Below are 72,089 nucleotides of genomic sequence, written 5' to 3'. Positions count from 1 at the left end.
CCCATGCTCTATTGGATATTAGACATTGGAAACTTGATGTACCCGTGTTATGATGGCTTCTACTACTACATAATACAGAGTCTGCAGCAGCACCCAACAACACTACAAGCACAGGGACTTATCTTGGTTTTCCTTTTCACCCTGTTTTTTGCTTTTACTTTGTGGGGTTATATTGGGTCCGTTTCCAACTTTTTCAGACTTTTTCGTACCCATTCAACCAACATCATGAAAGCAAACAAAAGGAAAACCACTCATCACATTCATAGCCGTTTCTGGAATTGATGCTTGTGTTGTGGCCATATACACACCCCCTACTCTGTGTTATGACCGATGACAAGTTCCATTGGCCTTTTCTTTTCACACACACTGCACATTTCATTTCACACACATCACCACACAAAACAACTATCCCTGTTTCCTGCTTTTTTCCCCTCTCCCATTTAATTAAAATTTCCAATGACTGATCAATAGAAAACAAACACCCCCCACCATTCCTTTTTTAAAATCATATTACTATACCATAATAATTTCTGTGAACAACAATTCAATTTAATAAAAAAATCAAAGAAAAATCATTTAATTTTTATGAATACCATTGATTTTATTAATAAAACTTCCTTTCCATATATTCTAATAAAATCAGAGCACGTATCCAAATATTTAGCACCGTGAATCATTCCTCCTTACACAGATTCAAGCAACAATAAACGCCATTTTTTAAAACCATAATAATTCAAAATAAACAATATTGACTTAGAATCAAATTTTCAAAATTTCTTTTCATTTAATTTTTGTGAATACCACTAAGTTTATCAACAAAACTCCCTTTCCATTTTTTCCAATAAAACAAAATCAGTATCCATCCTAATATCCAACACCATAACCATGAATCATTTCTCTCTTTAAACTAATTCAAGCAACTCGCTATAAAAAAAAAAAAAATCCAGAAACTAAAGAATTACTATATACGAATAAAACCAGAGAAATCGAGAGAGAAGAATAAAAAATCTGTATCAACAAAAGAATTCTACAGTCTACTTTTTTTTTTAATCTCCTTACACTGTCCTTCGGACAAAAAAAAAATGAAAAAAAAAACTGTAACTATTTTTTCCCCGGTGGTGTAAAATGGAGTAGTATATGGAAAGCGTTAAAAAACTCCTAAGAGTAATTAACATGAACACTAGCATTAATGCCAGATTGACAAAGCGGGCAATTACGTACGGTGGACTCACACATTGTGCACAGACACAGATGCCTACATGGCAACAGCAGCACTATCGATTCTCTTACCCCACACTGATTGCACATCCTCTTCCCCAAAACGCCGTCGCTTTGTTTTCCGTTTCCGCTTCCGCCGCAAACCTCCTCCTCCTCGCGGTGGTGGCTGTTGTTGTTGTTGCTCGCGCAACTCGACTCCGCTGCTTCGACGGTGGTATGGTGGAGGTTGTGGTGGTGGTCTTCGCTAACGTGCGCCAGAACTTGTTCTAGATTGTTTCGAAGATTATTTGCCGTGGCTTCGTTTGTTTGTGCTAACTCCTTCCAAATCTGATTCTCCACGCAGAGGTTCTTAACTCGTTCCTGCAGAACCCAATTCAGCTTCCCCACGCGCTGAATCTCCTCGTCCTTCTCCTTCAGTTTCTTCGCCACGGCTTCTTGAATCGCCGCTATCAACATTCTTGATTGCCTCACTCGCTGCTCCTCCAACTCCATTCTCACTTTCTCCGTCTGAACAAAAACAAAACCAAAGAAAACAATTTAATTTTCAAATCTCACGATTTTATTTAATTACTTCTGTTTTAGGTTTGGAAACTTACGTGTTGTGCGATGAAGCGGTCGATCTCAGATTGTTGGTTCTGGAAATGGAAGAGAAGGTCTTGATCGAGAATGGACGGTGGTGATGATGAGAGTTTGTTCTTCTGCGGAACAGGGAGAAGAAGCGTGTTTGATTCGGTGGTAGTGATGGAGTCTCTGGAGCGTTTTCTCGGCGGAGCGGCAGCGGTGGTGGCGTGGCAGGTGAGACCGCTGTCGGATTGGTGGTAAAAAGGTAACGCTGTTGATGACGGAAGAATAGGCATGGCGGCGGCGGCGCCACCGCCGCCTTCCGTTTGCTGCGCGGTGTAGAAGCCGAGATTCGGTTTCATCATTTCTCTGTTGAGATTAAACGGTGTGAGAAGAGAAATGTTGAAAACTTGAAATGAAATGAAGAAACAGTTATTTTTTTGTTGTTGTTGATTGATTAATTGTGTTACCTGGAGGTTAGTAACTGCGAGGGGAAGAGATTCATGTTGTGCGGAGGAGCCTCAACTGCCATGATGATGAGAGAGTTGTTGATGTTGTTACTACTTCTTGTGAGTGAGTGTGAGTTTGTTGCGGTTTTCTGAGTTTTCGTTTTTTCGCAATGCCAAAGAATGAAAGCCAGAGAGGGAGTGTGAATGAACAATGCTACTCTGAAGAGGAGGAGGGAGAGAAATATAGAGAATAACGAAGCATGCAAATGAGTGGCAACTACTAGGGGAGCCTCAATTTAATGAGTCCCGTTTATTTATTTAAGGCTTTGTTGGCTCTTGTGCCATTCCTAGAGAGAGAGAGAGAGAGAGAAAGATAAAGTCAAAGCCAAAAACCCATTTTCTAGTCTTCTAGACACCAAAATCTAAGCATATTATTTAATGTAATTCAATTAATTAATTGATTTTCACTTTTCATTTATTTCAAAGACTAATTAATTGAATTTAAATATTAAATATATTCTGCATGATAAAAGATACTGTAACGCATGTGGGAATGGGGAATCCCTTTGAGTTTTACTAACTTTTAATCTTTTCTTCTTTCACTCGTTTGTGAATTTGATTTGCCGTGTAATTTTTGTTTTATAGTACACCCTCCCCTCTGTTACATATTATTTTAGGTTAAACTATAATTTTATTCTCTTATAATTATAAATTTATAATTTTGTTTTTTTATTTCTAAATCAAATATTTAATCGTCGATCTCATATATGTAATTTATTGATATGAGTTTATTCTTTACGTAAGGATAAAACAATAAATTATTGAAATATTTATTTTATTTAATTAATTTTATAAATATTATTTTGTATGTATTATTAGTCAAAAATTAATAATTTTTTCAAATTATAAAAATTTATAAATTAAAATAAAATATTTAACTTTACATGTAATTATTTTTCATTTTAATATAAATTATTATATATAATTTTAAAAAATATACATAAACCAATATATAGATTATTTTAAAAAATATTTTATGTAATTTATACAAATTATATAAGTTTAAAATAATATTTAAATAATCTAAAAAATTAAAAACTAAAAATTTATTATTTTTTATAATTAAAATAAAAAATTTGTATTATTTATATATAAAAATAAATTTACTTAATTTTATAATTTCATAAAATAAATTATATAAATAAATTACGTATTAATGTATGTAATTTTCTTGATTTATATAATTGGTATTTAAAAATTATTTATTAAATATTTTTTATAATTAAAATGAAAATATTAACATGTATGTTTCTTTAAAATTAAATATTTAAATTTTATTAATTTATATAATTAGAATAAAAATAATTTATATATTAAAATAAATTTAAGTAATTTGTACTATATATATATATATATATATATATATATATATATATATATATATATATATATATATATATTAATTGATGTAATTATATTGACTTATATAATTAGAGTAAAAATAAGATGTATATTAAAATGTATATATTAATTTATAAAATTTAATTGTAAATTGGTAAAATTAAAATTTAAATACATAAACGGTTCAAAATAAAATTAAAAATAATTATATATTAAATATATATTTTTAAATTTATAATTCAAAATAAATTAATAAATTTTGATTAATAATTATAAAATTAATTAAATAAAATAAGTATTTTAGTGATTTATTATCTTATTTTAAATAAAAGATCGTGAATTTAATTTTTACTAAGCACTAATACGGTCAATTAATAGAAGAATAAAAGTGACTTATTTTAAAGAAAATAGGATAATCAAAATTATAATTTACGTATTATTTTCTACACATAAAAAGCTAATAAATAAATAAAATAATAATAATTTTATAAAATTAATCTTATTAAATAGAGGGAAAAAAATAATATTAATATTAGATTAAAAAATTTCTAATAAAAAATAATGTTATATTTAAAATTAAATCAAACACTTATTCTAAGATAATTATTTTTTCATAAAATAACACTTATTTCGAGTAACGAAGTTTAGGATAATGTTGTGGCGTCAGTCACCCAAAGAGGCAATGTCTGGCACAATTAAGTGAATCGTGGAATGGTATTATACAATCCACTTTTATGAAACCATATAGTATCTTGACTTGTAGCGGCAATTAAAGTTATCCGTAAATTAATGAATTTAATTTTGGATTCTTTATTTTTATTTTCCTTGGGCTACAAGGTAAGTAATTTTGATTCTTTTTTAGTGGTGTGAATGTGAATGGCACGATGCCACGTGATGGTGCACGTGTAAGGGGTGGGGATCACAGATGCTGACCTCGTAGAGGTGGGTCCACTTCTATTGTTCTGTTTCTCGCTGTGTTGCTCGTTCAAACTGTTCAACGGTTGGAGAAATTTGCATTGTGTGAGGTGAGAGAGATCTAATGCGGTGCAGGTTCACGGTATCTCGATGGACATGCTAGCGGTTAACATTCAACCATAGACAACTTTCTCTTCTCTTAGAAAATAAAAATTAAAGACTTTTTTAAGTTTATTGGTCAACAACAGTTTTAATTGTTTTACATATCACCTCTCAATCCCTAATGTGGAGTTATGAACATTCTTATAAATTTATTATTAAACTTTTAATTAAGTTTTTGTATCATTATACAGTATAAAAATTAAATTAGTCTTATTTTTTTATAAAAGAAATTGTTCTTTATTAAGTAATGATATTTAATTGCATGAAAAAGATTTAATAGAATAAACAAGTCGATTCAGTAATTTTTATATTTTAAAAAGGATTAGTATTCAACTACTGTTAATTAGAAACAAATATTTTCAAAGTTATTTTTTGTAACATGTATTATTATTATTATTATTATTATTATTATTATTATTATTACTATTATTATTATTATTATTATTATTATTATTATTATTATTATTTACAATCATATGAAAAATATTACTTAATTAGAATGTAATATTAGTACATTATTTTAGAATGTCGTCTAATTATATCATTATATACCGGATACGATAATTTTATAATAATTACTTTTAAAATTATATTTTATTTTTTATTAATTGATAATATAAAAAATTAAAAGTTAGAGAATATGAAAATTAAACTCTAAAATTAGTGTACCAGCTCGTACCTTGCATAGAGTTTATAATTTGTAATTTTTTTATATTATTATATTTTAAATGTATTTTAATTATTTTAAAATTTTATATATGTATATATTAGTTTATATATATATTCAAATAGTTTTATATCTAAAAATATCTCGTACAATTTTAATTTATATAAATGTTATTTTAAAAATTATTATCTTTATAAAAAGAATTGCATTTGTATACAATATAAAAAAATATGATTCTAATAAAAAATATTAATAATATATATAGAGGTCATAATTTATATTATTTTGATGATATGATAATTGATTATTATAATTATAAAAATATTCTGAAAAAATTAATAAATTAATTAAAATATTATATAAATAAAAACTCTTATAAGATTTAACGATTTAATTAAACCAAATATATGCTCATGGTGATTTTCTTAATTTTTGTGTAATTCTATCAAATTGTATATAGATATTTTTTTTTGAAAGTAATTAAAACTAAAAAAAATAAAAAAAGGAGAATAAATCATAAGTAGAATGATTAAAAAAAAATCTATCTAATTTAATTAAACTACAAAAAAATGATTGTTAATGTGTTCTACTAAATAGATTTTGAAATTAAATATATTCAATAAATCTATTAATTATCAATCAAATACTATTAACGCATTCGAATAGGTCTAATTAAAAAAAATATCAACCACTTTTCAATAACTATGATTAACATGAAAATTAATATTTAATGGTATATTTATATTTGGTATTAATATTTTATTCTAACTCCATACATATACTAATGCTTAAACTAATATTGATATCAAATAAATAGGTAATTTATATCTTATATTTATTGTTTCTTGTCATTGTCATGAAGTAAAATTATAAAACTTAAATAAAAAAAGAAACATTAAGAAGATAAAAATAAAACTATACAAAAATAAACCAATGATAAAAGAAAGTAAATAAATAAAAATATTATTATAGGAAGAAGATAAAAAAAAACTAAATAAAACTATAAAAAAATAAAAATAAATTGTTTACATATGAAGCATATCTTTCAACGGTTAAATACTAAATTTTTTGGGGTATAAATATTGTCTCTCCCAATTAAGTCTTCTTCGAATGCATGGACAAAAATCAAAACCCTCAAAATAAACCAATAAATCAGTTGAATAAATGTGAAAAGTCTATTAAAAAACAACCAAGTAAAACGAAGAATTTTAGATCTTTCAATCAATTTGAATATTAGTGTTGCTATAGAGTGAAGACTAAACGAGATGACGCAGTGGAGAAATAAACTGTCGTAAAGGAACTTTTTAACATCATAATACATTTATTTTGAAGATATTAAAATCATGATTGTATCATAAAATTAAAACCAATTAAGTATAAATAATATGTTTAAACCCAAATCATGTTTTTTAAATTGTGTTGTGGCATTTAAGTCTAATATTTTGACTTATACAATGAAGTTATAATTTAGTGTACAATAAATATTGTTTTAATTTTTTATTAATGAAGACAAAATATATTTGAATTTTAAATAGATTATAACTGATATTAGTTTAAAAAATTAAATGATTTTCTTATGAATTACTTATTTTTAATTTATTAATTGGTTTATTTAATCTTTATAACTTAGTTGTGATATTTAAAATATAAACTTTATTGAATTAATATTTTGACCGAATCATATTTAATTGGAATTTGATTTGATTTAATATAAATCAAAATACTATTAAAATTTAAATTTATTAATTTAATATATTTGAATGACTTAGTCATAATTTCATTTACAATTAATGTCATTTTAAAAATGTCCGTATTATTCAAGATTTCGATTTAGGTTTGAATTAGAATTAGATTAAAACTGATAAAATGTTTAATTAAAAATCTGGATGATTTTTTTTTACAAACTACGTATTAGTTTTTTAATTTATTTAATATATATAATATTTATAATTTAATTGTGATATTTTGGAAGTAAGCTATTTTAATAATGATTTGATTTAATTCAAAATATTATTAAATATTATGTTTATAAAATGTTAAAAGTTAAATAAAAAGAGTAACTTAAAAATAAATTAACCTCATATTGAGTTAAATTTGGAATAGATTTAAGACATGAATGAATGACACAATAGGAGTAATTGTTTGCAATTTCAAGTTAACTACGACCTAGATCAGGAATAAAAATCAAAACAACCTTTCCTTGTTGACTTTCACTGTTTGATGTTTTTCCTTTAATATTAGTGTTTCTTTCTTAGTTTTTCAATCTATTATGAAATTTTAACACAAAATTCGAGTTGGTGCAACCAGAGACAAGTTAAGTTTTTTTTTTTTTTTAAGAAATTATACTAAATACGGCGTACACGATAACATCTTTAGAGACTACATATAAGATGACGCTTCCTATTCATCTCTGGAATATGGTAATGACTTATCAAAACTTTAAAAACAACAAAAGACTCCACATAAGATGATGTCTCCTAATAATACATACAAGATCACGACTCTTGTACAATCAACTCCTGCACCATAAATAATTTTCATACTACTCTATTTTTGTATAGTTATTTTTTAATTACTATTTTTGTAAATTGATCAGAAACATGAGACTAAATTTAACTCATTTTAAGAAATAAAAGATTTAACTGAACCTTTTAATAATAAAAGAATCAAATTAAATTTAATAAATAAATTAAAATATCAAATTGAATTTTTAAAAATAAAAATAAAAACAAAATTGAACCTAAAATTAAATTAAAAAACTAAAATAATAATTAAAGCTTTTCATACAACATCAAAAGTTCTGGTTTCTGTCGTCTATGAAAAGTAAAATTGCAATAAACCTATTTGATTGAACGAGTGATCATTAATTTTAAGAAGACGGAACCATATTCCCAATTAATTAATTTATACAACTTTTTTCTTTCGAAATCCGACCCAAACCATGTGCAGGGTAATTGATGTCTAAAACAAGTACAGTTAGATACACATATAGGGAGTTCGTAAGTTTATGTAGCGGGTCAACAGTGTCGCGTCGCATCCTGCTACTTTTGTATGAATAACAAAAGTGGCAATCGCCTTGCTTAACTTGCTAAAATAATTGAGAATCTCAATCTATTATATAGAATCAGGTATATAGCATTGAAATGTATACATGCAACCTCACATGCTTGTATATTTAGTTTACAACATTTCCTCCATAATATGATGGATGTGCCACTGGCATTGCTAAATGATTTTCATTAAGATAATGAGAGAGGGTGAACAAAACCTATGAATGGTGTTCAAGAAAGATCTGTCTCTTAGTTGTCACAGTTATGTATGTCCGTACGTAATTTTACCCACCAATTCTCATCATAACACCTCAGTCATCAATACACAATTAAATAAGTAATTAAAAAATTATATATATATATATATATATATATATATATATATATATATATTTAAGCTTCTTCCCTGTGCAACTTTTACGTTAATTAGTCCATGTGGGTTTATTTATTATTTACTTTTAGATTTTTTTTTCAACTTTAATATATACCTCTTCAATCCAAGAAAGTTTGGCGCTTATTGAAAACTCTAGTGCATGATCCAATCCTACTTTTCCTTTTGCCTTAGGGAACAGGTTTTGTGATGTGCTACGATTTTTTTAAAGTGCAATTTATTGAGATGCCAATGTTTGTCTTTTAACATGAAAATGTGCTTGGCATAAACCTCCATGCAATGGGGCCGGGGCAGAATTACTTTTATGTAAATAAAAAGAAAATTGTAGAATAAATTCACTTTATAATGACTGTAATTTAAAACGAATTAAGGCACTATAGTATCTTGGATCCCAATCGCTTCTACTTATCCCCACCTTTTTGTTTAGTGATTATTATGATAGGTTACGTCAGTTACCTATAAAATTAAAGCAGCAATAAACTTAACGTCTTCATTACCAATCTGCGAACTTTCAAGGTTATAATAGCATTTTACTGCAAAAGTCTATATGCAAGCTAACTATGGGTTGGAAGAGAGCTTAAAATTTGAGAAACGTGTGATCTAGTTTACACATCTTGAGAAACCAAAAAGAAGTTTACACATCTAGATGGTTGATATCAAAGTTGAATTTTTCATTTCTCAATTCTTAATCAGAGAAACAATGGTCTAAAAAAATCAAATTAAAAAATTGACTAAAAGAGGAAATAAGTGTTGTCTTACATTAGTTTTAAGCATTATTCTTGAAAAGGACATTTTAGTAGATAAAGGATTTGAAAATTGAAGTCGGGATTTTCAAACACCTAACATGCATTATTGTTCTAATTGCCTCCCTTTCCGGATCAATCAATCAATTTCCTTATGTCCATAATGTATATTCATTAAAATTTAAAACACAATAATAAAGGAGCTGAATGTCAAACTACCTGGTATTCGATCATACACTTTGAATCAATATAAAAGAAATGAACTAGGGAAGTAGACTTCTCAAATACGTTATGCCTCATGGTTGTGCATCATTTTTAGTCAAATTGTTAAGTTGGTCAAATTTGCAACGTTTTAGGCGAGAATAAGTCACGAAGTTGTTTACCCTCCATTGTTGCAATCAGCAATCCAATATTCGGGGTTGTTTCCTTAATGTACAATTGTCAACCACACCCATATATATATATATATATATATATATATGGATTTGAAACAACATAAGAAACATGTGTAATTAGTATTTATTCTACATGATGTAATGTCCATATCCATAAAATATATGTGATATCCATAAAATATATGTGATATCGTACACGACAATCCGAGACACTTGTCAACCCTTCATGTTAATTATCTGTAAAGCTACATAACTGACATGTTATCTCTAACCTCTTATTACTTGAATATATTTGAATCTCCTTATCTTTTGACATATATTCAATTATCTACAAAGTCACTCATTATCTATAAGGTACATTTATCAATTAGCATTTATCTCTAATATACATTTTACCCCTACAAACAAGAACCCGCGACTCCATTCCACTCCTATAAATATCAGGTTCTATCAAATGTTCAACCCATAATGCATTCGCTCACACCTTGGGCTCACACACTTGCTCTCGTACGCATACGCTTAATTTATCTCTTAACTCAAAATTACTAGCGTCAAAGTCCTTTGATTTACAAGTTTTTTTTTTTTTTTTCTCTTAACAAAGGTATCTCTCAAAGCCGACATGTGAAGTCTGAAAGTTCACTTTAGCCACATCCAATACACCTTGACTTATGTCAATTTCAAATTTTAGTAAATAGACATGACATGATATAAATATTTTTAACTTTAAATAGATTCTATAAATCTATCTATTATGGACTATATTACATAAAAAAAAAAAAGAAAAATTTGTCATACTATATTAGATAAAAAAAAAAATTGTCACCTGGAGAGATACCATGTGACATCACATATTTATTCTCACTAAATTATAATTATACAATTATTATAATTGTTAGAAGATTCTAATTAATAATAAATTTATATATTATAATTAAAATTAATTATTCATACAAATTTAAGTAACACTAATATATTTTCTGTGATAATTTTTTATTATCATGATTTTTTAAATTATCATAAATATTTATTATAATGATAACAATATAAACAAATTACATGTTATCTTAAATACTACTAATAATAACATATATTTTTATTCATAAAAATATAATATTTAGATACAAAAAAAAGTTTTAATAATATAAAAAATTATAAATATAAAATTAATAGCAGTGCAAGGATATTTAACTAGTAAAATTTAATTTAAATAAAATCATATATAGATATTTATATTATTACGAAATATTTTATTTATTAAATATGAATAAATTAAAGAGATAAAAAATTTCTAACATTGAAGCAAAATTATAAAAAAGATAAATTAAAAGATTCAAACATCATAAATAAAATTTGTCAAAATTAAAATTTAAATATAAATTAAGACTGTAATAATATTAAAATTGAATTTATCTAAAAAAGAAAAGTATATTCAAAACAGTATATTGTATTAACATTTGAAATTAAAATTAATTTAAGTAATAATATTCGAAAATAATAAAACTTATAAATAAAAACCTACAAGTTCAATAATGTGAAGGAAGCTCTATCACATAACAAGGAAGAGAAAATATCTTATATGTATATAAAACTTTGACACATTTTAATTTTATGAAGATAAAAAATTATTATAAAAAATTTATAGAAATAAAATTTAAGTATTTTTAATTTTATAAGGTAAAAATATATTTTATCTAATAGTAACTAGTTTTAGTTATTAGGCATAATCGATTCAGTTTCTAGTATGCTCTCGTTAGGTCTACTAGATGTAATAAAAGTTTAAATATGTAAAAGTTTTTTTTTTTTTGTTTTTTGTTTTTCTGGTATAGAATGCACCGGCCTTCTTAGAATTTGAGTACGGTTAACCTAGATTTTCACGTAAGATATTTCGTAGAGAAACTATCCATTGCCTTGTCACTTTCACGGAATCAAACAAAGAATACCTCTCCCATGCAAGGTCTTGCATCAAACCTTCAACTGATATGGAGCCTACATATCATATTCTTCACATAAAATTACTATTATTTTTGTATGATATATTGCAAAAAAAAATAAAAAGTTTGATAACGAATAATAATATTGACAGGTAGGTTGAATAAAAAGGAACAGTCGCCCCACCTTGTTCGTAGCCATCTAACATTTTCCATTTTTAATTTCCCTCACAAACACGCATAATATGAAAAAAGGTGTACTAGTATAAGATAAAAGAGAAAAATAAAAGTAGTGGCCAACAAAAAAGGAAACATAAATATGACAGATTGATTCCTACATCCACCTCTCCCAATACCTTTCTCTTTCTCTCTTTTTCATGTCCTCCTTTATTATTGTTAGCTTCCATGATCAAAATATATCATAGATTCCTTCAAAACGAGTATATATTAGCCTCTAATTACCTTGGAAGAAAACAAAGGTATCTTAATCAATGAAAGAAGCTCACTCAATCCCTTCTTTTCTGTTCATTTTATTTATAAAAAAAAGCATAAAAAAAGTTTATGTACTTATACAAAGAGATAAGAGATTATAAGATTGAGTTAATGATAAAAGAAAAAAAAAAGGAAGAACGAGAGAGATTTTAGATCTAAATTCTTCTGCTGATAAAAAAAATTAATTAAAAACTAATTTTTGTTGATAAATAAAACTTATACAACTAGGTATGGAAGATTACTTGGGCATAATTAATGACAATTATGAAAAAACTTTTATTTTATTTTATTTTGCAATCTCATGGATGTACATGCATTTATTCAGCTTCGCCCAAGGTAAGCCAATCTTGGTGTGCTGGACAAATGGATACAAAGAACAAATATTAAAATTAATGTATTAAAAAAAAACAATTTACTAAAATTTATGTGGAAGTTTCAAATTGTGGGATTGAAACGTGTGTCCATGGATGAGATGCGTTTTTAGTCGCTGAAGTAAACATTGTCCTTTATAATGAAAGGTCCAAAACCTAACTGTAGAGGCAAAGTTTGGTTGCATTTGTTTATTACATGAGGGCTTGAAAACTCACATACATGGATACGACACAAAATGCCAAGTATCTCCAAATTAATATAAATGTACTTTACTTTCGATGTCTATGTCATCTTTATCGAGGAAAGATCACATACAACTTTTCCTATTTGGCAATAAAATGATAAAATGTATAAAGGTACTCCATATATATAGCTTCTAATAACAATTATTTCTAGAAATAATGCAGTTTTAATTTTTCTTTGAAGAGCATCAACTACCACGAACTAACCATCTGTGTGTCGCTTTATCTTTAAACAATTACACACAAATATAAATGAAATATATTAAATGAAAACTTTTCTCATTATAAAAAATAAGAAATATAAATACACGTCATTAAGTAATATTAGAATTCGTTGAAATTAAATGAAAAATATAAGATTGTTTTGCTGAAAAAAATACACGACTTTTTAAGTAATTATTTAATCATTAATTAATTTTTAATTTTAATAATAAATGTACAACATTTCTTATAATATATATAAAAAACCAATTTACTTAATATGTCCCATAAAGTTAATGTTGGATTTATATGGCAACCAAATTGGAACATCCTATACTGATTCAAAAAGTTGTCAAAATGATTAATATATATATATATATATTGATGATGAGAGGGGATGGAAACTGGGCACAGAATTTTCATGTGTTTGGTTATACTCAATTACTAATAAAGATTTTTGGTACTTAGTTATTTCTCTCCTCCCTCGTTCGTGAGTTTTCACTAATAAAAAAATAAAGAAAATGATATCGTTGTCCAATAGGTTAAGGGGTAATGTTTAATTTAATAAATGCTTTTGTAATTTTCACCGATAATGTGATCTTTTTAGCCAGCACGGGGTGAGGATCACTTTATTTGGTGCAATTTTGGAGTGGATTTGCAGTGGGTAGCTAAATGATAGTTAAATGGATCCTAATGAAAAAGTGTCCTCGCTTTTATAGCTAAAGAAGGAGAGCAGAGGGTCCCGAAACCCTCAAAACTTTTGAATAATTAATTAATTTGGGTGATTATTGACCAAGTCGAAAAGGAATCTGATCTTATTATTTTAATGGCAATGCTAATCAAGATTAACTGATTTGACCCCATTGTGTCTTATTCATTGGCGCTGCCTCACACAGCATTGATATATATATAACTTTATATAAATAAAGGTAATGCTATATTAGTGCAAATCGATGTTTTAGGTACCTAAATCTTCATTGCTTTCACATGATCGAACCTGACCATGTTAACTTTTATGATACCATCGCAAGCAATTAAAGCTGTTCACGATTGGATGTTCATTTTAAAAACAAAAATCAGGAAAGTCCGGTGTATGTTCTTTTGCATCTAGTAGAATAATAAAACAAAGCCACGAATAGGTTAATAATTGCATTAGAGAAAAGAGAAACACCAACATGTGTATTTTAAATTTTTTGATGTTATCGATAATTCGCTAGGTCTTTTGTTTTTGCTGTCTTGCTTCAGAAAGAAGATCGGGTCTCATTAAGTAATTAGTCATAGCCTCCTTAATTAATTTACGCCTAGTCTTTTTCAAGAACTGGAAATAAGAAAAAAAAAAGAGAGGCCACATTAACAATTTATCATGGGTAGGATAACATACTTTGTTAATTATTAATTACCTAAATGGCACACCAAAAAAAATAATTACCTAAATGAATTAAATAATCTTTGAAAGATTATTAATTATTTAATAAAATAATTTTAAAACTTATGGGAAATAAAACAAGTAATCATTTATTTAATTGAATAATTATGTTTTAGTCAGATTTTCTTTCCTTAATGGCAAAAATCCCTCGTACACATAATAATCTATGATTGTATATATCTATAACTATAGTATATATATTTCAAGGTTTTTTTTTTACACAAATATTTCAAAGTTATTGAATGATAACCTGTGTCAAATGTGAAGTTTTTAATAATTTTTCCCTATATATTAATAAGACCATGCTAAATTTAGAAAGTTTTTACTATTGATTATATAGTGTATTTTCTTTTATATTTTTTTTCTTATATGCAATTTTCTTTTTATACTGTTATTCTTATACACATATTCCTTTTTAACATATTTATTAACATTATGGTTTTCACTTAAAAAACATTATTGTTTCAGAAAATTAGATGAAATAGTTAGAAAGGGTATTTTTAAATAAAGTTATATTTTAAGTATAACTGATTTAAATAAATTTCCATTAAACATAAATCTATTTTTGTTATTAACTATATTAATAATGATATATATATATATATATATATATATATATATATATATATATATATATATATATATATTATATGATTCTAATATTTATATAAAATCCAAATGGTAAACTCTTGAAATTGTATGAATATTTATGTCATACATAATTAACATGGAATACTAAAGAAGCGTATAACCATTTTCACTATATACTGTAAAATATATAATATTTTAATAGTTGAAATAAATGAAAAATATTTATTTTATATAATTTTTTAAAAAATATTATTGAACTTGCGTATCACAACAACTATACGTATTATATCATATATGTTATCATTTTACATCTCAAAATTATAAAATGTATTTAAATTTAATATAATTTTTCATTTGTCTAACACCCCCATGTACGTCCGATTTATTTTAACCTAATTAATTTAATTTATTTATTTTCTTGAAGGATTTGTCTAGGTCGACAATGATGGAAACCATGATTAAAATCAATATCAACATTTGATTTCCTGGAGGTTTCTCAGAAATACGACCTTAATTATTTATCAAGCAATCTAATTCCAACTTAGTCGCACTACAAGAACAAGAATGACTAGACATTTGAAAGCCAATTTGTCGATTATATCATCATCTTTGGATCCATCTTTTCAAGGCCAACCAATCAACATTTTTCCTTGACGCATATACATATGCATTATAGCTACAATTTCAAAATAGCCGCAATAAATAAGTTAATAAATTAAAACATCTTGTGAATATTTATGGATATAATTGCATTATAAATACATATAAGGAATAGTATCTGTCTATCATATAATTGTCATCTATAAATGTGAAATGAATTTATGTGCTACGCAAAGGGTTGGGATTGCAAAGACAAATTGATATCCGTAGCAGTTTCCATCGGAAAAAGTAAGAGAAAAATTCAAATAAAACCACAATTAAGTTGGCCAAGACAATATGGCAAATGAGAACAATAAATGAGAACCAAACTGATGGAGATTTGGTGCGTCACTTTCTTGGAATTTCTCTTTTGGAGGCAGCCGGATGAGCACGATGGCGAGGAATTTGTGCGTATTATAATTAAAATAGTTTTGAAAGAAAATAATAATTCTTAGTGTTGTCAAGAGTCACGTACATTAGTGAAACTATTATATTCGACCCCACAAAGGAAGAGGGTGTGAACCAATCTCAACATCAATCTGCTGTTGTTCTAGTGACGTATAGATGGGATGATTGTTTTCTTTGTCTCCATTCTGAGTTTGAATCAATTTTCTAAATTCATGGTAGAGTATTTGGTTGATTTTTAGTGACGAAATTGATATGATTAAATATACGTTTTGTTTAGTTTAACGCAAGTGGAATAATGCACCACACCCTGATTTTTCCAAGAGTTGGCGGAATAGAACTAGTATTATAGGTCTTTTTCATGCACTAATCTCATGGGCTAAGGTAATACTTTTTTAAATAATGCATCATTTATTTGTTTAATTAATTTGCATCATTGTTTCAACTTTTTTCTTTATGGTATATCTAATCTAATATATCACTGCTACTGTATGGGTAACGTGTCGAGGGAAAACATGCATATGGCATATATTGGCATGCATGCGTCAGAAAGTTAACTTTAGTAAGTTTCATAAAATAATGAAAGTAGGACTTGGACGTACTTAAATCATCACATGTGAGACATTTTCTTTTTTACATATGGTAAAGTGCAAAGGGTCTTTAATATTTATAGGTGAACTTTCACTTGTCTAAGTTATATATACTACTGTGCAGAATGCGACTATTTTAGATTACGATTGTCATTGGACAATGCACATAATAACCATATATTCGTTCTTAATTGATTACATTATCTAATGTTGTAAGTGACAGTAATAAAACTGATTTAAAGATTATAAAAAGGATTCATAATCCAGAAGCTTCATCATTTCACCAATGCTTTTATAATAATTTATTTATATTATTCTGAGATATTTATCATTTGAAAGTATTGTATAAGAAATAAAAAAAATTAGTAATTATCTTAGAATTTAGAGGATAAAAGTGAATACTTATAAGACTAAATTATCCCCTTTCTTAAAATAATGTATTATTAATAATTCAATTCTAAAAAAAGAAAATAACTTATCTAGTTTTACTACAGGCATTAGTAATTTAAAATAAAAACTGTAAAATTGTAATTATTAAGTACGCATTGAAGTAATTTAAATTTTATTACTTATTAAGGCAATAAGCATACAACCAAAGACAATAAGTAATAACGCTGAGTGAGCATTTTTTTTAGAAGAACGGTGAGTGAGCATGAAATATAAATATTTGTAACATAAGTGGGAAATTCTTTGATGATATCATCAGTGCCACACGATGGCTTTATGTAGAATAATCATTCTTTCTAAAAAATTTATATAGTTTTTTCAATTAAAATTTAGTATTTTATTTCAACAATTAATTATATTTTAAGTAAGAAATCATTACCACACGTATATATCTAGAAAACTAATTCGAAGTTATTTTCCTCTTGTTATATAATATGTAAATATGTAATGTAACTTTTCATTAGCTTTAAGAAAAAAAAATGTAGCTTCTCGTTGAGTAAAACGGCACCGCAAAATATATCTTGGAAATTTTTTATGGTGTCTTGTTTTCCACCAGAAAAAAAAAAGTTGAAAAATTAGTTTGATTGTTTGTTGGATCTTTATAATCAATGTTTAAATAACCTAATTACTAACATACAATAACTGATCATGACAAATGAAATTAAAATCAAACTAAAGAATTTGAACACCGGAAAAAATAAGTTTGAATATTTGATAATTTTATTATCATCATCAATCTGTGTCAGTCAACTTTGCTCCTCCAAGCACCTTTTCTCAAGCAATTGATTAGTTATACGGCTTGTTTGCGCAACACTAATTTCCATCTTAAACCAAAGACAAATGTCATAACAAACAGCGTTGCTAATTAATGGACCAGTCATTTCGGGAAAACAATGACCAGATAAACAGTTCCAATAAAGGCAAGACATATTGGCATGTAATTGTGTCATGTTCATCAACTGTGCCTGTTATTATAAGCTGATTTAGACCATTTAGCAATGAGATCATTTATTCATATAATAAATTTATGTTTTTTTATCACTTTTTTCAACAATATTATTAATGAAAAATATACACCTACCTATTTTATCGGTAACCGATTTTCGTCGAAAAATCTAATTAATTATGTTCAATGATATTTTTACTCTCAATCACAATCTTAAACCTCGTTTAAAAGACTAAACTTATTAATTTTAAGTTTATGATTTCATTTTTTGTTTTTGTTTTTATATAGGTTATAATTTTTTTTCCTGAAAGTACAATTTGTCCTCAATGTTCCTGATCCTTCTTGCAAATCGTGATTATTATATAATAAATAATAATTTGGTTCTCATCTATAACACGTTCTGTCTAACTTTAGATTCAAGGAATCAAGATAACATTGGGATTAAAACCTTCGTTAGGTGAAACATCGACGGGTTAGACAATGACAAATAATTAATCATCTCTCAGTCTAATCCATTGTGCCTTATAAAATGCCGCCTTAATTGATGCCCCTTTTTTTCTATGTAATTATTTGTTAATTAATTTGATAGTTATATTATAACTGTGCGTGGTCATCGAATAATTAATTGATAGTTCTATTATTTGTTGTTATCGTCTGTCAATGACGATCCTTATTTTTTCATATTTTCCTTCTTAGCCTGACTTGCGATGCAACCTACGTGAACAAAACATATAGACTTCCTTAAAATTGTTTTGAGTGGTAAACAAAGTTTAAATGCAAAGAAAAAAAATGGCCAACAAAGTAAATTGCTTTGAAAGTAAATTGAATTGAAATGTAATCATAGATAAAATGACAGGAATGTAAAGTGTTTTCGAAATGTAAATTGAGATTAGATGTAAAACAATATTAAAGTTGCAGAAAAATTAACAACAACAAATAAATAAGTTTAGAGTTTAGAGAAGAAAAAAAAATTAAAAAAATATAAAATTTGGTGAAGAAATGTAGTAAGAAAAGATTGCATGAAACGTAAATAAATGAAAGAAGGAAATTACATGGATAGTAAATTTCTTTAAGAAATGAGTTCAAACATACATGTTATTCTCATGATCAGTAGTCATTTTCTTGTTTTGTGTGTTGGTGTAGAAGTTTGTGATCTTTGCAACCAAGAAAAAATATCTATCAATGTGCCTAATTATAACCTATTTTGACCCAACGTCAAATTACAATATCTACACTACAAGAAAAAAGCATAATGGCAATCGAAATTAGTGACCAAAGTAACTCTAATGCAAACTGAAACTGAAAGTTTTTTAATGACCGATAACAAGATTCGCCATTTATTTAAAATAGCAACAGCATATTTCAGTAACAAAATCATGGTCGATAAATCGGTTGCTACATGGTATCTTTTCAAAGAATTTTCATAAATTTACTAGCAACTGTACGTAACTGCAACCAAATACATCTTTATTTCAGCAACTGCCATTTTTCAATCGCAACAATTTGAAGTAGCAACAGAATACTTAGGTCGCTAATTTATAATAGGTTTATGTATTTTGGTCATCATTTTGCAACCGAAGTGTTTCAGCCACTAATGGCATTATAAATTTTAATGTTGTGATAATCGTTATTAAATTGTGTTTTAATATTAGTAATATATTATAATAGATCAATATTAATATTAATAATATAAAATTGAAAATATTAACATTAAAATTTAGATAATTTATTTCTAGATAATTTTTTAATTATAAATAATGATTATCAAGTAATTATCATAAGTATTTAAAATGTTGATTAATTAGATTAATTATTATCAATAAAGATAATTCTATAATATTAAATTAACTAAAACCTATCTATAAAGATAAATATTTCAAAATTATTATTGTCAAGTAATTATGATAAGTATTACCAATCTGATTTGAAATTCTGAAAAATTAGTTACATATTTTTTTTAGTATATATTCTGATTTGAAAAAATTTAACTAATTATGTATATATACATTTTAACTAAGGTAATTAAGATGATTTTAATGAAACTAAACATTCAAACAATAGCTCAATATAAGAAATTAATAACATTATATATAAATTCATATTTGGTGTCTTAATTTTTAAAATAAGTTACAATATTGATGAAAAAAAGTAAGAACAATTTTTAACTATATAAATAAGTTCATAATATGACTAATTAATAATAATAATAATAATAATAAAAAGATGATGATGATGATGATAATAATAATATATCATTTTTCTATTTTAATTCTAAAATTTAATTTAGTTAGCCCATTTCCAAATAATAAACATGTAAAATATTCAATATGACAATAAATGGATAATAAAGAGAATCTTATTATCAATAAAAATCAGTCATCCATTATGGCAAAGAAAAATTGAAACATTTATATTAAAAAAAATTGGAAATTTAAAATCAATTATGACAAAAAAAATTATTCAAAATTAATTAAAATTAAAATTAAAATTAAATAATTGAAAGAAATTAAAAGAAATAGAAATCAATGGTCATTCTCATTACCATCAATTTGAAATGATTTAAATTTAAATTAACAGATAAATAAAATCAATAGTATAAGGGAAAATAAATAATTAAAAGAAATTAAAACCAGTTGAAACCAATTTTTGTTATCATTGTGATAGATTTAGATCAATTTAAATTAAAATATCAATAATAATTAATGGATAAAAGGTTAAGGGATCATAAAATAAATGAGAGAAGGTTGCAGTATTTAAAATAAATCAATAATCAAAATTATTAATTAAAATATTAAAGTAAATAGTTAAAAAATTACAGTAGTAAATTTTGAGAAAATTTAGTAAGTAAGAGAAATCAACCAAAAAAAATAATTAAAATTAGAAATAAATAATTAAAAGAAATTTAAAAGTAGGAGAAATCAATTATCATTCATAATTTTTATCAATTTAAATTTAAACTATTGGATCAATAAAAATTAAAAAGGATCAAAGAATTTAAAAAATAAATGAGATAAGAATGCATTAAGGAAAAGAAATCAATCATTAATAAATCAAAATTAAAATGTATTAAAGGATTAAAAAATAATTAAAACATTAAAAGAAATTGTGACAAGAAACTGAAATGAGATGAAATATGTAAAAGAAAGGCTTTTGTTATATCCAATCTCCTTTTTTTCTAAATACACTCCTCTTACTATCATAAATTCTCTATATATGCAAAATACCCTTTTATTATTATTCTGGAAAATGCTTTTCGAAATACACATGTTTTAGCAAGTACTTTTCAAAATATTGTTTAAATTTTTGTATTCTAGAAGGTACTTTCTAAAAGTAAAAAAAAATCCAAAAAATACCTTCCAGAATTTAATAAAAAAATGTTTTGCATTTTTTCAAAATCTAAAAAGATAATTATCTAGAAGTTGGAATAATGTTTAGTTTCAAGTTTGAACCTTAATTTGGGTCCCACCAAATGTGTATACTTGATCTAATGAAGTAATGCACACACGACACTAACTCTCTCCCAAGAACCATGGCCGAAACCCAACCATGCCCCTTCCTTCTCCTCACACTCTTCTCATTCACCCTCTTCCACGCTTTCTCTACCACCAAAATCGATGTCAACTATGGCACCGTCACTGATAACTTCGCCCGTCGTCAACCATCACAACTTTTCTCAAATCCCAAACCACCATGGACTAAGTGAAACTCTGCGACGCAAACCCATTCTCTGCACCTTCGTTGGCACTGATATCTCTGTCACCACCACAGTCCCCAACATCGACATCCACTCCCTCTCCACGCTCCCGGCCACAAAGGCTTGGCTCTCCGCCAACCTCCTCCCCTTCCTCCTGGAAATCGTCGTGCGTCACCTCGCTGTCAGAAACGAGGTCCTTGCCACCTCCGACAAAACCCTAATCTCGCACATTCTCCCCACTATGAAATCGCTCCACCATGCCCTAACAATCTCAAACCTCACCACAATCCAAGTCTCAACCCCTCACTCCCTCAGAATCTTATCCACTTCAAATCCTCCCAGCACTGTCGTGTTTTGTCATAGCAACGACAAAGCGATCTTTGCACCAATTTTGAACTTCCACCACAAGACCAAATCCCCCTTCATAGTCAACCCATACCCGTTCTTTGGATTCTCCCCAACCCGACCCGAATCCCTCACCTATGCACTCTTGAAGCCAAACGGTGGTGTTTTGGACCCTCTCACGTGTTTTAACTACACCAACATGTTCGACGCACAGAGGGACGCGGTTTTCTCAGCCATGAAAAGACTCTGCTATGTTGACGTGGAGCTTGTCGTGGTAGAAACGGGTGAGCCCTTTACTAACGACCTGAACTAACCGAGTGTGGGTTTTGACAATGCAACATCATATAATGGGAATCTTATAAAGCACAATAACTCTCCCACTATTTCTGAATGAAATTATGGGTTGTTTAAACCTAATCTTACTCTGGTTTACAACGTTGGCGTTTACACAGCAAAATAGGTTCTTACTTACATATTTACTTTGCTTTTTCTTTATTTTTAAAATTTTTAATTGTTAGAAAACTGAAATTGGATGCTTGCGTTGCGTGCATGCAGATGCTTGCTTTCTCAATAGTTAGCTTTTCATTCAATGTGAAGTGTAGCTTCTGTTTTTAGACTCTAGAAAGTTGATTGTGTTGGAGTGTAATCCAAATCTAAAAGTTAGTTAATATGGTTACAAATATACGTAGGTAACCATCAAGTTGTATGTTATTGTATACAAACTCATTTCTTGTATTGACTTTAAGACAGTTAATGAGAAAGCCTTTTTTTCTCTCATCTTGCATTCTCTTCATTCTTCCTCTTATTCCTTTTAATATGCAAATGTGTATCTAGCTTGCTCTAACAGATTGGTATTAGAGCTTATGCATAGACAAGGACCCATGAAAAGGAAGCACCATTGTTGTTGTTGTTGAGAGCACTGTTGTAGGCGTGCTATTATGGTTGCTATGAATGCCATACCTAGATATCTCCCTGTGTTTGATGGGAAAGGTTATGAAGATTGGTGCATGAAGGTGGATGTTATTCTTGGATTCCAAGAATGCTTCAGCAGAACAGAAGGAGACGCATCGAGAGAACAAGCAACTAGACTGCAAGGCTCGAGTTCTTTTGCATCAATGTGTTTCTGCAAGCATGTTTTAGAAAATTTCCCAGGCTGCAACCTCGAAGCAAGCATGGGATATTTTGCAACAAGTATATGACAATACTGGGAGAACAAAGAAGGTCAAGCTACAATCTCTCAGAAGACAATATGAGTTGTTATCAATGACAGAGCAGGAAACCATCGTAGACTATTTTAATCGAATTCAGGTGGTGACAAACTCCATGCGAGCCTGTGATGAAGCAATGACCGATTCAAAGATTATGGAGAAGGTACTCAGAACATTAATGCCCAACTTTGATCACATTGTAGTAGCCATTGGAGAATCAAAAGATCTTGAGAATATGACTGTGGAAGAATTGCAAAACTCCCTGGAGGCACACGAGCAAAGGGTGCTCGAAAGAAAAAGTAATGATAAAGTTGCAGAGTAGACACTTCAAGCTAGAACCAGCCACAAGTCTAGAGGTTGTGGTGGCTGTAACAAAAGAGGAAGAGGAAGAGATAGAGGAGGCAGAAGTGGTGATTGAAATGCAAAAACACATGGTTCAACTTCCCAAGATCATAATCTTGGAAGCAATTCAAATGAGCAGCCTGATAATTCCAATTCTAAAGGAGGCAACTCTTTTAGAAGTCGAGGTGGTAAAAGACCCATTAACAAAAGAAAGATCCAATGTTACAATTGTGATAAATTTGGGCACTTTGCCCATGAATGCTGGCAGATTGCCAACAACAATGCCCATAGAAAATACAAGAAGAATGATCAGGCACACTTGGCACAGGAGGAAGATGGATCTAATTCATATCAAGTTTTGCTTATGGTAACCACGAGCAGTAAAGAAGACTACTCTTCCTAGTATCTTGACACCGGGTGCTTGAACTGCATGACAGGAAATAGAGACTGGCTGGTTGATTTCAATCCAAATGTCACCACTAGTGTGAGGTTTGCAGATAATAGCACCATCCTTGCAAAAGGTATAGGGAAGGTGATGATCACACCAAAGAATGAAGAGACAGCATATATGCATGATGTGATGTATGTGCCTTCAATGAAAAATAATCTACTTAGCTTGGGGCAGCTTCTTGAGAAATGAATTACCATGGCAATGCAAGCAAACCATATTGAGATCTTTGATGATAAACAAAGACTAGTGCTCAAGGCACCATTATCCAGAAATAGGACCTTCAAGGTTAATTTAAGTATTGTTGTCATTCAATGCTTGTCCACTGTTAACACAGAATAAGATAGTTGGCTATGGCACTACAGATATGGCCATTTAAATTTTAAGAGTCTACATCAACTAAGCAGCAGACAAATGGTGCTTGGAATGCCATCAACCCAAAAAACCTGTGAAGGATGCTTGATTGGCAAACAACCCAGAAAAGCCTTCAAGACCAAGGCACCACAAAGAGCCAAACAATCTCTTGGAATAGTCCATTCAAATGTGTGTGGACCCATCGATACTCCATCCCTTGGTGGTAATAGGTATTTCTTGACTTTTGTGGATGAATTTACCAAGAAGAATTGGATATATTTGCTGAAAGAGAAAGGTGCAGTGTTTTCTCTATTTGTGAAATTTTGCACCTTAGTTGAAAGACAATATGAATTGAAGCTAAAGATCCTTAGAACAAATGGAAGGGGTGAATATAACTCTAAGGAGTTCAAAGAATTATGTGAAGCTAAAGGAATTAAACATGAAGTAACAGCTCCCTATACTCCTCAACACAATGGCTTGGTAGAAAAGAGAAACATGACCCTACTGGATATGGGTAGGTGTATGCTTAAAGGGAAAGGACTACCAAACTAGTACTGGGGAGAAGCTGTCACCATAGTAGCATATGTTTTGAACATATGTCCCACCAAGAGACTTCAATCTGTAACACCTGAAGAAGCTTGGATCGGGGACAAGCCTATGGTGAATCATCTAAGGATTTTTGGGTCTCTTAGCTATAGACATATCCCAGATGGAAGGAGAAGAAATCTAGATGATAAGAGTGAAGCTCTTATCCTAGTTGGATATCATCCAACTAGTGCATACAAACTTTACAACCCCTTGAAGCAGCAGGTGGTGATTAGCATATATCTTTTATCTTTCTATATTTATCTCTAAAGACAAGAATACAACAACCATTTTTCAAAAAGAAAATCATGTTCTTTCTAATTCCTGAAAACCACGTGGTGATAAGTCATAAAATGTCACCGTCCTTAACCTTGAAGGCCAAAAATGCCAAATGATCGTAGTCAATTGCCTTCTATGATTCAATTATGGGAGGCATGCAGCATTGCAACAGACTATTATATGCCTAATGACAGATGTTAATTAATTTCTTAAAAGAATTAATTAAGAAGTTTAAACTAAAAAATTATTAAAAAAAAATAGTAGGCATACATTTTTATTATAAAGACTGTTGATTTCTTAATTAGTATTTGGTGAATACTAAGTAACATCTATTGAATTCATTTTTTTCTTTCTATATCACATTAAAATGACTTATAAAAAGTATTGTAATAATTTATTGTAAATATAATATTACGCTATTACCCTTTATTTATTTAGAATCTTGTTAATCCATGTAATTAGATAAGATTCATGTACAAAGTCAAAGTGTAAGGTGGATGGTCTCGTTTTTCAATATTCAAGTTACTTCTATATATAACAGTAATTTTTTCATTTTAATAGTATAATCCTCCTTTAATAATCAAGAGTAATCCTCCTTTTTTTTAAGTTAATAAGTTTAACCTTACAAATTACTCTAATGTAGGGTAGTGTGTAATGTAATTGCGGGCGTCAAGTCCACATCTAGACCCACGGCATTAACACCTTCAGAGTCACCAGAATCATCTTCTTCTCCAAAGAAATGATGCGTGCCAAAAATGAATGCTAGTGAAACAGCGTTGCAGGCCAATATTGACTGTGTTTGTAGAAGCAGTGGAAGGAAGTTGCTATAGTCACTATCAATTTTACTAGTGACACTATTCACATAGGTGCATTTTAATCATATCTTAAAATTGTCCCCTAAAAATTACACGATAGAATCATGTTTTTGTTGTTCAATTGGGGGATGAAAAAAAATGCACAACGGAAGTAATACAACGAAAATACGATTCAGTTGTGCAGTGAAGGTAACACAACAAAATCATGTTTTCATCGTGTTAATTGATCTCGCACTCAATTGCACAACGGAAACACGATTTCATTGTGCAATGGAGCTAACACAACAGAATTGTGTTTCCGTTGTGTTATTTGATCCCACCCCCAATCATACAATGGACTCATGTTTATGTTGTGCAATTGCCCCCTTTACAACGGAATCATGATTTCATTGTATTAATCGACACAATGGAATTATGATTTCATTGTGTTTTCTTTCAAAAAAATAGCTTTCTTTTAAGTAAAGTTTAATATTATATATTGTGTTTTAACAATCATATTTATGACAGTCTGACTAGCCAGCAGTATCCTTGTAGAGCTCGATGTAATTTGAATTGTCTATTTTGTCGGTGCAATCTTGGTAGTTGTTGATAATTGACTCGTGAGAGAAAAATACAGGATGATAATAAACGAGTAGTCTAAGGAAGCTTAATGCATTGTGTTTGATCTTTCACCATGTTGGATTGAAGATGGAGGGAGTAATTGGTGTTGTGTATTTTGATGGTGATATGAGATCAATTTTTGAGGGGGTATTGTTTGAATGTCCTAATGGTCCTAAATTCATAAAAATTAGTGAGGAAATATCGCTTGCAGCTTTAAGGAAAGCAATTACAGATGCCATCGAAGGTGGAAGAATCTTATTTGAGGTTTTTTTTTGCGTAAATCTGTATATGTAGGTGATGGATGTGTTGAGTAAAATTGTATGGAGCTTAAAGATGACAATGAAGTGGGGAAGATGTTTTTCATCTTTTGACAATTTAGTTCTAAAGGTTTGATTGAGTTGTATGCAATGGTTGGTTGATCTCCAGAAGAAATCTGTATTGTTGCATAAACCAAGAAAACCAAGACATGTCAAAGAGATGATTGTTTTGATGCGTGGATCAATGGCGACAACAAGCTTTAATGAAGATCATATCTCTACTTAGTCATGTTTTTAATTGATGAAATTTGTGTTAGTTGTTGTTGTTGTTTGCTTTTTGAATTTAATTGAAATTTCATTATTTATTACAGTATTAGTCGTGTGTCATTTAAACATAAAAATAGAACAAACATAAACTGGTAAAAATAAGTGCATACAACATAAAAATAAGTTTGTACAAAAAGTATCATAAGTCGAATACATAATAAAACAAAATGACAAATGTCCTTAAGTGCCCTTGCGGTCACCTCCTCTGCCATATTTTTTGGTTTTCTTCCTCAGTTGCGGCAACTCCTCATTTGAGCTACATCTAGTTGCGAGACCCTCCTATGCCATTAGCAGAAGCTATTGTATGACTTGATGACTATTTGTGCCTTCAAGTACAACTCTCATGTCTAACCGTCTCTGCATGGATGCCAACATTATCTAGAATTGACCATATATAAATGTTTAACAATACAATTAGCAATTATTTTTTCATTAAAAAATAAAACAAAATGATGAAAATATTGTTTGTGTTACCTGATAGGAGTAAACAACACCTGGTACATAATCTTGCATCTGACTACCACCATGTTGTGGCTAAGGCAAAGGGTGAGGTAGAATACGTATAGGACTTTGTGGTGGCTCTCCCTTATGTGGTGGAATCATGTATGAATGTGAATGCTCGTAATACCAAGGCAGGTAGTTTGGAGTGCAGGCCCATGAAGCCCCATGTAGAAAAGCCTCACCCACTGCCACCACATGTTGTTCCCACTCTACCCATGCCTCACAACACTTCTCATATGCAGTTGTATGCTCTGGTGTGTCCAAAGGGATCCTTTGTATGTATCTGAGCTACCTCAAAACCCTTTCTGATAGATACGACCACATGTATATGCCAACACTAAGGTAGCTAGAGTACAATGTTTGGTCATTGAAAGATTTGAGTTCTCTATGTGATGCATATGGGGACCACACAACATCAGTCATCTCCAACCGATCCAACAATGTGTTGGCCCTAGCAACCTTGTCAGTACCCCTCAATGGCAACCACCTAGCCGCAAGTGGCTTCTCCCAGTCATATTTCAGCACCTTCTCACTAGCAAGAATGGTTAGCAGATGCTCAAATACCTATGCTTGTAAAACATGAAATATATTTTTAGCATCAGGTAGTGCACAAAAAAATTATGTCTACAAAAAGTTTGCTCTTACCATAAGTAGAGTCATATAACCTTTCATTTGTTTGTTGCTATACAAGCAAGCATATGACAATTGGTCTTAAAGATAAGCTAGCACAGTTGCCCCCTAAGCATACTTGTGGCATTGATCCAGATCATTGAGGTACTGTAGGTAGTAGATGTGTACATGCGTCGAGCTCTTTTGAGCAAATATGGTATTGTAAAAAAAATGCAGCAAATACGCCTTGCTAGCCCACTCATTTGACTCATTGCAGCATAGGTGTGGTATAGGCTCTTTAACCAACTCAGAGCCACTTTGTTGCCTGATAACGTCACGGCATCTACTTCCTAGTCCATCATAATGCCTAGCTCAGACCTCAACAGACCTCTAATATTTGCCATGGTGTAGCTCATGTTTGTGCGATCAATGAAACACTCAATGATAAAAGGATTTAACAGACGTGACACATCATTAAGGATGATGGTCATCTCTCCAACTGGAAGGTGGAAGGAGGAAGGAGAAGGTCTCACTATGCCATCTCTCGATAAAGGCATTGATTACACTTTATTCGTGGTCATGTACCGCACATCATACAGGGTCTTCAACCTTGACCTATTGATGTACCCCTTCACTGTCACCTGGGTAGGGTAGTCCATAACCTTGCGACCATGGCTAACAAACTTAAGCTCCTCTCTGGGTTAATCGATCCATACATGGCTAGCTACGTGGTCCTTATAGGATTGAAGCAAAGTCAAATCCATATGGCCTCCTCCAAATGGAGGTCCGATGATTCGTTCAACAGGTAGTATAATTGGTGGTTGTGGCTCTACCTACGATCGATGTTGTTCTACCTACAATCAATATTGTTGAGCTAACTTTCCATTATGACGTGCTGATGTAGTCGCACATCACCTCTATGGCTTAGGATCTGAGACAAAGGTAGTACACTTCATGCGAGCCATTTGAAAAAAAAGCATCAGAATATTAATTAAACTAAACAATAAATTAAATAATTTAAAAACAAAAAAGATTAACACAACAAAATTGTATTTTCGTTGAGGTTTTTTGAAAAAAAACACAACGAAAGTATGATTCTGTTGTGTTATTTGATGAATAACATAAGAAAATCATACTTTCGTTGTGTTTTTTTCTTTGAAAAAATACACAACGGGTGTGAGATTTCGTTGTGTTTCTGAACCTAGATCACAATGAAATCGTATTTTCATTGTGTATTTTTTCGAAACAAAAAAACACAATGGATATACGATACCGTTGTCTTTTGGGTTCAGAAACACAACAAAATCATATTTTCATTGTATACAAAAAAAAAACAAAAAAAAGTGCTTACCTTGCAACATTGCAGTGCGTAAGAAGAAGGAGTTGGAGAGTGTGTGGGAGAGGGAGAGTGGGAATGAGAGAAGAAGGAAGGGGAAAGGGTAGGGGGTTTAGGCATAGGGGGAAGAGAGAGTCGAAGAGGGAAATGAAGGGAGAAAGAGTGAAAGGAAGACAAAAAAGATTGGGGGTAGGGAAACGAATGGGGAGTGGGAAAGAGGGAAGGGGAAAGGGTGACAGGTGGGGAAACATATGGGGAGAGGGGGAAGAGGGAAGGGAAAGGGTGGAGGGCAATGACTATGGAAAAGGGTAGTTTTGACTATTCCCTGCCATTTTTTAAAATGGTAGTGGGAATAGCAAATTAGGGTAATGGGAATAGTTGTTCCCCAGTGGAATAGACTATGGGCTCATAAAGGATGGTGGGCCATGCTTCAACCCCAACATAGTTATGTTATGTCCCACACAACCTATGCCATGAACACATATTAGCAAGCATTTGGTCGCCACAATTTTGACTGTGATTTTGACCACACTGGATTCATCACTTACACTGACCCTAGTAAGTAAATAAACAAGAGTGAGTAAATGATCAATTTAGGTTATGTTTGGTTTTTTTTAGGATGCTAGAGAATAAATTTATTTTGGTGAATTGTTTGGTTATTATTTTAAATGTAATTTGCATATAAAAATTGTCTGAAAACTCAATTTTATGAAAGTAAAACTTAGGGTTTTTTAAACTTAAGTTTGATCCAAACTTAAGTTTACAAATTTTAATCCAAATATGTATTTAATCTTTAAATTTGTATGTGGTTGTTATTTTAGTCTCCAAAATTGAGAAAAAAACTCAAATAAAGATCTACATTATTTTAGGTATTCATTTAAGTATATGAAATAAACTATTTTTCTAATATTGGTTTCTATGTTTATGTTATTATTTATCATTTAAGTCTATAGACTAGGGACAAATTGAGGAAAAAGAGAGGTTAATTCCAAAGAGACTTAAATAAAACTCTAACAATTATTTAAGTTTTTCTTATTTTCAAAGAGTAAAATGACAAGAAGATAAAAATTGAAAGACAAAATTTATTTTCTCAAATAAATAGTATTCAACATGGGTGACTATGTTTTACTATTTTGTTTTCGTATTTTTTGTTGGAAAGAGAAAAGGTGATAGAATATTGTTATGGGTGGGTGATTTGTGGCTGGTTACGAGATGTGTACGTATCCAAATACTGTAACTGGGATTGGGGATCAACTGAAGGTCAGAAAGCCAGTTATAGGTGGCTCACTCAGACGTGCCACTTGCAACACTGGATATCATGTCTTATTTATTAGTATTCAAATTCTAAATTCTTTCTGTTTTTGCTAATTTTATTGTCTGTGTTCCTAATATTAATGTTATGAATGCAACGTATACATTAATGATAATAGGAGGGGACTGGGTAGTCCTTCAATCTCGGTAGCTAGGGTATATGTGTAGATATTTTCTTTTTCATTTTTTTTTTTGTTTTGAGCTGCACAAGCATTGGCCAAATCATGGTGGATTCTTGGCAAATTAGTAAGGATGTATATTAACTAGTGCATACTATTCTTTGTTGATTGATTCCTGTGATGTTGAAAAGTAAATTATAAAATATTTTGAAATTGAGTTATTTTAGAAATTTTTAAAATACTTTAAATGATAAACTTTGGAGCTAATGTCTTGCTAACATCTTGTGACAATACTAAACTCATCTAATCCAAGAGGAACTATAATTTGGTTCATGGTGTGACTGCCAAATGGAGACACAAACTCTAAGTTCTTTCATGGTGTGACTGCCAATTGAAGGAAGAAGAATAGAGTGGACTAATTATACAAGATGAGCAAGGGAAATGGATCTCTAAGGAAGAGGAGTTAGAAGCTCATCTTACAAACTTTCCTTTCTACTTATCTTCCTTTTTCCCACTACCACAAAATATGCAATCAACATTGTCAATTTAACATCGGTTACAAGAAAAATCAATGTTAAATTATTCACGATGACATTTTCATAAATAAATAGAAATTAACATTGGTTTTTTGAAAACCGATGTTACTAGTACAATGTTAACATCAATTTTCAAAAAACGAATGTTATTAGTAATTAGTTAACATTGGTTTTTGAAAATGGATGTTGACTCTTTTATAATATTTCTAAACCTCTTACTCTAGAACCTCTAGCATATCTTCTTCTCGTCACAGTCTCTCCACCGTCACTGAACCATCGCATATCACCAATCACCATGTCGTCTCGAGTCTCACCGTCACCCTCGCCGCGCTTCTAATTGTCATGTCTCTTTCACTTGGTTTTTACTGATATTGTGTTCGCATGTAACAAATCATGTTGGAAACCGAGATACAAGTGCAAAATCTGCTGACTTTGATGATGATGAAGGTGGATTGACAAGTGTTCACTTGTATAAAACTTGAAACAAAATTAGGTTTCCACAAGACAATTTGTCGTTGAAATTTATTTCTCATTGTGCAATAATTTTATTATGGGTGAATGATTTTTTATTCAAGCTTGTTAGGCTTGATTGACCCGAAGTTTTGTTTGTTTTAATAATACTTTGCATTGAAGCTTTATTTCTATTTAGTGTTGACCATTTTTATTTTTTTACTGAGTAAATGATGTTACAAATTTGATAATGTCGAAAAAAAATAAATTATAAGGATGTCTTAATAGTTGTGCTTTTTTTTTTCATATTTGCTAGGTTTAGAAGTAGGTCCTTTTTAGCGTTTCTTCTTTTCCATGATCCGACTCAAAATTTGAAGTTTTTTAAACTGCATTTTTTTTTCTAAGTGGGATTCTGGGGAAGTGTGCAGTGGTTAAGAAAGCTGGGCCAAATTATACTTTAGTCTATTCTTGGTAATTAGTTTCTTGCTCATACATATATTATGCTTTTTTCTGTGTGCAGGCTCTAAATGCCCAATCAAGAGCATTGCCTATGTAGAAGCTGGATTGCTCTGACATTGCTGCAAGGTTTGTTTAAAGGTTTTCCTCTAGTATATTCTGTAAATTTGGCATTGTTGCAGATGAATTTCGCATTCTGGAAGCAAAACTAATCACGCAGCAGAATATGTAGACAACCTTTAGTTGTAATAAAAACAAGATAAAATAGACAACCTTTAGATACTAAGCCATAGAATGACACTTTTTAAGGGCAAACAAGATAAAGTAAGATCGTGCTAGATGTTGCAGAATATGTATTGCAAGTTGGTAATATGAATTTGAAGGAAAATATTCACTAGGATGAACTTTGTTTAGAAAATGAAGTGCAGTGTGGGTGAGTCAATAGTCTAGATTTTTGCAAGGTATCGTCACTGCAATAACAATCTATGTATTTTTTAAGAATTCACTTTACTAAATTCACATTTGCAATGATACATATTACTTGTAACATGAATCCATGTGCTTGTCATGCTTATTAAGTTATCCAATAAGGTGTTCTCAATGATAAAGGAAATATAAAATAGCTCCATGTACATTTGAATTGCAATGGGTAAGATACTTTTAATGGAAATTTTAGTACTAACTTTACATTCCCTATAACATAAATGAAGTTTGATTATTTTTTTCCCTCAAGATCGCTTCCAATTGATGTTGCTAGAATGTGGGGACGTCATTGGCTTGAACCATTTTGACACATACTTCTGATGCCACAATATCATCATTCCCTTCTTATTATTTATCCTTTCCTCTCATGAGTGTGCTCAACATTGCTAGGTAATTTTGCAATCAATATATCTTGATAAGAAAAATGATAAACAACAAGGAGAACAATATGGAAATTTTTTGAAAAAATACTTGGGACTGTAAATAGCATTAAAGGGGAAAATAACCAATAGAGGAATTTTGGGAAGATGAGAAAGTACTTGTGTATCCAACCTAATTTTCTTTGAACAACAAAGTAATGGATTCTACACTACAAGAAAGGCTCAATTATGAAGGACTTCATCCATTTTCCAGATGTGCTAAATGGGGTGTTGTGGTTTCATATTTTTCACAATTTGCCTACCTGATAAATAAATATACATCAATTTCTTATTTGTGTATGTCTAATGTGATGTCAAGAAATAATACTTTGGGGAAGTGACCGAGGGTCTTTAGATTTTAAATTTATTATTAAAAATATTGAACAAGAGATTACTAGAGTGATTAATGTTGTTGTTTGTCTGATGAAATAAATTATATTATAGGTACAAAACTCATAAAGTGACAGCTAATAGCACCTCTAACTAGAAATCTAAATAGACTAACTAACAAAGTGCAGGCTCACTGGGCTAGATCAATTAAGGGCTAGATGAACTGACTAACTAGGACTAGTATTAATTTCGGCTGTGGGTTCAAGTATCATACGTGTGTGGATTGTGAGTTTGTCGTTTGGGGGAGAAGTGGCGTGTGAATGAAAAGAGTACAGTGGCAGAAAGTGAATGAGAAAGCAAGTGTTGGTGAGTGATAATTGATAATTGATTACATGTGACAGCGAATAAATTTGAAACAAATGAAGAAACTGTATTGCATTGAGCCCTTCAATGCACAGAACTAGCAGGCCACTCCACTGTTTGAAATTGGAACCACCACTTTCCAATATCACCACACAGAGAAGACTGAGAGGACTCTGGTATTTTTTCAGCACTTCCACCATTTCTAAAATTCATACGTATCAAGTTCGTCTGTATAAATCATACAAATCAACTTTATCTATATGACTCAAAATTGATTCATATGAGTCATATGGATCAAGTTAATCCATATGAGTCATACATGATCCGTATGATTCATATGGATCAACTTGATCCGTAAGACTCATACAAATCGATTCAAGTGAAAGATATTTTTGCTTATTCATTTAAAATGCTGAATGCAGCTGACATCACCCTATTGTTTTTTGTACTTTTCATCTTGGATGTCGTTGAGATGTAGCGGCCCAAGGTCCATGAGTAAAAGGAAATTCATAAAATTAAAAATAAGTTGTATAGTTTGAATAGTATTTCTTTTCTATATTATATTTATAAATAGTTTGAAATTTTATCTTGTTTTATCTCTTTTTATTCAAATTAAAATGTGACAAGTAATTAAAAATTTTCTCTTCATTATTATTATTTTGTAAATTGCTCGAATTCCTTATCATGGTACTTCAATAAATTTACAGTTTTTATACACGAATAGAAACGGATTTTGTGAGGTACAAAATCTGGTTGAAAAATACTCGAGCTTTGCACTGAAAATGCTACAGAACATAATTGTGAGAATGATGACAAGATGAGTGAATGAAAATGGAACTACAATACACAAACAAAATAATATTTCCAAAGCATTCTTATATGATACTGTGAAACCTTTAAAATGAACAGTATACGATCTGATATCTTTACTACATACAAAATCATGCATTCATTCCATATCTTTTCCTCATAAAATAATCACAAGGTCAAAATAACAAGGTAAAATGACTCCTCGGAAAATGATGCTTATTTTCCACAATTGAACCCACGGCAGACAGAGAGAACTATTATGAGGATCAGGGCTATCAAAATCGCCAACACAATCAGCTTTATCTTCATGTTTTGCAGCCACATTTTTCTACGGATTTTGGTCCCAGAATTCCTGAAGTCTTGTGCCTGCCAAAAAAAACAGTGAAAAGTAAACAAATAGTAAGCAAAGACAGTTCACTTAAAAGAATACCAATAATTTGTTTTATTCCAAATCAACCTCAACCGTTTTTTTGTAAGGTAGAGGTATGGGTAGTCTTACCAAGAGAGACACTACAGCATCAAATCAAATAGTAGTTCACCAAAAAAAAGAAAGAAACCCAGAGGTTGAAAAAATATTTACTAATGATCTTGAAGCATGAAAGAGATAATCCAAAGTTCAAGACCTTCAAAACCCTAAACAATAACAGGCAGATGCACATATATCGAAGAACGGACCTGGTGATGAAGATTTTCAGTTTTGTCAACCAGAAGCTCTATCTTTTCCCCCCTGTCCAGAACCTACATTAAATTACAAGCATGTCAATAATCTGAATAGAAGTCCTTGTGCAGCATTACGTAGTCCGATCAAAGGTATTGGAATGCAAAAAAATTTACTACTTATTCCTTCCCTTTACTTCTTTTCTGCTGATATGTATGACTGGTTTAATCTCTGTTTTTCTTTAGTGAACATAATGTATATTATTATGGCATAGAAAAGACAAGAAACACACTCCATTATGTGTCATTGAAATGCACAAAATTTTAACTGTCTTTAAGAATGCAGAGGAATAGCATTGGTAGTTGAATAAGCATTAACTGCTACACAAATCCACGACTAAATCTTGGCTTATTTATAATTATTTGACTTAAAAAACAATTGAACTTGAAAAGTCATACACAAAGCTCAGCAGGCCAACACAAGAGCAATTAAAGTACCATTAACTATTTAAGGAGAATACAATTTCTGGGATTCGGATCCTAAACCCTGCTATTTAGTAACATGATATGATTCTGTTGGAAAAAGAGAGACATTTATCATCAAATATAATTTGTGAGTCCTATAACTAATCATGGTGGATTCTTATTTGATAAAAAAAAAAATGTGCCTTTTCCCTCCAACATGATCACCTCCTGTTTTTCAAAACAGGATCAAATTAGAATTTTTGTGCCTTCATAACTTGCCTAAATATAGATTAAGTACACATTTTCTACAAGAAAAAATCATGAGAAGTGTTAGGAACAATTATCCTAATAGGTATTACAGGATCAAGTATAAAGCAGCTCTCTATTACAGTAACTAAAATAAAGAACTAACAGAGGTTGATGGAAACAAGAGAGAAACATGGAGAAGCAGGCAATGCCATCCTGCCCCTAGGCTAAAAGCTTTCCCATAAGTCCCTTCACAGATTTGATAACCCCATCCTGCTCTACCCTTGATATTCCCCCTTTTCCCTGGTTCTCACACACTTCTCCAATATCCAGCTGCACCTGTCCATTATGTTAACTCCTTCCTTTCCCTCCAAACAGATTTCTCCAAACACAATTCCCTTCTTGTCCCCTCATTTCCTGCCTCTCCTCCGGTAAAAACAAAAAGTGGAGGCCCGTGATTTAGGGGCCTATCAAAAAGTCTAGCTTTCAGTCAAACTAATTTTAGCTAGATTCACTTTTAGAAAGAAATAGGTTTAATAGCCTCAAAGAACTTAGGATAGGAAAAAAAAAAATCCACGCGTCAAAATCCTCCTCCTGAAAAGGATAAAATAGTATCATCAGTAAACCAGAGGTGGGAGACCATTACCATGGTCTCTTGAACAACCAGATAGAGGGTCCCTTTGCCTAACTTCCTGATGTCGACAAAACAAAGCCCATGGCTCACTATTCAATATCACAAGAAAGATTGCCATACACATTCGAATCACTTTCTCAATCTAGAACTGAAAGTACTTCCCTATCATGAAACGTCATCTACAAAAAACGCAACTCGCCTTATGATATGCCTCCTCAAAATCTAACTTCACACTAGGATACATATTCTTTCCCTCTATAACATCATTGTTATCTATCCTGGATAGTGGTGTGGAGCAGACAGCTGCAAAACCACTATCACAGGATAGTGGATAGTAAGATGACTGCTGTACTGAAGATTATAAATACATGTTAAATGATTTATACTGCACATATAGAAAAGCTCAAAGATAGAACATTTGGTACAATAACAGCAATGAATCATCACAATTTTGGGCACCGTATTATGGCTCAATAAAGCACAGCAATTATATAGCATAATAAGGCATGTATAGAGTGAGCAAGTGGCTGTGCGTCTTTGAAGCCTCTGTTTCAAAAGAATATAAACAGAACAATGGAACAGCCAAATAGGATGCAGAAAGTTAATGACTGCAAGAAGTAGAAGTGCTCATAAACTGATCCAATTCATTCAGTGTAAACAGCTACAATGAACCAAAAAACAAGAGCAAAAAAAGAGCAATTTTTTTATTGGATTGGATATCAGATCCAGTTTCAAAGACTAATATAATCCAATCCAAACCAAACTAATATATATACACATGATTTTGTTTATGAAATTATCTTATCACCTATATTTATATAAATATGCATTTTTGAAATTACTAGTTTTATTAATCTACAGCCTTATCCTCTAAATTACATCTTATGATTTAAATTTAAATATATTTATAAATTTATTAGTTTTGGATGAATTTATAATCTGTTGATTCTGTTCTAGTGCCTCATTTTAATGTGTTTTATATAAAAATGTTTTAAAAAAGGAGAAAAAACAGATAAAATATGACTTATATTTTGTCCTAACCAAAATAAAAATAATAATAATATAATTCAAAACGTTTTAGATTAGATCCTATCATATTTCATTTTAGAATAAAATTGATAGGATGCTAAAATTTTAAAATAATAAGTATGAGATTGGATCAAATAGTTTTTCTCCTTAGATCTGATATATTCCTGGAACACCTGTTTGTGAAGCCCTACTTCATAACAATGAAAACAAAGCAATGGAATAATAAAATAAAGGTGCATTTAGTAGTATTCCTTTAACTTCTTTTCATTTAAGAGTTTAATCTTCTCTAATTTCTAAATTTTTTATTGAATCACTTCACTCTAAACGTGCCATGTGTAACACTAACAAAGCATCAATACCGCATGAGCACAATGCTGTAATTCAACAAAATGCAGGCCAGACAATTTTAACAGTTTCATATATGAGGTTTAAGCATTCACACGTTTAGGTTTTCTTAAAGATTCACTCTTTGCATTCCCTTGTCTTTGTTGTTATAAAAAATTACAAACACAACCACAATTATACTTCCCTCTATAAAACACAACCCTTGCCATTTATGATTACAATGCAACTCGATCTACTTAATTTACACTTGATCTATTCAATTTACGTAATACTTTCCTCTTAAGTCAAAGCAAGTAAGCAATATGCATCTTTACCTTTTCAATATTCTCCATCATGACATCTTTAACTTCAGAAACCTGAGCTTTCACCTTAGCAAGCTTGCTTATCTCTTCAGGGTGCTCAACACAGTACTGCATATGTTCCTTCAACTTGGACCTACAGCAAGCAATAAAAACAAAGTATATAACTATATATTCTCTAAAACAACAAAAATCACAACAAATCCAGCATCATCAAGTTCACATATCACAAATTCAATACCCAAATTCTTTGTTCAGGCTGTTCGCGGCCGCAGTCGTGGCCTTCCCGCCACCGTATTTCGCCACAAAATCATCCTTCGCACGCTCCAGAAAAGCCACAGGCACCTGTCTCCCAATCGATTCATCCGCAACAACACAATAAGCTAAAAAAAAGTGAGTCAGACATTCATTTCCAAAAACATAACGCTGAACTTCAAATTAGCCACTAAACAAATCATAGCAACACGAATTTCATTTCATTTCCAAACACATCACCAAACTTCAATTTAGTTCTAAACAAATCAGAACAACACGAATTTCATTTAATTTCATTTCCAAACACAACACCGAACGTCAAATTAGCCTCTAAAACAAATCATAAGCAACACGAATTTCATTTAGTTTCACTAAACCACGTTTGGATGTTCGAATCGAAATTCCACCAGATCGGTGGGAGGAAACACTCACTGAATTCGTTGTCGACGAGGTAGTTGAAGGTGTGGCCGTCGCAGTTGTAGGTGAACTTGTTGTTGGAGGCAGGGAGCTTCTGGAGGCACTGGAACGCGATTGTGTTAAAGTTGCCGCTGAATTCGGTGTACTCGGCGAGAATCACTGTGCCGCGAGACACGAACGCATAGATCAGCGATCTCTGGTTCTGGTCCTGCCCCATCTTCTTCTTCTTCTCCCAGATCTGTGTTTGAACCTGATTTTTGGTTTGTGTGTGAAGTGTGTGCTTCTCTTTACCTGCACTCCCTTCTTTTTCTTTTCTTTTCTTTTCCTTTCTTTTCTTTTCTAGAGAGAATGTAGGAAGAAGAGAAAACAGAAACGATGAGTGAGAAAAAAGAAAAGAGTTTGTGGGCTTATAAAGCAGGTGATGTCTCCCATGTTGCGTTTAATCCGTGGAAAGTAAACAAGGTTCTTAATAATTATTTATTTACCGGATTTAATTATTGTCGATATATTGGGTTTAAATTTTAAAATGACAAATAAATCTTGATATAATCCTCCACTGATGCATCATATATGTTTTTTTTTTCCTCATCACCATATTGGTATGAAGTTTCTTCTACAGAAAATAATAAAAAAAATTTGTTGCAACTATAAACACACAAAATAAATATTTCTTTCAATGTGAATCTATTTCATACCAAACCTGATGATGCATCTTGTATACACTAACACTATTTGTAAGTGAAAAAAATGACAACTAGAAAGAGAAATTTTTAAAATTTGAACTAAAAAATGGAAAGATGAGGGAAGTATTAGATTAGGATTTTAAAAGATTATTTTAGTATAAAAAATGGTGTGTGTTTTAAAAATTATATTAAATATTATGACTTATCATATTTACTTATAAAAACTTTTATGATAGTTTGGATTTTAATATATTTATATCATAAGAATTTAAAGGATTTGAAAAGGACTTTATATATATATAAGATTTGAAAGGATTATGTAAATTTTAAAAATGCATTCAAAATTATAAGAGTTAATAAAAAAGATAACAAGAAATGATGAAGTTTGGATAAAAGAAAGTAAAACCAAAATAATTTTTTAATCTTTTAATAGCTATATTAATTCTAGCTTTATGTTATCCTACATTAACCTTCTTTGCAACATTCTCATTCTCATTTTTTTATATAAACAATAGATTTAAAATTATATATTACTTTTTTATTTTTTGTTTAATTATTACAATTATTTTATGATAAGTTTAATGACATATTTAAAAGGGATGAAATAATAAGCATATACTGGAAGAGTAGTAAAGTGGAAAATTGGTACTAAGATGACTGATTATGTAGATGACGAAATTAAGAATAATAATCACAAAAACATTGCATCAAGCAAGTTATGAACTTTGTCACGATAAGAAAAATATGATTAGTCTTAACACATAAAATAAATATTAATTTAATTTAGAAAATAAAGGAAAAAGTGCAAAGGGAGGAGTGTATTGGACATTTTTTTATTCTAAAAGAATAAGAAAAATATATATATGACATATGTATCTTGAAGGATGTTAAAGAGAAGATGGCATGTGTAATGAAAGAAAAAAAAGTCTTGTAATTAATAAAAACAAAAAGAAAAAAGGTCTAGCGAAATCTCAAGAGTTTAGGAGGTGATATTATCTGATGAATGTTTTATACTAAAAATATGATGAAATACATCAAAACTCTTCTTAAAATTAATTCATCAAAATTTGTTTATTTTTTTAATACCGAAAGACTTTTTTTAAGTTATAAAAAATTCTAATTGAATATCACCAATTTTATTGTCTTTCTTAAAAAAATCTTAAAAGTATTAACTAAATATCAGAAAAATTATTTATACTAGTTAAAAATTCTAATGGATTATCACAAAACTTTTTTATAAAAAAAATCTTTTAAAATCTTAATTTAATACACCCCTAAATTTTCAATTTTAGAAGTTCATTTTTTTTCACTTTTTCTTTAATTGAATAAAAGAAAATGTATCATTATTTATATTTTTCAATTTTCTTATGCTTTCTCCAACAATAAAGTTAATCTTTTAAACAGTTTATCTTCATATTAATTCTTAAAATTTTAAATTATTATTAAATTAATTCCAAAAAAATAAATTATTAGAGTGATGTAATAAGATTTAAAAAAAGATTAATGGATAGAAAAATAAACTCTTTAAGTATTTAGTTAATGATAAAAATTTTAAATAACTAAAATAATAATGAGAAAAATTAATTAATAACTTTTATTTTTTAAAGAATAATGAGAAAAATTAATTAATGATAAAAATTAATTAATAATAATGAGAAAAATTTTAAAGAATTAAATTAATATAATCATATGAAACTTTTAAAAGTTCTACACGATAATACATGTAATTTTAAAGAATTCAATTGAAGGTTTTATTTTTTAAAGATAAATAAGTAAATGGAGTGGTGGCATTAGCGTTACGATAGCATGGAATGGATCAATGGTAGTATAACCGTGCGGCCACAGATAATAGCTACGGAAAATGAATGAAATAATAATTTAACTTATTTATTTACACCTTTTTGTTTGAAACATCCAACTTACCCTCCTGATTGCGCCCGCTAATCCAACAACAACGACATCTCAATTTTCTGACATTCACTAAAATAATACGATTTAAATTTAGGTTAAACGTACTTTTATTCCTAATAAACACTTTTCATCTGAATCTCTCAATTATAATCGTACTTTTATATCAGGTATTAATATTAATTTTATATTTATAATTTTTCAAACATTATTACTTAATTCTAACTACCATGGATCTTAGGACCTTGGGGATTAGTCCTTGGATTTTGGTTGAAGGATACTCTTGTTCACACACACAAAAAAATAATTTAAGTATTTACTTCAACTTAATTTGAATTAAAAATTATAAATGTTGATTGCATTATCTAAAAAATGACTATATTTTTCATAAAATAAACTACACGTTTTTAAGATTATCGAATTGTTCTTTAATGGTAATTTGAATTTGATTTTGAATGTTGATCTACTTTAACATCTCAAAATTATATTATAATAATTTTTACTAGTGCAAAAAAGCACTGGTGTAACTTGTTTTTGAAAAAACGTACTCGGATAGTGTGGGTACTCACCTCCCCGTGACATTTGGCTGACGTGGCACTTGGAAAAGCAGAAAGACAAGGCTAATAGGTACCTTTTTAATTTCAAGGATAGACACATAGATACCTCGTCCCCCACTCAGAGCGTGTATCAATAGATTAATAGATTCAAGATTGGAGATTCCACTTAGAGGACTAGAAAACTCGTTCCAACCTCGTCAGAACTCAGTTGTTGAAATTTAAAATAAAATTTTGTAATAATTTATAAAAATGTCCAAAAACAAGATGACACCAAATAAAATTATTTCATTTATAATAACTAGTGAAAACACAGGTGTCGTACCTCACTGTTCATATCTCTATTTCATTGTTATCTTCTTATATATTAAAATTAGTATATTTTTGTAATTTATCTATTATATATTAATTTTATTATTTAGTTGTGTCTCGTGTCTTGTATGGGTTTGAAATTCACATTTTATAATTTATAAGAGTAATTTTATTATTATTTTTAATTTCTAATACATTATCAATTATTTACTTTCAATTTTAATAGATATATATTAACAGATATGTCAATAGATATTATATAAAATATATAAAAATAATTCAAAGAAGTTTGAAAAGAATTAGATATTTATCTTAGAGAAAGAATGAAAAGACAGATAAATTCTTGTCTTTTACTTATATTTATCCCTCCATAGAATCTGAATAAGAAAAATAAAATACTATGTTAACAATTGATTATTTTAAAATCTACCAATTTTTTATGGTAAAATAGGTTAAAACTTAAAGTTGATTAATGATTGATATTTGAATACTAATTTAAATAAAATCATGATAATAAAATAATTATGATATAACATCGAGATAATACCTAACAGAATTTAAGATATTTATAATAAAATTGTGAGAAAAAACTTGAAAATACAAAGATCTTTTAAGATGATAATTGTTATAGTTTTCATAATTACTATAATTACTAATTTGTAATAATAAAAAAAACTTTCTGTAATTATAAAAAAATAGATAACTTATGTTCTAAAAGTTTACCTAATTAGAATATATACGTGTTATAATAATCATAATTATTATAATTTATTAAGCACTTCCGCCTCAGATTACTCAACATCCACAATGACGGCATTCACTGGCACTCTTTCGTGGATACTCCCTTACCCACCACATGGAAACCCTTGAACATTAAACAATATAATTGTATCTCGGATCCGGATGAACACTTAGACGTATTCACCGCACAACTCAACTTGTACTCCAATGACAATGTGGTGGTGCCAACACATCTCATACTTGTGTTTGTAGCATACTCACCATTAAGGATAAGTCGATCTAGTCCTTCATGTGCACTTTTTTATACTGTTGATTCACATGTTGTTTTGTTATTGTTGTGTTTGTTCCAGTTCGTGTAATTGCCATAATTCTTGGGGTCAGGGACTATATTACACGACCCCATAGTGGATGCTAAAATGTTCATGTTACAATATAACCGAGTACTGCTCCTTGTGCAGAAGGGTCCTTATTATCCCCTTTCCTTCTTCAAAAGGGGATGTACCTGCAAGTTACTTTGACGTTCAAATAAGGGTTTGACCTAGAGCAATAAAGTAGATAATAAATGTGCATTCAATGAATCACAGTTCTTACTTGGAGTCCTACCCTTTTTATACCAACATTATTGGGCCTTAAACCTTGGGTTTGTGTGTACTGATTACCATCTTGGTAATTCGTCCTCTAAGTAGGATTAGGTGGCCTAATCTCGTGATTACTAATAAATGTGATCATTATCTCATGTGGATCCGAATAGGTACTTGGTGCTCTATCCAGTATAGTTTTCAACACATAAAAGAGGTTAGTGTAAGAATAAAAAAAAATAGTTATGCGTAATTAAAAAAAATTAGGAGATGTGAGTATAATTTTCTCTTATTAATTTATTTTTTTAGTTACATAATTATGTTAATTTGAATTTTGAGTATATGAATATGTCTTATAATTTTGGTCCCCTCAAACCAATTGGTCAAGCTCCACCACTGGTTGATTGACATGTGTATGTTTATTAGTTAGGTAAAAAGTATTTTTTTTAATTATTTTATTTTGATAAGCTTAATTTATATATAGAAAAAAGATTACAAAAGCACACAATCAACGTTTGAGATTGATCATGGAAATTAAAATTATAATTTTTAAAAATATAAAGGATGAAATATTTTAATTAAAAATTAAGAAGACTGAAAATTATGAATATTTAAAAAATGAAAAGACAAAATATTCCACAAATTTGATATAAAAAAAGAGGAGAAAATTTCAATTTAACATTTATTTAAACTAAGTCTTTTCTTAATGTTAGCAATTAGTAAAAAAATAGTAGAAAGAAGAATGTTAATGTTTGTCTGTCGGCGTTTTTTGGTTTTAGGAAAAACAATTTTTTTAAATGACATTGATTAGAAGTGAGTGAGAGAGAGAATAGAAGTGGGAGAGAGAAGGTTAAGAGGTTGAATGGAAAATGCAAGAATGTGCTGATATATTTATAACAATTAAAAGGTAAACTTAGATAAAAATATTAAAGATTAAATATGTTTTACATTTATCATTAATTTTTGTTTTGGATCCCTAATAAATTTTTCATGAAATTTATCGTATATTAAAATTTTTATTTTAAATCCTTACCATCAATTAATTTCAACCATTCATTATATTTAAAAGATTTATTCATAATCGCATCATCTTTTAACTAACAACAGAAACTAATAACGTTATATTTTACTCCCGTAAAGATATGGTATTTTACTATTTTTTTTCCTTGGTTTTGTTTATGGATAAATATTAAATTTTAAAAAAATATCTTAGAAAGGTAAAAGAAATTACTGTATTTTTTTAATAATAAAATTCTAATTTCAAACTTTTTTCTTACATTTATTTTATTCTCACTTTATCTTTTTATGTTTTTTTTTCTTCTATCTCATTATTTTTCATATTTCTCCTTTCTCGTTTTTTCTTTTATGTAGGGATGAACATTGGTTTGAGTCAACCTGATAACTCTATCAACATGAACCAAACTGAATAAGAAACTTTGGATTGATTTGTAGTATAAGTCTGAATTTGAAAATTAGAAACTTGATATTATTGGTACAGGTATAAATTTAGACACATGAAGTCCGGACTAACCCAAACGTATACCACGTTTTTCATGTATAATTTATAATTCTATAATTTTTGTATTTTGTGTAATTCTATTATTCTAACTTTTAAGATTATTCATCACATTTCTTTTCATTTTATATTGACTTCTTAGTCTAAAAGGGTCTCTAGCTCACGTGAATTAAAAGTTTACAACACATTTGATACTTGTGTTTGATTCCCTATTGAATAAATAATATTAACTTCTTTTTTTCTATTTTTTGTAATTAATATTTTTTCATTATTGTATTAACTAACCTAACCCAAACCAACCAAATATAAATCGAATTCATTTGATTTAAATGTTAAATAAGAAAATCCAACATAAATCAATTAACAATAACAAATTTAAATCTAAGTATATACTAAATTCAAACCAACCGGTACCTATCTTTACTTTTTCAATAATATACTTTTAATTTAATTATTTAAAATCAATAAAATTAATGTTAACAAAATTGTTATCACTACCATTGATTGATACAAATAATATTGACTTATAGGTTAATCAACTAGGATTTAAATCCTGACCTTGACCCTGGGTATGTGAAATAAACTACGGGTATTTGTAATTCAAGTTGGTCTATTTTAAATAACCCCAAATCAAACCTATTTTGTGATTCAATTCAGTTTGATTTGACATTTTTTAATATATTATGATAATTTAAAATTTATCAACTAAACTTATATAATTATTATATTATATAATTTTTAAATTATTTTTTTATTTTTTAATAATATTAATATATTTTTTAACATATATGAAAGTAAAATATATATCTTAATTATAAAAAGAGAAAATAATACATTTTTTAATACTTTATTGTTAATTACTGCAACAAAAAATAATATAATAATTATTATATATGATTTGCTCAGTTTGATTTAATTTTTTATAATAATATCAAAAAATATACTAATTTTGGATTTTTGGTTTTACGATTTTCAATTTATGCAATTTTTAGTTTTTTGAATTTATAAATGATTTGATTTGATTTTAAGCACCCCTACCCCTAGAATAAACCATGTTAGAGTTAAATATTCAACTAGTGTTCGCTGATAATCCCTAACAAAAATAGTCAATACTTATGACAATAAGTATAAAATACCAATACCATGATTAAAAAAATGTGTAAACCACTAACTCACCCTTCTAATAGCCCTGGGTGTCAGCTTTGATCACTATCTATTAGCCAGGAGTTTATTTTTTATTTTTTTTAAAAAAAAGATTTGATGGAGAAACTAAAAACAATCAAATCTATTAGCCAAGAAAGGAGAGAGAGGAATTCGAACCCTCGATAGCTCTTTGTTTCGAACTTTACCCGTTTTCAGGACTGGCTAACAACCACTCAGTCATCTCTCCAAAAGCTAATTTATATTTTAAACTCAAAATATTCATTATCTATAATTTCAAAGTTTATTATTGAATTATCTTTAATTATTTTTTATTTCATTAAACGTATTGCAACTCACCATAGACAAATCTTCGAAGCATAAAGAGCAACCTCAGATTTTTTGCCTATACTGGTGGAGTTTTTTCCATAGACTAAATAATCCTTAATCAACATATTCAAAAGTATCCAACTATATTTCAACTGTACCGACCTTCGCCAATTAAAAAAAGAAGAGGGTAAAGAAGAAAAAATGCCAAAAGAAACAATCTTAGATGGCTACAAAACCATTAATAAGCAATTAACTTACCAATTCACAGGAGATCACATCTTTCACGACTGAACTATTTCAGAAAGATGATACTAGTTAATGGACTTGCTTACATATTAATAAACCAATCAGCCATTACATGACGCTTAAGACAATTGACTTCTCCATCCTTCCTCTGTCTCATTGAATCAAATTGGCACAAAAATTCTTCCTTTCCTAACAACAGCTTCTTCCCTTCATTTGTTTTGGTTGGGGTGTGAGGAGAGGAAACCACATAATGTTCACTCAGTTTTAGTAGTATTTGTTGATTCATAAGCAACATCGGCAGAAGAGGTGTCTATATCATTCAGACCTAATTCTTCATTTTGTTCCCATGACCTCTCGTATTCCTCAACTGAAGAGATATCGTGACAAAATTGCCAAACAGAAAACTGTAAGACATGAATATATTTACATGAAAAACTATGCAGCCAAGTGTAGATAACAGGCCAACAATTCTAAACGATCAGAATTATATCATACATATAGCTCATTAAACCCATTCGTCACATGATTCCAATTATGCAGGTTACTTAGCACTGTCACGCAAAAGGTTGAAACACGTGCCCCTAACAAGGGAACGACACACATAAACTTCTTGTTTGTTTGTTTTACATGGTAGCATACTGGATTACCAAGCAACTCCAATGGTTGAATTTAATCAGATATCTTCAGGAAGAAAGAAAAAAAAATATTTCTTTTCCAATAATGAGTACACAAGGAATGACCTGATCCATAGTTATATGATCAAGTATAGAAAGTTGAAAGTTAAAACCCCATCACTATACAAGCAAACTGCACAACACAATAAAAATAATCTAGTTTAGAAAACAGAAAATTATCATGTCAATAACAACTTGAACTGATGGTGCAGAATGCTATCTTTTTAATTTCTATTGCAATTTCTGGATTATTACATCATGATATTTCAAATTTTCATATGGTATATAGAGAAAGAGAGACTAGAAATGTCTCTCATGGTAATGAATGGAATTAGTATATAGATGGAAATGGAATATAACAAAATAAAGTCACTTTGAGGTTCCTGAGCAAAAGCGGGGGGACAAAACAGATATTCACAATTTCAATTCCAAACTCAGAAAATGTAAACTTTATCCGCACGAAGTATAGCTTGATATCTGAGTTGGAAAACTTACATGATAATTGATTGTCCTCTTTTAGATCATCAGTTGCAGGTGCTACAAAAGAATTGGCTAATGCATCATCGAGAATTAGAGTCCAAGCTTCTTCCAAGCTAAGAAGCTGCACAAAATGAAAGGATGCAGACAAAATATTGGATTAAAGAACCTATAGGTTTAAATAGGCAAAGTCCAATCAAAGCCTTCAAATTCAAAGACAGGAAGAGACCGATAGTCTGACAGCTTCAGTCTATTAATCACTGATGTTAGAGAAACATCCAACAGCGATGTAGCCCAAAAGTAGCATGGAATATGACCACAGGTCGTAGCCCAGAAAGTGACCCTTATTAGAATGTACTTGGTTAAAATTCCCTGGACTCTCTTCTTTTTGTTATGTGTTTCTTTTTCTTTTTATAGAAAAAATTCATCAAACTGGTAGAAACAGGTTTACAAACAGGACATCACATCCTCCTAAAAGAGAACAAGAAATACGCGACAAGATAATTCAGAAATACAAATTAATTTACAATGCCTGTAATTATCTATTTCCCCAGTCAGCCGCAAAACATTGTGTAAAGCATAAATAACAAATCTGATGGTAATCTAATCAATAGAATTATAAAATGAACAGATATGAGAGAACTTCAGACCAACTCTGATAAATAGTCATTTGCTACCTTGTTTAGCCTTGCTTTAAAGTCTATCCACTTGCCTTTTCTCTGTTCATCAAGACTATCTCCAAAAGTAAAGCCATGGACCCTCTCAAGGCCTGTATATGCAAATCACATCAAATTATCAAATTATATTCTCCATTCTAATGTTTCTATGGCGGATGGCAAAATATGGCAGAAGGCCAAAATTTCACCATATAAACACGCCATTGAGCTGCCATAGTGGGGCTCCGTTCAGAAATTGCCCATAGCAGAGGGCCAAAAAGATGCATGTTATAGTGTTATGCGGCACTACAATTGTTATTTAACAACATTGCTACAATCTAGCAAAAAATAAATAGATTATATATAAAAAAAAAAATCACACCACAGGATCAAGAACAACATATACATGATGAAAGGAGAACAGTTTAAAATCCATCTTTCCAAAACGGATACAAATTTTTCATTTAGAAGGCTTTTCAAACATGTTTGAGGTAGATTATTTGGAATGAAAGAAATAAATAATGAGTTCAAGTGGTTGAAATTTGAAAGATCAATTAAAAAGAAAAATGTCTTTATTATTTTGTTCAAATGACGCTCAACAAAGACTACGACTACTACTATGTCCTCTACTTTTCACAAAGATCACTCCTAATTATCCTGTCACAGTAGGATGTTGTCTAGATTATATTTTTTGTGTAGGAGAGAAAGCAAACTTACTTTCACTAATTTTTGTAATTAAACCTTCAACAGTAGTAACAATTCCTCCAAGGGTTCCGCTTGCCAGCTCCAAGTCAAGTTCAGGAACTTTTACACTTGCAGTATCAGACTAATCAAACCAAACTACTCAGTCAATAGATATGAAATACATTTCTATGTCTCAGATTGCAGAAAAAATTTAAATGATCAGGCCTATATGGGTATCATCATGACATTTTTCACAGTTTATCCTTATTAGAAAGACCTGCATATGTATCATTACAACTTTTAACTATATCATTGAAAACAGAACATGCTGATGTAATATTTCTAGGATATCTCTTGATGAAACCATCAATTTCAGGCTAAAATGTGAATTTGATTCTTTAAAATGCTGTAGTTTCCTCCCATTGTGATGAAAAAATAAATTGAAGAATAAAGCAAAAATTTAAAGTGACACTGAAAGAGTTCACATGATTAGTTTTTTCCCTCAGTTCCTTCAAACTTCCGGAAGCTTACATTTGTCCTACATTTGAAGGCTACAACGTCAATAACCAGAGTCCAAAGTACTTACTTTTCTTATGAGATTTCTTTTATTAATCCCAATTTGTAGTAATTACACATTAGAAATAAGAAAAATGATATGCTCACAAAATGCAAGGATAAACTACAAGATCCATTATTCATCACTGAACATATATAAATTAAGAAACTGCCGGGTAGAAATTAGTTAAGATCCAGGACAAAATTACAGACCTTTATTACATCACGGCTCAGGTCATTAACATTCTTCACATTAAGAGTAATTCTTTTTCCTTTTTCAGGAATTCGGCCACCAGGTTTCAACTGCAAGGTGAAGAGAAATATTTATTCCAGCCCTCAAAATAGAGAACTACACTCAAGAAATCAGCATATACCTCAGAGTTGCGGTAACCACAGGAATCACATGTGGATGCCATAACTATTACTTCTTGGAAGTAAGGAATATCTGGCCATTGTTAAGATCAACAAAAGTGTGTAGAAGAACTAACAAGACATGTTGCTGATGCAGACTGCCAATATATAGAATATAGAATTAGCACATGGCATAGTCTAAAAGAGCATGGCGCTGTTATCAAGCAAGCAAATGAATATTATCTACAGTCTTTACCCTATCAGAATACAAGTCAACCCTGTAGACAAGTGTTTCATTTTAATCTAAACATCCAACATTGGTGTTGAGTAAACTTGAATCTATAGCTAAGTTCATGAAATTTGAGAACAAATATTTTCAGGATTTTTAAATGAACACATGGTTATCTAAAAACATATTTCTGCACACCAAAGAGGTGACTAAAGCTTCAAATTTCAACCGAAATACATCAAACATGGAATCTAAAAAGAAGTTGAAACAAAGAAAAACCAGCCTATAGTTTATATGATTTCAGATTTCAGTTTTAATTATAATTGTCATTGATGCAAAAACGACAGATTCCTAAATAAATATAACACAGTCAAACAATACCCTGATGACAGTATGAAAAATGATAAAAAGGATACTGGTGACAAACATTCGAGTCTCACAACTAGCAGCACAAGCACCACAAGAAGATGGAAATGTCATCACCTGTCAAGAACAAACAGCAATGTGACACTGAATGAACAAATAACAAAAAAGGCCAAAGCTCAGTACAAGCATTATACAATTCAGCAAAACATACCTCTTCTGGTGCAGTATATCGAAATAAGGCTTCAGCAATTTCTGAACTGTTACTCTGTGCAATGGCTCGATGACCAGCTGTTGCCCCTATTGACCCATGAGGTTCTCTCCTCACTTGATCAGCAGTCACAGCTTCTCCTCCTTCTGGTGTTTCATCATGAATTCCTTCAATGTGAGTGGAATCAACAAGGTATCCCAATGATGCTTGCTGCTCAGGAGTTCTCTCATAAAACTTGATAGTCAATGATGGATCAGATGATGGTGCAAACCTGTTCACATGTGTCTTCCATTTAGTTAAAATAGCAGCAGCTAAAAGGTGTGACTAATGTTAGTAAGAGCACCAAATACAGGTAAGATTGCCTCACCAACAAATGCGGGTTTGACTTGACTGATTTAAAATAAGTTATAAGATACAGTATGGAATGATTTGGTTAGCATCAATCCAATACAACAATCCATCAAGACACCAAAATACACTTAAAAGAACATATTTCAATATAATAAGTTCCATAATCTTTCTATGATAGTATGATACAATATGAAACTGGCTTTTATTCTCTTCTAGAAGGGTACATTACTCCTAATCAGATGTCATTTGTACAGCATCACTTCAATCATGCGTCTCTTCACTCTCTTGTCAAGTTGCAGACAGAATGGAGAAAATTAAGAGACTCTTTCTTTAGTCAGAAATGGGGGTTACCATGAGAAATTACCTTGTTAATTTTGATAAATTTTGCAGGCCTAAAAATGACAGGGCCTTGGGCCTTGATAGAGAGCTGCATGATGATTACATAATTTGGCAACAACTAATAGTTCAAAACCCTAGTCCAGGATAAGCTTCCCATTTCTTCTGGTTAGCCATATATTCGTTGCTATTCTGCTTCCTTTTCTTCTTTTTCATTTTCTTCCATTTACAAAGTCTTGTTGAAATAGTTGTTGGTGTTTAGATCCATAAACACTACATCACTTGTTCTCCTTCGAAGTAATTTTAGTTGGATCTTACTAGTTGTGAGTGAATAGTGATCATGATGACATGCTTTTATTATTTCTATGATTATTATTTAAATTTATTTTGTTATATTAACACCATTTAATATCTCTTATGCTTGGAGAAATATGAATTTTATATTTTGTTTAATCACTCAGATTTCTGATTTTTTTAAAATTTATTTAATGGCATGATTATATCTGTGAAAAAAGCAATTACTTCGAATACATTAAATAACATTGTTATGAGAAGTTGAGATTAAAATGTATGAGATTGAGAATTTGACCATTTGAAACGGATTTGTACTAACCAAGAACGATTTTTACCACTTAATTTGGGGGAGGGGGATCCATGATAGAATCTTATAGCATCTTTCACCCGGTTATGTACTCAAGGAGAAAAGGCTATTTGTTAGATGGAGACACTAGTGCATGGAGGGGATCCAACGATATGATGTGATGTAATAAGACTTGAGAAAGGAAAAGGCAGCCTATTAGATGGAGTCCTCCCTAAGGAGCAGAGTGCTGTTAGCAAGGTGGAGCCTCAGATTTTGGTCTCTTGTGTGGCCCTTGCTATGTTAAAACCCTCAACTTCTTTACATTTTACAAACTGTTAAGTTTTATTTTTACACATATTTCAACCCACACTTGTGAAATAAACACTATTATTATCCCTACAATTGTCAACTTGTAAGCAAAGAAATTTGTGAGCTCTACAAAGATGAAAATTTTAACCTTTAATTTTGTTTTTTGTCATTTACTTATATGAGGACATATTACTTATAATCTCTTCTCTAATAAAACTACTCTTACTATTTATTATAAAAATAAAAAAGAGTTATAATCTCTTACGGGTTTTCAATGAAGCTGTTTCCAGCAGGATCATCAAGAATAAATGTGAAGGCTGATTCTCCTGTTGCACAGGCTCGCAGTTTCACCAGGAACTGATCAATTGCCTCAGCTGTCTCTGGAGCCACTTTCTAGAAAGTAAAAAGCATAACATTAAATTATTAAAAGAGAAACTTATATATCAAATAACAATATAAAGCAGAAACAAATAGTACTTTGCGTTCCTCTTGAAGGGTCTGAAGTTCATCAGCTGCTCTCATAAGTATCCCTTCCACCTATAATAACACAAAAAATGATATAGTTGAATCATTTGACTACAAATGTTTAACTGTTCAGTGTTGATGAATTTTCATAAATACTCAGTTAGAGCTCCGACACCCACAACTTACATTTCTAATATACATGTATGGGCATCGTCCTTGCTACTAAATAAGGGGTGCATATGGAAAGTGCCAAAATTATGATATGATTATGAGTCAAACCTAAAGCTTCAGAAATCTACCCAAAATCATACAAACAAAAATTAATAGACTAGAAAGATAACGTTCTTATTTTTTCAATCAAACAATCGTTTTTGATCAAATAAAAAAAGGACTCATTGACATGTTTATTCACCAGATTTTAAATAGTCTGCTGTGCATGACAAAAAGAAAAGCAGTGTCGAGAAGAGATTTGCACTGACAAATGCAATAACAGGTAAACCCCTACCTGGGGGAAAAAAATTGACCAAGCAAACCTGTCAATGCTAGGAATGGGAAAAGAACAAAGTAAATTGAAATATGTATCAGAAGTACCGTTGACAGACTACCACGCTGAGCCTCTGGTGGAATCTCAAAATCCAGTTCAGGTATCTGCAAAATCATGCATCTAAGCAAGGTGCCTTTTGAATGAATTTATTACACATTACACATAAAATTTTCAATAATAGGGCCGCAATAATCACTCAATAAATAGAGATGACTCTTAAATTGCTTCATTCATAAAAAAAAAAAATTGTGCTATCTATCTATCTATCTTACCCTTGACTTAAAAGAGACAAGAACCAGGGTGTCAATGAACTAAAGGGTTTTCATTAACCTTATCATTACAGTCAAAATAGGGAACAAGAGTAAACAAGTTTAAATAAATGCAGAAAAAAAGTAAACAAAAACAAATTTGTGTACCTTAATGGTAGCAGATTCCGCTTTTACCACTTGTCGATTTAGCATCTGCATTCATAAAACTTGTCAATAAGGCACTCTTATAAACAAATTATCAGAATAGTTAACAAAAAAGCATGCTTGCAAATCAAAATAACAAATAAGAGAATCTCAAGTAAGCATGCATTGATGATACAGGTATTAAACTGATATTCAATAAGGCTAATTTCCTGGAGGTTCTGTTTCATGTAATACACCAATGTTAAAATAGTTTGTTAAATTTAGTTTCCAGACTTTTCTTAGTTTGGGCATGGTATGCATCAATGTTTTCACCATGGGCAATTAACTTTATTTCCTTCCTGATTTTGTATGACAAACATGCATATATTGTTCGTTTCTGAAAAAGCCTCCTAGCCATTTCTATTCCCAGTTTGACTATTTCCTTGCATGGAAAGAAAAAGGTGAAATAGGACGGCAACATTCATTCCAGTCTCCACCACTGAGATGCTTGTCATACTTGATTCAGTAAAATGCACACAAATACCAACCACGTCAGTTGCAGTGTTTTCAATTGCAAACAACAACAGCAACCTAAAATGCTAAGACTGACAAATGTTGCAAGCATTGAGGAAGGCGATGGGATGCCTGATTGAATAAAGTGAGACCACCATTTTAAAAAGGGAAAAAGTTCATCATAATGCCAACCTAGAAAGTTCTTTTACAATATGAACAAATGTTACTATCCTAAGATATTCCAATGTCTTTCTTCCTAAAAATTTTGGCCAGGGTCTGAGAATGGATGAATACCGAAGAACCCAGCTGTATTCTGCCTCAGTATTGCAGTTCTTTCTAAGTTTCTCACGATTAAGTTTTGCCATGCATTTATATCATTGTATGCCATCTTTCTTAAAATCGTTTCACATCATTATACCTTCAAGACAAATGTCTTTTACGATGTTAAACCTGACATTCTACCTGGGATCCGGAGGGGATTGAAAACTCATAACTCGGGGATCGTAACTCAAATTGTAAGATCCTATATTTTTGCTTTTTACCTAAAATGCAAAAATTATACTTATATAATACACATGTTAGATTAATATGTGCTTTTATATGTTTTATTAGCTTTCTTATTTTGCACTCTTTCTTTGTTGTACAAGAGCTGCAGTCTGCACCCTATCTTTTCATATCTTGTCATGTACTCATTTCCTCTTTATATATGCAAGTCTCAGCTGAGTGAGACAAGTTGAGACCGCCAAAATGTTAAGTTCATAGTTTTAACTATGCATATGCATAAATAAAGAAAATAACCTCTAACTCACAATATTAACACAAACTTAAATTGAAAAATTATAATTATAGCAAGTCATAATATCCAAATAGTACATCAGAAATGTGGGACAAAGAAACTCTTATTCTTTTTTTTTTTTGCTGATAAGAATGTTGTGTTGTTTAACTTTCTTAGAATTTGGGCTTAGGACCTAACTCAACCACACAAAACTGGCTTGTAAGGTGAGAAATGCCCAAGCTTTATAAGGCACTACTTAAGCCTTCAAGTCAATGTGGGAGCATACCCACCAGTTCACACCATTAACAACAAAAGTGCATGAAGCCACAAGTTATGGCAGCCAAGGGTTTCCAACCCCCCCCCCCCCCCCCTTCTTCATGCCTAGGCGTCCCAATGTCGGTGGCCCAACAATGGATCCAAGCATTATAGACACTACTTAAGCCTTATCTCTAGTCAATGTGGGACTACACCACCCCTTCACACCTATCACAATGAAGTTGCATGTGGTCTCAAATTAAGGCAGGCTAGGATGTCCATAATTAATGCTGCTTTCCAACAAACTTGTTAAGGAAGTAGTTCTTGAACAAAAAAACTTGGGCCACACTTGAGCACCTCCATTCAAGTCATTATTACACCATTTTTTTAATTTATCTAGGGGCTATACAAGTTTTCTTATATTATAAATAATGATAATTATTTGGGGGGGAGTTGAAATTTGAATCAACACAACCTTCTGTTGGCCTGATGGGATCTCCAGAGAGTAACAACAACCACGCGGTTGAATTTCACCAGCAAACTGTACTTCATTGTTCCTAACAGATAAAAACAATAATTAGAAAACAAAAATATTAGTTTTCAAGGAAGATCAAAGGGATCAATTATGTTCAATGCACAGTTTTAAGAGGAGGGCATAGACTAAAGGGTCGTCTACCTCTCACCACAGTGGGGACATTCAAAAGCTGACAACAAAATCTGCAGGAAAGGTGAATGTGGCAATGGGTAATATTTCTAGAAAACTAATGGACAGACATAAGAAACAGCAGATAAAAATAACATGTGATAAGATCCATCATCTAATTTGTGAATCAATAGTGCTAATTCATTTTAATTGAAGTATGTAACACATAACTTAAGGGGGGAAAAGTGAATGAAACATAAACATAAGGAGAGGCAGAAATAAAGATGAAGTTTAAAATACATATATGATATATCCCAATACCTACAGATGAAAATATGAAATTAGTAACCACATGTCAATCACAAGAGGAAAGACCGACAGACAAGGCATACCTTTCTGAAGTTGGGAATTGAAGTCAATAAAAATCTTGTAATCCCCTGACAAACATGAAAGAAATTGATGTCAGATGATAAGTTTAAGAATAAAAAAATGGATGAAGCTACAAATTAAGCTTTAGGGTGCATTTGACTCATTTGCTAAGTAATAAATAATTGGACCACACAATTATTTGTTTCATTGATTTTTAACTTGGCCATATATAGAACACAAAAGATGAAAAACACAAAAAAGTGTAAATATTCATTACTCAATAACCCAAGTGACAATGTTGCTTGGAAATAAATGAGTCCCATGAAATAATTTCTCCTTTTTCCTAAATATCTGTTTAGTAAACTGAAAAAAGTATTATTTCTTCAAAATAAGTTGCACTTAACGGATATATGATATAACTTCTACTCCCCTGCACAAGACCACCCATTAACACCAATGAAGAATAACCCAACCCCTGCCCCACCTCCAAGCTGCTTGTGCAGTGTATCAACCCCCGTAACAATAGACAAAACAAAAAGTTTTGCTTGTTCCAAGTGCTCTAACCAATTCTACATGTACAGTGCATCAACCTTATACAATTGACAAAATAAAAAGTTTTGTTTGTGCTAAAAGCTAACCAATTCTATGTTTGCAGTGCATCAACACAATGCAATAGAAAAAAGGTTTTGTTTGTGCCAAATGCTAACCTATGCTAGAAGTGCAATGCATCTACCTGATACAATATACAAAACAAAAAGTTTTGCTTGTGCTAAGTGCTCTAACCAATTCTACAAGTACAGTGCATTGACCTGATACAATTTACAAAACAAAAGATTTTGCTTGTGCTAAGAACTCTAACCAATTCTACAAGTACAGTGCATTGACCTGATACAATTTACAAAACAAAAGATTTTATTTGTGCCAAGAGCTAACCAATTCTATGCGTGCAGTGCATAACATGATACAATAGACAAAACAAAAGGTTTTCTTGTGCTAAGTGCTAACCTATTCAACAAGTGCAATGCATCTACCAATTACAATACAGTAGACAAAACAAAAAGTTTTGCTTCTACTAAGTGCTCTAACCAATTCTACATGTGCAGTGCATCAACCTGATACAATTGACAAACAAAAAGGTTTTGCTTGTGCTAAATGCTAACCTATTCTACAGGTACAATGCATAGACCTGATACAATAGACAAAATAAAACGTCTTTTTGCTACTAACCTATTCTACATGTGCAGTGCACCGGCTCTGAACCAAGAGACAAAACAAAAGGTTTTGCTTGTGTTAAGTGCTAGTCTATTCTACTATACTAGTGCAGTGCACCAACTCGATACAATAGACAAAATGTTTTGCTTGAAACTCAATTGCTTGTGCTAACCTATTCTACTTGCCCCATACTTCCATACGCACAAAATGTATCCTTAGTTACCAACTCGTATACAATGAACATGTTTAGACGCAACCCAATTAAGAGCTTAATTAAGTTCTCATCACATGAGAGTTGAGACCTTATATCATTTGATTAATAAACTTATTCTACATGTGCAATGCATAGACCCTGATACAATAGACAACAATTTTCCTTGTGCTAACAGCCAAGTGCTATGTCATAGAGATTCGACAAAGTTTAACATTGGCTGTCGAAAGCCTCTCCTTTTATCCGGGCTTGGGACCGGCTAAGAATAAAGAGAGAGGGTTGGAGTAGCGCCTATTGTAGAGAAGATGGTGGAAAATAGACTTAGGTGGTTTGGGCATGTAGAGAGAAGACCGGTAGACTCTGTAGTGAGGAGAGTAGACCAGATGGAGAGAAGACAAACAATTCGAGGCAGAGGAAGACCCAAAAAGACTATAAGAGAGGTTATAAAAAAGGATCTCGAAATTAATGGTTTGGATAGAAGTATGGTACTTGATAGAACATTATGGCGGAAGTTGATCCATGTAGCCGACCCCACCTAGTGGGATAAGGCGTTGTTGTTGTTGTAACAGCCAAGTGCTAAGCTAACCTATTCTACATGTGCAGTGCATCAACAGGATACAATAGACAAAACAAAAAGTCCTGCATGTGCCAAGTGCTAACCTATGCTATTTGTGCAGTGCACCAACCCAATAGAATAGACAAAACAAAATGTTTTGCTTGTGACTTAGTTGCTTGGGCTAAGTGCTACCCTATTCAACTTGTCCTATCCTTCAATATACATAAAACGTATCCTTAGTTCCCAACTCATACACAATGAAAGTGTTTAGGCAAATAATTTAATTAAGGGCTTAACTAAGTTCTCATCACATATTTGATCATTGAACTTATTAAAATAAACTAAAAATAGCTTATATTGATAAATTTCTCCTAAATGCTTATTGAAATAAGGTAAAAACGTTTACAAGTTACTTTTACAAGCTTTGGTGAAAACTCTTTCAAACACCCCAAATCCAATATGGTATGCCGCCAAACTAGATTACCTCACAAGTTCAAACGGTGGATAGTTCCAAAAAGTGTTTGATACAGCTAAATGAATTGATGAAAAAATTAAACCCCACCGACTCATAAATTAAAGCATTGACTCGGGAAGAAAAAAAACAAGGCCTTTAAACTACAAAACTTTTTCGCTGAGCAATTAGGGGGGGGGGGGGGGGAACAGTAGATAAAATTGAGTATGGAATACGAGTTAAACGTATTGACGTATGGAAGAAAAAAAAACTCAGTGTTTAACATCATAAACGTTTCTGCGTCCAAAGAACTACTAAAGAGGGAAGAAAAAAAGAGTAAAAAAAATCGAGTATTGAATACGAATTAAACGCATTGACTCTGGAAGAAAAAAAACAAAGCTCAATAAACCAGAAACGTTCACCGAGTAAAACAAAGCTCAATAAACTTCAGAAACGTTCACCGAGAAAAAGAAGAGTTAAAAAAATGGTGCATTGAATACGAATTAAACGCACAAAAAGAAGAAAACAAAGTGCAATTCATAAGCTTCAAAACTTTATTGAATGCGAATTAAACGCACCATTGACTCTGGAAGAAAAAACAAATTCAATGATTAAACTCCAGAAACGTACACTGAGTAGTAATTAATAAGGATGAAGAAGAAAAAAAGAGTTAAAAAATGTGCATTGAATACGAATTAAACGAAGAAGAGGAAGGAAAGCAATACATAATCTTCATAATAACGTTCACCACCGAGTAATAAAGATGCAGAAATAAAAAGAGTAAAAAAAATAGAATACGAATGAAACGCAGAAGGAGAAGAAGAAAACAAATAGCAATGCATAAACTTCATACTAACGTTCACCGACTCAATTAATGAATATGCAAGAGTAAAAAAATGGAAAATTGAATAGCTCAGTTACAAACGCAGGAAGTGCGCGAAAAGAAGAAGAAACCGACACAGTGAATTAATTGGATAAAGGAGAAAAAAGTTTACGTTTTCATGGCAACGCATGCAGAGACTTTCGATGCTGTAGAGAGGAGCGTGACCATCGTCAGCAGAAACGGCTTCCACCACTGATCCAACGTCAACAACAATTTGCTCGCGATTCGCATCCATTGAATTGAATTGAATTTCTCTGATGCGTTTCACTTTAATGCAGAGATAGAGATAGAGAGGCTTCGATTTTTTCAACCACAGTGACGAAGAAGAGTTCCTGAACCACTGGAAAAAAGAAGAAAGAAAGAAGAATTGTTGAGAATGTTATTATTAGCGGGTTTTGTGTTTGGGGAAGACGCTAGAAGGAACTAGGGTACACGTCATCGTCAGGTTAAGTTGTTGGGTTCACGGCCCAAGTCACTTGTTGGATTCCAAAAATTAAAATTTGAGAGTGGGCACGTGATGTGCACGTGGAGGAGAAGCAAAACAGTGGGCCGTTTTTATAAAAAAAAAATACAAAAGAAAAATAAAAAGTGACAGTACAGTATACTGTGACACGTGGAACTTTGGTTGACTGATAGATAGTGTTGACTATTGTATTTCCGAGTAAGACGGCCCACTGTTTGGATTTGAAAGTGGGCTGTTTGATTTGATTTTTATTTAAAATAAAAATTAAATAAAAAATTAATATATGTCAAACCTTTTATAATAAAAATTTATTAATTTTTCATTAATTTTAAATCAAACATAATTTTAAAAAGTCATCTAAAGGAGAAAGTGATATATATTATATAAATTTATATTAAAAACACTACAAAATTGACTAATCGGTTTGAGAAAAAAAATCAATTTGATTGGTTTTTTTATTTTTTTAACAATTTTCTATTTTTATTTTATTTTAAATCTGTTTGGATTTGAAACCCCTGAAGATTTGATTATTTGACTATTAATACTATCTTTATTCTAAATTTTATGATGTTTTAGAGGAAAAAAATTATTCCAAAATAAATATCGTTTTATAACATCAATATTGTATTAAATATTTTTTATAAAATTATCTTTAATCAATATTTATTAAGAGTAGTGTATAAAAAAGTAAATAAATCATTAATTAGAGAGATAAAAGATATATTAAAAAATTATCAAATATTTTCTATGAATTCAACCATTTCTTATTTGTGGACAAAATTTAAATCTTAAATCTCATATAATATAGTACAAGTGAGTAATAAACTAGATGGTGGGTTATACACCATTATTATACAAAATTGGAAAGAGTAAAAAGAGTTATATATATATATAACGCCAGTTGAATAGATTTTATATCAATATCTATATACTAAAACTGAAGTATGATGAATATATTAAAATGTTCATAGCTGAGGTGTTGACATCTGTCCATTTTCTTGGTTTTATGGTCATTTTATATCCCTCCAGCTTTGGACTTGGTTTTCTGGCATGTGGATTGCTGTTTTTTGTTGTGTTGGTTCTAATAATGCAGTTTCAATTTTCCTGTTTGTAGTTTTGAAATTTGCAACTACAACTATAACTAATAATGTCAAGTATATGGAAGAATTTATATTTTATTTTTGGTTTGTATCTTTAATTTCATTTAAATTATTCCAAAGAATTAATGATTCCTATTAATAAGTTACTTAGTTTTCAATTTCTCGGGTAAATGATGGTGAAAAAAAATCATTTCTTTTACATAATTTTGTAAGGATGGTTGATTTTTTTTAAACCGTATCTTCAGTATTTATATCATTAAGATGAATATCCACATCAAGTAGTAATTATATATAATTTTCTTTAAAAATATCAAGAATAATAATTTTAAATTTATAAATTTTGAAACTTTAAAGACACTTGAAAATGAAGATATAAAATTAGATATATACTTAAATGTTTAAACAATAATACATTCATATATCATAGAACATGAAAAGTTATTTATTTTGATTGTACAAGTTAAAAAATATAATGCACGGTAAAGTAAATAAAGTTGTAATTTTAAAAGAGTCATTAATATCATGTATGCATCATTAATTATATGCAATTATTGTACTTTAATTATTCATATGAAAGGTTGTAGCTATAAACCCTTACAAATAACATCTTAGTTTTTAATCTCGATACTCATTAATTACATGTAAAACATCTAAGTTTTAGATTTATTGGGGTTTTACTTTGATTGGTATGATTGATGAGTTTTCCTTAAGAGTGTGTTTGGATGAAGAAATTTAAAATTCTGAGAAATTTTAAATTCTAAAAATTTCAAATACTTCAATTGAAATTCTTTTATTTTCAAAATTTTGTGTTTGGATAAAAAAAATTAAAATTATGAGGATGAAAAAAATGAATAAAAAAAAGAGAAGATATGGTTGGTGTGCTAGTTATACGTGTTCCTCTATGTTCACACTCGATCGATATCTTAGGAGCTCGGACGGTGTTTCTTGAAGAAGAATGTAAGAAGAGAATTTCAATTTCTCACTTTTTAGAAGGAAATTGAAATTCCAGATTTTTAGTTGTTTAAAATTCTGTTTTAAAATTCCAAAATTTAAAATTCTTCATAAAAAACATCTAAACAATGAATTCTAAATTACAGAAATTCAAATTCTCTGATAAATTACTTTCCTCAGTTAAAATTCTTTATTGGTTGTTGGGCCGCCAATGACCAAGGGAGATCTTAGATTTGTGTTGTTACAATTTGTAGATCAGTCTTTCAAGCAAATATGTGACGCTGAGCATGAAATCACGTGAAGCATGTGTTGTTGTCTAGTGTGTTTGTACTAAGTGAAGGAACTACTCTAAACATGCTCCATTGTGTCCTATGTGTGGAAATTACCAAAGAAGTCCCATATAACTGCATATCCATTCTATGTGCATCCAATGGTGTGTTGAGAATGAGTCTGACATGGAGGAAATCTTGAATTCATGAGCTTTCACACTAAACACGTCTCTTTATGTGTTAAGGGTGAGACTTTTAGAGACCAAACAATGGTGTTAAGTGTCATTTGCATACACTAAATGCCAGGGTCATACATTAAGCATAACCATGTTATTGCCAAGTGGGAGACCCTAGAACAACATGACATTATTATTATTTTTTTCATTCTTTTATAGATGTTTCTATTGTGTGTGTGTCTCTCTCTCCGTATGTATAGAGATATAAGTACAAGATTATGATATAAGAACGAAAGGATGCTGCTTGGAAATTTAAGTTCAATGCTTTGTTGTAAGATTATATTGAAAATAAGAAAAGATAATGTTAAACATGTAAAAGTTAATGTTTTATGTTTATGAAATTGTGAAGCAAGGTTTTATATAGATTATGCATTCATGAGTCATTCATAATTTTTTGCATCTTTATAGTATTCATTAGTTTAATTTTTATGTTTCAGATTAAACAAGTTTCTAGGAGGACACGAGATGTCCATAAAAATACTAATGTTCTAATGATTATATATCTTCTTAGGTTAGGTTGACTTTTTGAATGACATTTTAGTTTTCACTTTATATTGTTTGCAAAGGGATTTCTTATACAAAGGGAATTACCCTTAAGTCACACACACATGATTAATGTTTTCGGCTTCAATAAAACTTCTATTCTAATTTTATACTCAAGTAAATATTATTGTCTTAAAATATTTAATAATGCATTTATGGAAAATAATAAATAGAGTACAAATATTTTAATTAAACTAATCTTTCTTTTTTGAAACTATTCTCTAATAAATTATTCGAACTATTTACTTTTCTTAATTGGTATATATAAAAAAATCCTAAACATCAAGGCAATTTGAAAAGAATAGAATATGTTGCATTATTTCCAAATTTGTAGAAAGATATTTTTTCCTAATGTTTTCACTTTATAAAAGTACTATATTTTTTAACACATAAAAAAACTAAAACAAAAATGATTTCCATTTCTCAAAAAATAAAATAAAAATAGTAAAATAGACTATATTTTGCAACTAAAGAGGCACTTTCACATTCCATTTTTTCAAATGCACCTATTCTTGTGTGAGGTGAACAGAGTGAGAAAAAGGGGCAATTGTGTGTGAGACAGAATGGAGAGTAGCGAGGAAGAAGAAGATTTCCCTTCCATTGAGAGCATCATTCCCCAATCCAAGGTTGACTCTCTCTATCAGTCTCAGACCGAAAAGGTTCGCTCTTTCTCTTCGCAATCAACATCAAACAATGCACACTCTGAAGAAAACTTCTATTTGTTTAATTGCATGTTTCTTTGGATTGTCATGAAACAAAAACTTGTGTGTTTTTTTTTTCAGGGGATTAGGAAGCTTTGCTGCGAGCTCCTAGATTTGAAAGATGCTGTGGAGAACTTGTGCGGCAATATGCACTCCAAGTTCTTGGCTTTCTTGAGGTAACATTTGTGTATTGTTCTGTCACAATTTGTTTGAAGTTACCAACCAAGGAATTTCAAGACCCTTTTATAAATTTGAGTACTTTTTGTCTATATTGCACTGATACAAGTTCAAGTACCGGCACACTTACATATGGGTATGATGGGTACAATTTTTCTAATTTGAATGTTGTATTGTGTTGGTCATGTGGCCATTATTAGACTTGCTGGTGCAGGTTAACTTTTTGTGTTAACCATATTTTTTTCCTTTTCGTTTCTTGAATCGATATAAGATCCACATTTGTTTATTGATTCTGCAGTGGAAGCAGAAGCTAGTGATCTTATTTCCTTGATTGGTGATTACTTGTTAAGAATTCGTCTGTTAATTTTATGTTATCTTGCAAATTGGAATATGAAGAATGGGAGACTTGTTGAATGTTTGATTAGATCCATGCCTTTAATAGCTGTCTCAGAAAAGGTGGAAAATGATTAACGTCTTGATAAATGGGAGTGAAAATTCATAGATAAGTTATAGTAAAGTTGCATTGAGAGTTGATTCATGAATTTATCACCTCCTTTCTAACCCCCCATACCAAACTGACATGAAAAGGTTTCATTTTTTTGATTGGTAAGTGATAAAACTATGAATGGCTCAATAGCACTCTGGTTTATTTGCTTGTTGCTTCACTGTAATTTTCTCTAGTTATGGTGATATTTTTCAAAATGCTATTTAGTGAACAAAGTAAGTAAGTAACCATTGTAATGCACCATTCCAGTTGCAAGCATAGCTTGTTAAAGGTTTCTATTGTATGGATGCTGCAGTGGAAGATCATAAACAAACTGGTATTGTTTTTATTTGTTTAGTTTCTTTAAGAAAAAGCTGTTAAAATATTGCCCAGTAAGTTGGTTATACTTTAGTATGTCCAACACACCCTGAAACATGAGTTATTTTTGGGCTTGAACTTGAAATGTGCACAAAGCACTAACTCTCTTCTCTACCTTGTGCTGAAATTTAATTTAATTGGGGAATAGGTGTGAAAAGGATTGAACACTTGACTGTGTGGTTGAAGGACCAAGCTTCTCAAAAGCTTAAATTGTTAGTATAAGGCCTATGAATGGTTCCTATTTTAATATATTTCTAACAAGTTTGCAACCTGAACTATAAAACAACAGACTTTTGTAACAATTCAAATCACTTTCTTCAACCATATTATATGCATTCAAATTTTGTTGTTTGTTCTTGATATTGTAGGATATCTGAAGAGGCCGTGGAAGTAAAGCATGAATTGATTGAGCTGCAAAAGCATATCTCAGCACAAGGTATTCTTGTTCAGGATTTAATGACTGGTGTCTGCCGTGAATTGGATGAGTGGAATCAGTCAAGCAATGATGTTTCTGAAATTCAGCAAGAACCTGAACTACCTGAACTCCTTGAGCCCTTACCAAATGAGAGAAATGACAAGAAAATATTATTCTTGGAAACCATTGATGTACTTTTGGCTGAGCATAAGTTTGAAGAAACATTAGAAGCATTAGAAGCATTAGAAGCATTAGATGCTGAAGAAAAGAATTCTGCAGAGTTGAAAGGCTCAGGGAATAACTCTTCAGATGATGTTTCCTCGTACAAGTCTGCCTTGTTGGAAAGAAAGGCAATGCTTGAAGACCAGCTGGTTGGAATTGCTGAACAACCTTCTGTTAGTTTCCCTGAGCTGAAAACAGCCTTAAATGGTTTAACAAAACTTGGAAAAGGTCCTCTAGCACATCAACTAATGCTGAAGTTTTATCAGTCTCACCTCCAAAAGAGAATTGAGGCTTTGCTTCCCTCAAGTTCTCTCTGTCCTGAAACATTTCCTTCTACATTATCTAAGATTGTGTTTTCTGTAATTTCACTGACAATAAAGGAATCTGCTTTGATTTTTGGAGATAATCCTGTTTATACCAACAGAATTGTTCAGTGGGCAGAATGGGAAATTGAATATTTTGTACGAGTGGTGAAAGAGAATGCACCCTCATCTGAGACTGTTTCTGCCTTACGTGCTGCTAGCATCGGCATTCAGGCTAGTCTGAACTACTGCTCAATCTTGGAATCGCAAGGATTGAAATTATCTAAATTACTGTTGGTGCTTCTGCGTCCTTCTATTGAAGAAGTTTTAGAATCAAATTTTAGACGTGCTAGAAGAGTAGTACTTGACATGGCAGAATCTGCTGAATGTTGCCCATTGTCACCACAGTTTGCATCTTCACTTTCTGCAATTGCAAGTTCATCTAATAGCATGCTTGTTGAGAGTGGAATGCGATTTATGCACATAGTTGAAGTAAGTAACTATATCATATGATATGGCTATTTTCAAATGGACAATAATTATGTTATTTTGCCTACGCACTCTTTTCTGTGATGGAATTATGTAAAGTTTTATAGGATAAGAAAAGCCTTTGCTTTAAATTTTGTCCTCATTTCCTTTTCCATTTTCTCCCTGCTAGCTCTGTTATTAAAACATTTATTCTAAAGATATGCAGCATACTGTTGACCCTCATCTGAACAAAATATGTAATAAATTGGTCTATTTGATAAGAAACTATTGATTAAGGTCCTCATGACGTATATCAGGTTTTAGACCTTTAGTAAATTTTCCTTGATATCCATGATCTTCTGGGAGGAATTAACTAAAGTATTGACAGTTGATTTGTAACTAGTGCTAATGGCAGTGCAACATATGGCATACTTTTGCGACGTGTTCCTTTTATGTATGTTCACTTGTTTTGTTTATAGCTTATTATGTATTTTAAAGAGATTGTTTTCACTTGAGCGCAAATGAATGAACTTGCTTGGAATTTTTCTGTCTTGCTATAACATAATGTACTTTTGGTGCAAATTATAGGAGATATTGGAACAGCTAACGCCAATGGCTAGTTTGCATTTTGGAGGAAATGTACTGAATAGAATCTTACAACTATTTGATAAATACATGGATGCTCTTATCAGAGCACTACCAGGTCCTTCTGATGATGACAATCTTCCAGAACTGAAAGAGGTCGTGCTTTTCAGAGCTGAGACTGACTCAGAACAACTTGCAATATTGGGAATAGCATTTACAATATTGGATGAACTGTTACCAAATGCTGTGTTATCAAGGTGGATGCTGCAAAGTGAAAGCAAGGCCAAGGAACCAAATAGTGGAGTGACAGAGAATGTATCATTCAATACAAATGCTACTGTAGAATTGAAGGAGTGGAGGAAACATCTTCAGCATTCTTTTGACAAACTTCGGGATCACTTCTGTCGGCAATACATTGTTACTTTCATCTATTCAAGAGAGGGAAAAACACGGTTGAATGCACATATTTACTTGAGTGATAACAGAGATGATCTTTACTGGGATTCTGGCCCACTGCCTTCGCTTCCATTTCAGGTCGTTTTCTTATTTTTCTTCTTTTGCTGCTGCCCTTGTTTTCGTTCTCTATTTGTTTCTTTGATCATCCCTTTGTGTTTCCATGTTTCCTTTTTGGTAATGTTAGCTGTTAATTGCATGTTTTTTCAATCATTATTAGAAATTGTTTTTCTGAATGAAGCTGTGGCTGTTATTTGCTCACTAATTTGATAATTTCTTGCATTATGCTATTTTACTGAGGTGTGTATCTGTGCATCTGTCGGTCTGTGTCTATATATTTATTTACATGTTCATATTGAATTCTGGTGTTTTGTTTTATTACTGACAAGTATAGCTATATTTGCAGGCATTATTTGCAAAGCTGCAGCAATTAGCAACTGTGGCTGGAGATGTATTACTTGGGAAAGAGAAAATACAGAAAATGTTGCTAGCTAGGTTAACAGAGACTGTTGTCATGTGGTTGTCTGATGAACAAGAGTTCTGGGGTGTATTAGAGGATAAATCAGCTCCTCTGAAGCCACTTGGTTTGCAGCAGGTATTTTTATTTTATATATATATATATATATATATATATATATATATATATATATATATGAACAATTGAATACTTTTATGTCCAAATTCTGTCATCCAAAATACTTTTAGGTCTTAAGCTTTACCCAGCACAATCTTGATGCATCATTTGTACAATATTTGGTTATATTAACATTTTCTGACAAATAACGTCGTTTTTTTGGCTTGTCAAATAAATAATTATGATGGTTATCATGGGAGTCTTAGATTGCATCTCGAGAATTTGTCATCTACCACAATTGAAGATATAATGCATTTCATTCATCATTTGATGTTATCATTATGTAATAAAACCTATGTTTTTAGAGAAAATTACTTAATATCATGCTATTATTGCTCTTTCCCATTGGAAAAATTGTTAAGAGAATTATTCTCTTTCAATTTAGTTTGGTAAAATTGTGGATAGGGTTTCTTGCTCTGAACTCCTCTCACCCATAGCTGTCTTTTTGTGACAGTTAATTCTTGATATGCACTTCACTGTTGAAATTGCGCGCTTTGCGGGGTATCCGTCTCGACACATCCATCAGATAGCATCAGCTATCACTGCACGTGCCATCCGGACCTTCTCTGCTAGGGGCATAGATCCACAAAGGTATTCTTCATTTCTGCATTTACCATTCCTTGTCCTCAGTTGTATTGTGTTCTAGTATTCTAACACCAATCATTTTTCATGATCAATTATCAGTGCACTTCCTGAGGATGAATGGTTTGTGGAAACTGCAAAGTCAGCAATAAACAAGCTCTTGCTTGGGGTATCAGGGTCTGAGGCATCCGACACCGATGAAGATCACATCATTGATCATCATGATGAAGTTGTCTCAGACTCTGATACTGTTTCATCCCTGTCTTCTATGGAATCAACCGAGTCTTTTGCTTCCGCTAGCATGGCCGAACTTGATAGCCCCTCTAACTTGTCTGACCCAGATAATTGATTTTTTTTCTTTCTACATTATTTAAAATTTGCCCTTGCCGAGTCCGGGTCTTGGATCCGCCAAGAAAACATCGTCCATTTTGAAAATATTAGAATAATCCAAGAACAATTTGTTTCAATCATTAAATCAATTATTTTGCTTAATTTACTCCATACATGTTACTATGACAGTTTTACAAAGGGTAAAGGACTCAGAAGAAAACATCATTCATTTAGGGTTTAGGTGGTTCATGTGGCTTAATTGTATTTACAATCTTTCTATACTCCATACATATTACTATGACATTTTTTTTCCAGAAATTAAAAATATGCTACTGATATGATCTTATTTGATAGTATTTTTTTCAAATTAATATGGATTCATGTTTACTTGGGATACTTAAACAATTTCTTGAAACACTATCACAATCACGTGTCAAATCTTTTTAAACTAGATATATAATTATTCATAAGATTTTACATACAAATTAAAAAAAAATACTGTCCCTCATCAAAATATCCAGCTATGCATTGCACGAGACAACGCACTAATTATTAAATAATATTATATTTTTCATATTAGTAAAATTAGTTACACCCAATGCTCAGGACATCCGCGAAGGTGATTCTATTTGCACCCTCTTTTCACTATATATCCTCGTTTGCTTATTTATTTGACAAAATTATATTTTTGGTTCTCCTAGTTGTCTCCAATTCTGATTTTGGTCTCCCTTTAAAATTATTGATGTATTTAGTCCTCTGATTATGTTTAATCTCATAGATATGGTTTTCAAGTCCAGATTTAGACGTTGACTACTACAAAGGAAGGTTGACTGTTACATTATGATTAGACGATGACTGTTACATATCACGTTCAGATTGGACGTTGACAACAACAATACATTTTCATCGTCCATAAAGTTAACATCCAATCAGAACGTGATGGTCATCGTCCAATCAGAATGTGACACGTGTCAATCAACATTTTTTTGTAACAGTTAATGTCATTTATGGGATTGAACATAATTGGAGGACTGAATGCGTCAATAATTTTAAAGGAAAACCAAAATCAAGATTGAAGATAATTAGGGGGACCAAAAATAAAATTTGCCTTTATTTTTTTGACATAAAATTACTACATATTTTTTATAAGAAAGAAATGATAGTGTATTTTACACTATTTATTATGATGTTGCACATCAAAATCTCTCAAGGACTTGTCTCAGCTTTAGCTTTTCCTTATGATGGTGTATTTTACGAAACTTAAATGTTTATCTTCTCCCTATGTTATACCTCAGTGCATATCAAACAATCCTTAATTGCGAAGTCTTTAAGAATAAATTTTATAATATACACAAATCTTCATATAATCTTTACCATTGATTTTTTTCTTTAATTTAGTTTTAAACAAAATTTAACATAAGAAACTCACTAGTATTAGCTTAGTTGTAAGAGAAATTAGGGAACTTAATTAAAGTTTTAGGTTCAAATTTTAGCATTGTCAAGTGTACAAACAAAAAATCCTAAACCTTAAACCTTATACAAAATAAAATAAAGATATGAAAAGGTCTAACAGATGAGGGTTTGTGTAAGATAATACAATACATTTTCCATTAATAACTACTAGTATGTTTAATTTTTCCATTAATACAATATTTATACTAGAAATATTGTAAAAAAAAACTCACTAGTGTCAGCTTATGGATAAGGAGAAGCCTAGCTTGCATAAAATTTTAGGTTCAAATTTTAGTGCCACCATTACACACATACACACACAAAAAATCCTAAACCTTGTACACTATACAAAATTAAATAGAGATAACAAAAGGTGCCATAAATCAAGGTTTATATAAGGTAATCCGGTAATTTGCCATTAATAACTGCCAGATATATTTTAAAATGTTTCATTATCATATCCAATACTTATTAACAGAAAATTACCATTAATATGCTCACACATACCGCCTTATACACACCCTTAAATCAAAGATTATCATGCTCTTCAACTTCATGATTCACACTCTCAACCTCATTCTCTTCCAAAGACCTTCCCATGGTTTCCCTAGTGAAAAGGTAGGTGACCAACATTCCCAATAAGCACACCACTCCAAGTATGATAAGGGTCACTTCCATCCCAATTCCCTTAGGGTATCCATTTTCCTTCTTTTTATGTGAAGCCCAAAGAAACCCC

General features: G+C 30.7%; 5 protein-coding genes, 1 long non-coding RNA gene and 1 pseudogene across 11 annotated transcripts in view; 2 read left to right on the top strand and 5 right to left on the bottom strand.

Moving 5' to 3' along the window:
- Nucleotides 1–1,013: 1,013 nt before the first annotated feature.
- Nucleotides 1,014–2,604, bottom strand: LOC100801215 (BOI-related E3 ubiquitin-protein ligase 1). The gene is made up of 3 exons (XM_003529391.4): nucleotides 2,250–2,604; nucleotides 1,815–2,148; nucleotides 1,014–1,725 (listed from the first exon to the last, which is right to left on the bottom strand). The coding sequence occupies exons 1-3, from the start codon at nucleotides 2,309–2,311 to the stop codon at nucleotides 1,159–1,161; spliced, it is 963 nt and encodes a 320-aa protein (XP_003529439.1). The 5' UTR covers nucleotides 2,312–2,604; the 3' UTR covers nucleotides 1,014–1,158.
- Nucleotides 2,605–21,657: 19,053 nt separating this feature from the next.
- Nucleotides 21,658–22,730, top strand: LOC100792031 (glucan endo-1,3-beta-glucosidase-like; annotated as a pseudogene).
- A 12,529-nt stretch (nucleotides 22,731–35,259) lies between these two features.
- On the bottom strand, nucleotides 35,260–39,948 carry LOC100799609 (vesicle-associated membrane protein 722). Its single transcript, XM_006583871.3, has 5 exons — nucleotides 39,571–39,948; nucleotides 39,125–39,266; nucleotides 38,899–39,019; nucleotides 35,884–35,946; nucleotides 35,260–35,574 (listed from the first exon to the last, which is right to left on the bottom strand). The coding sequence occupies exons 1-5, from the start codon at nucleotides 39,770–39,772 to the stop codon at nucleotides 35,425–35,427; spliced, it is 678 nt and encodes a 225-aa protein (XP_006583934.1). The 5' UTR covers nucleotides 39,773–39,948; the 3' UTR covers nucleotides 35,260–35,424.
- Nucleotides 39,949–47,541: 7,593 nt separating this feature from the next.
- On the bottom strand, nucleotides 47,542–61,025 carry LOC100798741 (zinc finger protein ZPR1). 6 transcript variants are annotated; one of them, XM_041017389.1, is made up of 17 exons: nucleotides 60,721–61,025; nucleotides 57,319–57,363; nucleotides 56,960–57,000; nucleotides 56,759–56,840; nucleotides 54,765–54,809; nucleotides 54,396–54,452; nucleotides 53,817–53,876; nucleotides 53,605–53,732; nucleotides 51,767–52,034; nucleotides 51,606–51,672; nucleotides 50,984–51,054; nucleotides 50,823–50,912; nucleotides 50,088–50,196; nucleotides 49,392–49,483; nucleotides 48,733–48,838; nucleotides 48,304–48,370; nucleotides 47,749–47,967 (listed from the first exon to the last, which is right to left on the bottom strand). In XM_041017389.1, the coding sequence occupies exons 1-16, from the start codon at nucleotides 60,841–60,843 to the stop codon at nucleotides 48,315–48,317; spliced, it is 1,440 nt and encodes a 479-aa protein (XP_040873323.1). In that variant the 5' UTR covers nucleotides 60,844–61,025; the 3' UTR covers nucleotides 47,749–47,967; nucleotides 48,304–48,314. The 6 variants fall into 6 exon arrangements, with proteins under 6 accessions (XP_006583933.1, XP_003529435.1, XP_025985115.1 ...); XM_041017388.1 differs by having other exon boundaries at nucleotides 47,749–47,930; XM_006583870.4 differs by lacking the exon at nucleotides 48,304–48,370 and having other exon boundaries at nucleotides 47,542–47,967.
- LOC121175175 (uncharacterized) lies at nucleotides 53,877–54,389 on the bottom strand. The gene is made up of 2 exons (XR_005892383.1): nucleotides 54,217–54,389; nucleotides 53,877–54,099 (listed from the first exon to the last, which is right to left on the bottom strand). It is a non-coding gene; the product is annotated as an uncharacterized lncRNA (long non-coding RNA).
- Nucleotides 61,026–64,648: 3,623 nt separating the features above from the next.
- Nucleotides 64,649–70,063, top strand: LOC100798215 (exocyst complex component EXO84C). Its single transcript, XM_003529386.5, has 7 exons — nucleotides 64,649–64,829; nucleotides 64,953–65,047; nucleotides 66,279–67,341; nucleotides 67,906–68,436; nucleotides 68,762–68,950; nucleotides 69,444–69,580; nucleotides 69,674–70,063. Exons 1-7 carry the CDS (start codon nucleotides 64,734–64,736, stop codon nucleotides 69,918–69,920), a joined length of 2,358 nt encoding a protein of 785 aa, XP_003529434.1. The 5' UTR covers nucleotides 64,649–64,733; the 3' UTR covers nucleotides 69,921–70,063.
- A 1,818-nt stretch (nucleotides 70,064–71,881) lies between these two features.
- Nucleotides 71,882–72,089, bottom strand: part of PHT1-9 (inorganic phosphate transporter 1-9) — a 5,617-nt gene continuing 5,409 nt past the window's right edge. Inside the window, exon 3 of the mRNA NM_001254645.1 lies at nucleotides 71,882–72,089. This exon is cut by the window's right edge and continues 648 nt beyond it. Within this exon, the coding sequence (NP_001241574.1) occupies nucleotides 71,882–72,089 (208 nt within the window).

This window comes from Glycine max, chromosome 7, assembly GCF_000004515.6.
Source record: "Glycine max cultivar Williams 82 chromosome 7, Glycine_max_v4.0, whole genome shotgun sequence".
Classification (NCBI taxonomy): domain Eukaryota; kingdom Viridiplantae; phylum Streptophyta; class Magnoliopsida; order Fabales; family Fabaceae; genus Glycine; species Glycine max.
The sequence above is the reverse complement of the archived record's forward strand: the minus strand, read 5'-3'. Positions and strand labels throughout refer to the sequence as shown.

Excerpts from the sequence above, each read along its gene's own strand:
- LOC100801215 (XM_003529391.4), bottom strand. The coding sequence starts at position 2,311 with ATGGCAGTTGAGGCTCCTCCGCACAACATGAATCTCTTCCCCTCGCAG. Across the intron at positions 2,149-2,249 it reads TCGCAGTTACTAACCTCCAG|AGAAATGATGAAACCGAATC; the intron begins GTAACACAATTA and ends TAATCTCAACAG. Across the intron at positions 1,726-1,814 it reads ACCGCTTCATCGCACAACAC|ACGGAGAAAGTGAGAATGGA; the intron begins GTAAGTTTCCAA and ends GTTTTTGTTCAG.
- LOC100799609 (XM_006583871.3), bottom strand. The coding sequence starts at position 39,772 with ATGGGGCAGGACCAGAACCAGAGATCGCTGATCTATGCGTTCGTGTCT. Across the intron at positions 39,267-39,570 it reads CCTCGTCGACAACGAATTCA|CTTATTGTGTTGTTGCGGAT; the intron begins GTGAGTGTTTCC and ends ACTTTTTTTTAG. Across the intron at positions 35,947-38,898 it reads TGATGGAGAATATTGAAAAG|GTTCTGGACAGGGGGGAAAA; the intron begins GTAAAGATGCAT and ends AATTTAATGTAG.
- LOC100798741 (XM_003529387.5), bottom strand. The coding sequence starts at position 60,843 with ATGGATGCGAATCGCGAGCAAATTGTTGTTGACGTTGGATCAGTGGTG. Across the intron at positions 57,001-57,318 it reads CAATTCCCAACTTCAGAAAG|ATTTTGTTGTCAGCTTTTGA; the intron begins GTATGCCTTGTC and ends CCTTTCCTGCAG. Across the intron at positions 50,197-50,822 it reads TGAGCCGTGATGTAATAAAG|TCTGATACTGCAAGTGTAAA; the intron begins GTCTGTAATTTT and ends TGGTTTGATTAG.
- LOC100798215 (XM_003529386.5), top strand. The coding sequence starts at position 64,734 with ATGGAGAGTAGCGAGGAAGAAGAAGATTTCCCTTCCATTGAGAGCATC. Across the intron at positions 64,830-64,952 it reads ATCAGTCTCAGACCGAAAAG|GGGATTAGGAAGCTTTGCTG; the intron begins GTTCGCTCTTTC and ends TTTTTTTTTCAG. Across the intron at positions 67,342-67,905 it reads GATTTATGCACATAGTTGAA|GAGATATTGGAACAGCTAAC; the intron begins GTAAGTAACTAT and ends TGCAAATTATAG.